The sequence below is a fragment of the Phyllostomus hastatus genome, unplaced genomic scaffold (genome assembly GCF_019186645.2).
Source record: "Phyllostomus hastatus isolate PE091 unplaced genomic scaffold, TTU_PhHast_1.1 phas_scaffold_501, whole genome shotgun sequence".
NCBI lineage: Eukaryota > Metazoa > Chordata > Mammalia > Chiroptera > Phyllostomidae > Phyllostomus > Phyllostomus hastatus.
Window position 1 is genome coordinate 14,256,295 of NW_025334033.1, and position 72,089 is coordinate 14,328,383.

A 72,089-nucleotide genomic window follows, 5' to 3' on the forward strand; every position below is an offset into this window, starting at 1 on the left:
TAGGGACCAGCCAGAGTGTTTGTTTCAGGTCCATATCATGGGCTGTGTTTGTGTCATGAAAAGACAAGATTGTAAAAACAGACAAACCAAAAGCAAAACCAAAAATAAACAAAAAACTCCTTTCTTTGTAGAGAACTGAAATAGGCCAGCAAGGCCAGGTAGGAGAGGATGGTTGGGAGGAATAAAAACCAAAGTCTGCTGAAGTCCACAGTTATGGCTGCTGAGAAAATGGGACTGATACCAGGCATAGGAACCCATTTTCAGTTAAAGTCTGAAAACAGAATACAAGGCAGAGTTGCAAACAATATCAGACTATGAAATGGACAGCTGCAGTCAATGTTCCCACTAATATTTCCCATCCCTGTCTGAGTGAATTTGTAATGTGCAGCTTAAGTCAAGAAAACAAACAGATGTCCACCACAGGCAGGAAAACAATGCAAGAACATACATGGATTGTATGAAGACTGTACTTTTGATGTTGTTCTGCTGGTGAGAGGGCATTGCAGAAAAAGGTCACCTATTTGTAAAGTTGTCTTCTATTGAAGATGAAGATATTGATATGGCCCCCAAACCTACAACGTTTTGAGCTCTCTCTAGGGGATCTGCATCAACTCTGAAATGCCCTCTAACTCATTTCCACTGTGAGCACAGTGCAAGGCTGCCAGACAGCTGGACGTGCATTGCAGTGATGTAAACAGGCTGACCAGAGAACCACATCTGCTACCTTGGCCTCATGTGCACTCTGCTGAAACCAGCCCCTCCACTTGGCCAAAGACTTCAGAGAGTACAATTACATTGTAATGGATTCTTAACATTAGACAACGCTCTATAACTGAGTTTGTACATTTTATAGGGAGAAGAGTTGGACTAGAAATTTAATTGATGACACTAATGCTAAATCTATATGAGTGTATTGCATGGCTTAAAACATCCTTTATACCTTGTCCCCACATGTTTCTCACTTTTATTAGCCCTGCCATTCCCTCGCTCATCCACAGCACCTTCCAGTCCTGCAAGCTCCATTCGTGGTAAGTACCCTCTACAGGAGTACCGTTTTCTACCGTATTTTTACCGTCCCTTTTCTATGGTCAGATACACAAATACTACCGCTGCATTACAGTTGCTTACATTATTCAGTACGGTACCATGCTGTACAGTTTGCAGCCTAGGAGCAATAGGTCCTACCACACAGGGTAGGTGTGTAGTAGGCTATGCCATCTAGGTTTGTGTGAGTGCATTCTATGATGTCCACACAATGGCAAAATCACTTAACAATGTACTTCTCAGAGCACACTCCCTTTGAAAAGTGGTGCATGACTGTGTTATAAAATATGTTGTCCTGCATATTCTTATAATGTTACTAATAGTGATTAGATTTAGCTCTCTCCTTCACCTGGGTTTTGGTGAGGGGTTAGAAGCAGGAATCTATTATCGGTTTCACCCAGCCCCTGCCACCATATTGCCAGCCTCTTCCCTCAGGTTCATTTACTAAAGGAGAACTGACCTGTTCACTGCTGATTTGAGAGGCCACCTCCACCAGATGTGAAATCTCCCATATGTATGCATCTGTTTCTGGCCTTTTTATTCTCTTCTCTTGGTCTGTTTGTACATTTCTGCATCAATATACTCTTTTTACTTCTTTTTGTTTCTGTCATTACTATTGTTTTTCACACAAGCAATACATAGCATTTTCCTTGCACATGGTTCAAAGAATACAGAAGTATCCAAAGAAAACCTGGAAGACCCTTTCTTTCCCTCATTCTCTCCCTGCTCTTCTCCCAAATGTCATAAGTTGGTGGATATTATTCTACTTTCCTCATGTGCTTCCACGTATACATGAAGCTGTATAGCTATATCTCTTTTTGTTCTTATTAATACAAATGGGACCATGCTATAGATACAATTTCAACTTGCTTTTGTGACTTAACACCTTTGGAGATCTTTTCATATCAGGACATATACTCAGTCCTTATTTTTTAACAGGTGAATAGAGTTTCATTTTTATATATGCGTGTGTATATATATACATATATGCTATATTTATCTACCCTTCTTTTTCTGAACACACTGTTTTAATTAGTGCAGTTTTATAGTATTTAATTATGTAGGACAATAGAAAGGTAATTTTTACTTGCATATCAGGGAAGGAAGCCTGAGACCTGGGCAGCAGACAGAATCAGCTAAGGAAAGAGGAGGGAGGCAGGACATCTACCTCAGTGGCACCAGGGTGTGAAGACCCTGAGCATGGAAAACCATGCCCTGGGAGAGATTCTACAAGAAGGCCTTTGTGGCTAAAACCTAGTAAGTAAAGCAGGAAAGGGAACAAGTTAGACTGGGTTCAGATCCTTATGGTCCTATACGCTTATCTAAAAGAATTCGTATTTTACTCTAAAGCAGTAGAGTTGTTGAAAGATTTTAAGCTTGTAAGTGACATTCTATAGTGGATTGAGTTGTAGCCCATAAAAGATAAGTCCAAGTCCTAAGCCCTGGCAGCTGTGAAGGTGTTCACAGACATACTTAAGTGAAGAATCTCCAGATGGTATCATCCTGAATTATTCGGGCAGGCCTTCAGTCCATGGCAAGGGTCCTAACAACAAGAGGAAACCACAGGAGAGAAGCCTTGTGAAGAAGGAGGCAGAGATTTGCAGCTACACTACCAATGCCAGCGACCCCCTGGAGCCACCTAAAGCTGGCAGAGATGAGGAAGGATTCTCCCCTTGTGGTGCTGGAGGGAGCACAACGCTGCTGACACCTGGATTTCAGACTTACGGTCTCCAGAAGTGAGAGAATAACTTCTGGTGTTTTAAGCCACCAAATTTGTGGTACTTTTTACAACAGCCCTAGGAAACTGATACATTTGCTTCCTTTCTCCTTCTATTCATTTGCTCAGATAGTTAACAAATGTCTATTAAAAAGTTTCACTGTATATTAAAACCGTTCAAAGTCCTGGGGATACAACAGTGAATCAGGCACACACCAAAAGTTCCTGCCTTTCGAAGCTGCGTTCCTCCACCACACACCACCTCTCTGTGCGGGGCCCGGGGAGAAGCAGCCTGAGAGGCCTCTCTGTCCTCACTCTCACCAACTGCCACATCTGGTTTGATTTTACTTGCAGCTCTCACCGCAGATTCTAGTGAGTGGGCCTTGATGTATGCTGATAAAATTTATTCCCTACAGTTGTTAATAGTAGCTCATTTATTTCATCCACTTTTATGAAGCTTCCCTCATTGTCCTAAGGAAGATTGTCCTGCCTTTATGACAGAAGACATCACACTATGTTATAATCATTTACTTGTTTGTCTCTCTCCCCGGGCTTTGAGCTCCCTGTTTTCATTTGTGTGTCCCAGGGGCCTGGCATAGCCCATGCCCGTAACGAGTGTCCAATATTTACTAGTCTATTAAATTTATGCATAAAAGAAATGATCGATAAGTTGAATTTTATTAAATTAAAAGCTTTTATGCTCTAGAAGACTTTAAAACAAACAGTTGATAAAGGATTGGTATTCAATTGTACAAAATACTCCACTAAGCAAAAAAGGAAAACACAAATACACAATAGAAGTAGATTTTCAAAAAACTCAGTAGGCATTTTAGAGAAGAATAAACACATTCGGTCAATAAACATATAGTAGATACGATCATTCTACTAGTAATAGGAAATGCAAATTGTCAATATCATTTTATATCCTTTCAGCTGAAACAAATTTTGAGAAATCTGACAAAACCAAATACTGGAGAAAATATGGTTGGCAGGATGTCTTTAAAATTGCTAGTGGAAATGTACACTTAAGTAACCACTTGGGAAATATTTAGCATTATCTCATAAAGTTGTATATTCACATATTCTATGACCTAGCAATTATACATACATACATACAAACATACACACACACACACACACACACAAGGAGAAACATTTGTACCATCAGGAGACGTACACAATAATTTCTCAGCAGTAAAATAACAAAATGTCCTTAATCTTTCCACCACCACCCCTTCCCAAATAACCCTATAACTAGAACAACCAAGATGTCTTTTGATAAAGGACTCACAAGAGACTGAATGAATAACTTGTTATGTATTCTCACAATGGCATATTACATGGCAACGATGGCATGTAAACTAGAATTATAGACAACACAAATGACTTATAACATGATGTGGAATTAAAAAAACAAGTCCCTGAAAACTTCATGGAGTGCGACACCCTTATCACAAAGCTCAAAAATAGACAAACCTAAGTAAGACATTATTTATGCACAAATATATGTGATTTTAAAATGATATTCTTTAAAAAGTATAAAAACTATAAACACAAAATTCAAGACATTGTTTACTTCTTGAGGGAACAAGGAATGATGAGGTATTCATTAGTAGATGTAAGTGAACAGCAATGGTGGATGGCTGGTGAGTTAGTTATCAACTTTGTAAAATGGTGGGTCTTGATCACAGGCATTAGGCTTCAGAGTTTTAGATTGTGGTGAAATGCAAAAAGTGGAAGTTCAAGAACTTGATAACTTTCCAAAGTATATGATTGCAGTGAAGGTGGATCATCTTAATATAAGAAAACACATGAGTAACTTTGGCTACAGAAGCATAAGAGGATCCTAATTAGAAATGTCCAATTCAAAAACTGTTACAAATTTGACTAAAAATCAAGTAAATCTAAATTTGACTGAAATTAAGATAGAGGATCAGGGAAAGAAGACATTTTTCATAAGGTCCCACAGAGCCACAGTACTGAAATATAGAATTATCTCTACAATTTCTGGCAAAAAAAGGAGTAAAAATAAAACTGCAATTAATACTTAAAAAGTTCTCTCCCACTTCCAGCCCTCAAAAGGGAGAAGTCCACATTATGTTTCTAATGTAGTTGTAGGAAGGGCTCGTCCAGATCTCTGAACATTTGATCCTCATCTAGGACCTTAAATGTGTGTATTTATTACTCAGCCCTGCCTGTATTTTTATACCTTTCTAAGAAATATTTAAAGATGTTTTGAAAAACTGCTTGACTATTTGAATGTGACATTGTTTCCTTTAAGCATTTTTAAAGCTCTGGAAATACTTTAAGTGCATTTTTCCATTTTATTTTATTTTATTTTATTTTTTTATTTTGAAAATACACTCAGATAATGATATTTAGAGTAGTGTGTTCTGTGTCCATATATATTTTTGCAGGTAGCTTGCAATGCCTGGGTACTAGCAGTTTTACGGTGAAAACACTGATGTAACTCTAACTGGTGTCCCTTGAGTAGAAGAGCACGATGTTATAAAGTTTACAATAAACATTTAAAAAAGAAAGAGTCGACATTTTGCATATAGTTTTGATGGTTGTCTTGTCCCTAACTTTGGTTTAGATCAGTGCCAAGTAAGAATGTTTTGTAGAGTCCTTGGAGTATTAAATTCCACCATATCCATTACCAAGAGAACAAGGAAAGAAACTAAGAACCTACTCCTGCACCTAACCTTGAATGCTGAGCTTGGGAAAAAACACACTTGGATTTTAAATCAAAAAGGATTGGCTGCAGAACAGGAATTGAGTTATTATAAAAATTGACCTCCACAGTTGGACTCCAAACATCACTGAAGCCCAGTTTCCCACAAGAGGCTCCCACCCCTCAGCGGGACATCCTGTGACAGGGGTGGCAGACATGTCCGCAGAAGGCGCAGGTGAACAACAGCCTGCTCTCTGAGTCTGGTATTTACGCAGGGAACATGATGCTTCCCGAAAACCTACCTCTGCCAGAGAAACACACTGTGTGAGGTTTCATTAGCAACCCCACAGTCTTTCCATCCTGTGGTCTTTTCTTTGGCAAGTGAAAGCGTTGTCAGGATCAAATGCAGAGGTTTCTCTTTAGAATTGGAAAATTATACTAACACAACATTTTAGCTAGAAAATCACATTATATCTCAGGCACTGGGCGTTGGAGACAGATTAGTCATACCCCACCATTCCCAGAAACCCCTCATAGGAAATCAGCCTATAGGCTGAACAATAGTTTACAGAAAAGGCCTACATATGTATGTGAGTTCATAACTATACTAGCTAACAGTCCTGAGTGTTTTCTATTTTCCTAAGACATTATTACCTGTCTCATGCATATTATTTCATTTATTTCTCATTATATCCCTGGGAAATAGAAAACACCGTCATCCTATTCAAGGGTGAGGAAACTAAAGCTCAGAAATTGAAGTTCAGAGAAACCAAGTAAGTGACCTAAGACCAAGTAAGATTTGATCACAGGCCAGCTGCATCCAAACTTTATACTGGTAATTATCCCACTGTTCTGCCTATCCTGGGCTTTCTGTTTGAAAATACATCAGAGTCTTTTGTATAATTCATGGCCAGCCTGTTGGAAATGAAGGGTAGTTTGTAAAACTTCAACTTCAATAAAATCTGCAATGGAAAATTCAAGTCTCAAACTTATGCAACCTGAAGGCTTCAATAAGACAAAGAAAGTCAGCCAGAATGGTATTTCATGTTTCTGTAACATATTCTTCAAAGTCAGTTCCATTCCAAAAAGCAAAGAAGCTGCTCACTTCAAAGTATGCTGAATACCCAAGGACTTGCTGGTTCAGGCCGGTATACAGTCGGCAGCACACTCTGCCCGTTACTACAGTGGCCTGATGATCATGTTGGCACCACCTTCTCTGCAATTTGCAAATGTCTGTCAAACAGTAAATAGTAGGAATTACTATAAACAGCAGTGGTGCAGTTTCAATGACCATGGCTCTCTACATTCTAGAAGTGTAATCTTACACTCTATCTTAAAATTGAGTATAGCACATGAACTCCTTCAACCATGCAGAAAGTGAAAATGTGTATTATAGAGATCGCTGCTGTCTGTGAGACAGCTGATGAAGAGTCACAAAAGAAGTTTTAAATGCCCTGAAGAAATTCCCAAGCAGCATTAAAATCACACATGGGGAACATGTTGAAGTCTTTGTGTACTGAAAATCAGCCTTCAAAAGTTTTGTGTTAAGTTTTAAAGCATTGTGAACATAATTTTTTAATGTATAATTTCAAGAGTTTTCAATATATATGACCAGTGAATAGTTACTATAGCTTCTTTTACATGATATACAGCTGCTGAAGGATTTGGCAGTATTTTCTATTATAATTTAAAATACTTGGATTCTTTTCCCTTATTTTTATTCTTATCCCCAAGGTGCAATAAAAAATCTGGAGAATATATATACATGCACACACACACACACTAATGCTGAATCATTCTGCACATGATAGCCGGCCATTGTTTTGATTGCTAGCATTTATATTTGCATTTAATTGTAAACACAGTTGTTGGAAGAGTAATGCAGTTCCTTTTGGAAGGAACATTTGGCTTCAGGGTTTTGTAACAATGTTTCAGTATTCCCACACTTTGATTACCACACCAGTATCTCAGGGGAAGAAAATACAATGGATAGTCAATAAAAATACTGAATTTTTAAAAGGTCAACTACATAAGGGACTGAGTTTCTGATGCTTTACCTTTTTTTTATTTTTAAAATCTATTCTAAATGGAAAATAGAAAAACTGGAAGCCATTCTTATGGCCATGAGTGATTACAACATTTTTATAGATAATAATCATTCTTGCAACAGTCCATTCAGAGAAAGAGTAGTGTTCCTCACTATAAATTGTTTTGTAAAGGTTAGAAAAGTAAAGGAAAGAAAAACTCTGATTTTCTGTTTACTGATGAGTTCTATCTTCCCTTAAAGCCCACATTATACCTCGGTTATAAATTGAGACTTAGGGGGTTCAGTAGACTTTGCACTGATGCCTAGGAACTCACTTTGCTTACAGGAAATAGAGATGGAGGGGTTAGCAATTGCATTTCTGAGATTGATTTTAGTCCTTTCCCCTGCTAACTTTATTACTATTTATGTTAGAACTCTTGTTAACAGGTCTTGTTCATGAATCTGTGAATCACAAATGGCCTGACATAGAGTTTGAAAAAGGTGTAAAATGAAGAGAAAGAAGGTTCTAAAATTCTTTTGAACTTTTGTTTTCTACCAGCCACTATTTTAGCCTAGGGTAGTGTATTATTCTCTTAATGATTTCTTTTTATTTATTTTTAGAGAGAGGGGAAAGGAGGGAGAAAGGGAGGGAGAGAAACATCAGTCTGTTGCCTCTTCTACACGCCCCTTCCAGGGACCGAACCTGCAACCCAGGCCTGTGCCCTGACTGGGAATCAACCTCTGACCTTTCAGTTTGTGGGATGACGCCCAACCAACTGAACTGCACTGATGAGGGTTTTATGAATATTTTTAAAATAAAATGGTTATCAAGTTGTTTTTAATTCTGAGTAACTTTAAAAAATAAATAACATACAGAAAGGATGAAACATATTTTAAAACTTTAAATGTTAACTTTAGTATTATAAATAACCAATTCTCATAAATTTCTGAAGGATTTCAGAGGTGCCCTTCATTGAACATAAAAGTATTATTCAGTTTCGTGTAGTTTAAAGATCTACCTATTGCTCTTAAAAGGTTAATCAAATTTAATGAGATTGTTAAACCAATCAATATTTTTTTATAGACACATTTTTCACTTGGTGTCCTGAAGGAAATTCCCCAAAGGAGATGGAAACAATGTTCACTAGAAAGTGGAGTGTAATGAAAACACTAGGGACTCACCTCCATTTTTTCATTAAACACATTTTTTTTAGATTTCTGATTGCCAGTGCTAATGTATCCTAATGGAACACTAGAGCTACGTTATTACACTTTCAGATTCAATATTTTCTCTAGCTGGTCAAAGACTGAACAGCGCAGTTATTTTCCACGATTCCCAGGGTGGCACCTGGACCACGATTTGTTGTTTCTGACAGCGCTGGGGCCATCTTGTCCGGAGCCGTCCTCCCACCGACTCCCTCAATGGAGGCAAATGTACTTTTTGAAATGTGTGCTCTTTGTGTGTTCATAACATCTTCTCCATTATTTCTTGGAAGATTCACCAATACTTGCCCAAAATTTTCAGTGACTTTAGAACTTGGCTCTTCATTACCCTCTTTAATAGGAGCTCACCCTTCACCCTAAATTTAATATCTACTCCCCTGCTTTCAGCTTCGAAATTTGTTTTCATTTGACCTCAGACACCAGTGGTTCAGTCCATACTTTATAACTCATAATATTTTAAATGGTCCTAATTCACTTCAGATAAGAAGTTCCTACCGTTCACCTAAATCTGATGTTTAGCCTCAGTATATTTTCTGGTACTTGAACCCTCTTTTTCCCAGTTTGTGACCTTCTCACTCATGTATTTCTACTTTCTTCTTAGCCTCCACTCCCTGTCAGAAAATTTAACATCGTAGTCAGAATGATTCAGGATGCCTCACCTACTTGACTTTCCACCTTCCCATTTTGATGGTCTCCAATCCAGAAGATTTTTGGATGCTTTGACTTCTGGGCCACTAAAAACAACTGAGAAAGCCTCTTGCTGTGTCCCCTGGCTTGACCCATCATGTCTGCATTGCCGTCCCTTTATTCACCACTAGTTGGCATCAGCCAAACTCCCAGCAATGATTTTAAACACTGTCCTTTGTCTCAGTCCCAGACTCAGTTCTTTCTCCACACTTTCAATAGATAAGCTCATTTCTGCCACAGTTCCCTTAATTATCAGTCTTACACTTCACAAGTTATCACTCATGTCATCTCTTCCTTTCTGTCTGTGAAACAGAAGGGAAAGGGGGGGAGTTTTTTTCAAACTTGTCACTTCCCCAAGCTGATGCTTTATTTCTTCCCTCCTTCCCTTAAGTGTCAAATAAAATCTATACCTTTGGCTCCCCTTCAATCATCATTTTTATAGTGATACTTTGCTTTGACCTCACAACCTTGACACTGTTATTTAGTTCCTTCCTGAAATTTCTACTCTCCTGTCATTGTTGTCTTCTGGTTCTCTTCTTTGACTGCCTTTTCTCCCAGGAAACAGACACTTTTCCCTCAGCAAATTAATCATTTTCTTGGTGGCAAATATATACCTAATAGATGACTCTTAACGATATTTGTATAGCTTAATTTTCTTACACTACTCCAAATCTCCATTCCTAATGCTTCTCCACTAGTTCTACATAAGAACCTTTAGCACCTCAGCCAACACGTGTGAAACCAGACCTACTCTCCATTATACCTACTGTCTTTGAATTGTGTTTGCTACAGTACCTGAGTCTCAGTCAACGATTACTGGAGCTTTGGAATCACTCTAAACTTCCTTCTCTCTTTTTCATGCTTCTCTCTTAGGTCTCAGGTCAGTTTCCAATAGGTTCTATTTCTGCAGAGGTTAACTCTGTCCTTCTGATGCCAATACCACATCAGTATGTCAGGGCTTCACATAGGAACCACTGTATAATAAACCTCCTCCCTGATTCTCTATTTCTTCGTCCACTACTGTCAGATCATTTTCTTAAAGCTGGATTCCAGTACCACTGAAACCCCCATTTACTCCTCAATGCCTACCAAACAAAGTCCATATTTCAAAATGTCGAAATCATTGTCTTCACAAACTGGTCCATCCTTTCTTAGCAACCTTACCTCCTACAACACCGCTTTAACATCCTGTGTTTCTACAATAGAAAAAATTATTTCACCATAACCTAGAATTCTATCATGAGGTTTATCATTCCAGATTCCCAAGGCTTAGCAATGGAGAGGCATAGATATATACCCTATACATCCCAAAACAAGAAATACCTTCTATCTATCATGAGAACTGAGAGTTATGTCCCAGCCTGGAGTAAAACTGAAAAATACGTGTTTGATTTTGACACCTCTCACCCCCTTTTCTATACCTCTTGCCAATCTTGATAACTGCCTCAAATTATTAAATTCTCATCTCAAGGCTTCTAAGTAGAAATCTTTGACTGGAAAAGGAAAGTTTTGTCTGGGACCTTATTTTAGAATGAAGAATCCCAGGAGTCTGAATCCCTCTGGGTGTAGATGTCTAGAATTATTTCAGAGATAATAATACTGTAAGATAAGGACAAAAAAGTGTTTTCCTGCCTTTATGTTACCATAAATCACAAAAATAGACATTTTCAACAAATTTGGAAGATATAGTTATCAAGGACAAACTCATGTGGTTTTATGATTATTAAGGACTAACTCAAAATATATGTTATAGGCTCTGTGAAAGATTTATTTTGGGAGGGACCTGTGATACATCTCAAAGAAATTGATGTTATCCTCCAAAAGAGTTACCTCATGTACAAGCCACCCTCATAACGACAGACAAGGAGAGTCGTGATGTAGACAGTGAAGACAGTGGCCTCAAATATGAGCTGGAAATTAAAAGTTACAGGGTAGATATTCCAGGTAGATTTGTAGTCCTGTTGCTCCTTACATTGTCATCAATTTGTACCATGCACTGTGGCTTGTAACAGCAAACTTTATTTCTTGAATAATTGTCAGTGATTCTCTCAAATACTCCAGTGGAAACCAGCTATGAATTATAATACAAATCATTGTTGTGCACTTGCTGTGCATGTTGCTCATCACATTCTCTGCATCATTTTACTTTAGGCCCTAAAATGATTCCATGAGATTATTATAGAGTCTATTTCTACTTCCAAATGAGGGGGCTGAATGTCATTTTTGTCTTAGTCCCTTCATGCTGCTATAACAACAAAGCCACAAATTGGGTGGCTTATAAATAATATAAAATTATTCTCACAGTTCTGGAAACTGGAAAAGTCCAAGATCAAGATGCCTGCCTGTTCAGGCTCTGGGAGAGGTCCTCTTCGTGCTTATAGCCAGCACCTTCCAGCTGCATCCTCACATAGAAGAAGGATTGAGGCATGTCTCTGAAGCCTCATTTATGAAGACACTGATCTCATTCACAAGTGCTCCACCTCATGATTTAAGCACGTCCCAAAGACCCCACATACTAACCATCATGTTGGGCATTAAGATTTCAACATTTGAATGTGTGGTGGGGAGAGGTTAGGGGAACACAAACATTCAGACCATAGCAGTGAGAAAGATGCATTTGTTAACATGGCACAGCTGGTAAATTGTGGGACTGGGACCAAGACCAAGACTTAAGACCGAAGAGCTTCTCTCCTCTCTAAGCTTCTCATCTATTCCCAGAAATGGTTCTTTCCACCCCAGCGTCTGTGCCCTTCCCAGGCTCGTTCACTCAAGGCTGCCCCGTGCTCCCTCTTCCAGACTCCACGTCTTCCACCGCTTCCCTGCAAAACCAGAGAAAACCAGCTACAGGTAAATTATGTTATTTGTATCAAAAATCAATTAGTTATTTATTAACATTAACTTCATCAAATTATAATTCATAAGAAACATTTCAATAGGATTATTAATGTCGTTGTGATCATTTATATTTAAATATCTTGCTTCGTAAAACATCATGACTAGACAAATCATGCTTTTGGGACTGATTTAAGATAATTTAATGCTTTCAGTTACATGAGCTAAAGTCACATATTATTTCTTAAGACTATATCCCTGATGAAACTTGGGGTTCAGCTGTATCTGTAAGTTGCTTATAGTTTCTTGGATGAAAACAAAAGGCTGTTTAAATAAAAGATAGAGCTATGTGTGTAAGGCTTCAATTGCTGTTTTAAAGCTTTTGCAGGTAAATCATGTGTTTATAGCCTGTTATTTTTCTTGCATACAGCAGCAGGCTCCCAGATGGTGATATGAATCATTGTCCCTGTGGTTCAGGCTTCCTTTCCTCCAATGAATAAAGACAGCACCCGTCTTCCCACCCACAGAAGTTCTTGTTATCACTATGGTTACCTGAAGGGTAGCACCTTATGGTCTGGCTCTTAACCCCATCAATGATAAACCCAAATCTCCTCCCTAGCCAAAATTTCTTTTGGTGCTGCAATGCTACCAGACTCTCTGGTTTCTTGAGAAGTCATTTTCATAAGCAATCAGATGGGACACTAGTAGAATGGCCCCTCTGATGGAAAGAGCAGGTTTGGACAGGTTAGAAGTCCCTCTGCCCTTGAGAAAGCTCTGTGTTTAATAGGCACTTGGTGGGGCACAGAACCTAATTACATCCACATGTTGCACTTTCATTCTGTCCATAACTAGTCAACAAACGCCACCAAATGTGATTGGGAAACTAAATTATAAGTGGGAAAAATATAGATATTAACATCTGCTAACAGTTTCTAAATTGCATGTTTCTAGGCCCAATAATTTTGACTATTGCATATATTTATATAATTTAAAATAATTAAGGCCATGGTGTAATTAATGCATATGAATTTATTACGTGCTTTATGAAATAATCATATTGAAATAATTTTATTTAAATTTAGTAAAAGAGATATCATTCTAATTCCCATCTTGGCTGCTTTGAATACCCTACTAGCCAGGATTACATTAGTTTAGCAGTTATTAGAATCGCTTGGCCGATTTTAATGAACACTATTGCCCCAGTTCCACTCACAGAGTTTCTGATGCAAACAGTATGATCTGGAGCCCAGGCATGGGTATACTAGGCAACTTGTCTCATGCTTTTCTCATGCTTTTCTCATGCTTGTCTCATGCTATTTCAAAGGTTTCCATTTGCCAATCTTCATGTCTTCATTTAATATAGTTAGTTGGTTAAAATGTACACTCAGGAGGTAAAGTTGCTGACATCTACACATAGATGTTCTGCAGAGGTGAGACAGTCTTAAACTATCACTAACCTTAATTTTGACTTTATTTTGAAAAGTTGACTTAGTACCTGCCTTGGTTGCCACAGCTGTGAAACAGGTATGGTCTTTTGTATAAATAATTTTAATTGACTCATGGTGTAGAATTGCTGCCAAGCAGTAGAGGGAAGTATTGGTCTGGGTATTTCTAGAAAAGGCAGTGCAAAGAATTAAAGTAACTCCTTGGCACCTGGACAAATGGGGAAGCCCATCAACAACAAAAAAATTTCTCCTCATTAGTTCAGACAAGTTCTTCAGTTCTTTAATTTGCATTGGAAATCTAGCTTTCAGACTTTCAGGCTTAAAATTAATCATGGAACCTCTATAGTGCTAGGAAATATAGCACTGGTAGAGTTATTTTCAGAGGTGGAATTTTCTCTTCTCATCAAGTTTCTTGCAAGTTTCTCACTTCCCCTCCTTGTCTCCTGAGTTATTTCATTCTCTGCTGCTATGGCAAAGAAAATGAAATAAATCATACATGGAAGAATCCATGAGAACTGACCAGGGCTTTGTCATATAGAAAAAACTTGCAAAGGACTTAAGAGAAAGGATCCTAGGTGGTACCAATAATAGGTTTTCCCTAGTATCTTGCAAATGGACATTATTCTGTCTTCTTACTTAACAAGTTCAAATCTATGTTTGAAACATACAGTCTGGTTTAGAAACTAGGCCTGTATCTGTACTCGATTAATACCTAGGATCAAGCTCCTCTCTTCCTCTTGGAGTTAGGATGGAGAAGTAAGTCAGCAGAGGATGTCTGGAAATTGTTAGCAGCCCTAACAAATGAGCTGGTCATCCAGGGCCAAGGAGCCGGATATGAGTTCTCTAATAACCATTATGCAATGCAGTAGGAGAAATTAAATTACATCCCTTAAATTAATTGACAAAGCAATTAGCAAGCTGTCCATAAAGCCCAAACTAGCCAAACATTATAAATTGTGGCACCATCTGCTGGCCGGAGGAGTTTTTTTATTTTGTTTTTGTTTTTGCTTTTGCTTTTCTATAAATTTCATTTACATCATTATTTCTCCAACTGCGCTCAGGCATCGGGCCTGTGCACATTTTTGCCACTGCATTACCTTCTTGGTCATCAGTTATTCTGGTTCAGAAACCAGAAGAAAATTTTGACTTTAGCTAGCTGAACTCAGAGTGGAAAAGCAAATAAACAAACAAACAAATAAACAAAAACCACACATTCGAGTTTCCACAATATTTAGTATCCACACTAACAACAATTTCAATATTTGCCCAGAGACAGATGAAATCATGAGCCTAGCAAATCTGTGCCATATATGGATTTCAGCAATGTCCGTAAAAAGACATCACACATCATACTCAGCTCTGTTCCCAAAATACATTTTTTGACAGAAGACAAATTAGACCGTCGCACTGCATGGTGATGGGACCCATCTCTCTACAAGGGTTTGATTAAATGCCTTTGACCCGTGTCATTGACCACAGAAAGGAGAGAGAGAACATAAATAAATTCCGTGATTTAAAATTATACTACAGAAAGTGAGCGTCTGTACGAGTCCAGCACATTCAGCTGCTGCTCTGTGCTCCTTTGCCTTGTCCTGCCACCAAACGAAAGGGCCTCCTGGGCTAAGGCCACATGGAAAGAAAGATGCTACCCTCCTACCTCTGACCTGAGGTGTGAATGGAAGGAAGTTGATACAGGACAAAAACTCTAAGGGCTATGCAGTAATTGGTAAAATCTGTGACCTAAACTATGAGAATATGATAAGGACATGCCACATTATGTTTGAAAAATGATTCTCTTTTACCCAAATGAATGGACTATATCTTTTGTAGCCCATTTCAAATTCATTCAGACCATAAAAATGTTCATTGATTCATGAAATGTTTCTTGATAGTACCACCATGTAGTAATGCCATTTCTGCTTTCCAGCCTGAGTCTTAGAACTCAAAGTAATAGGTTCAAGGCACTATATGTCCATGGATTTGGAGAAATATTTTCATCAAACTGTATTCTTACTGTGATTTCCCTATGAAAATTGGGCCAAATAAGAATGAAAATGATGGGTAGACTGCGATCTCTTTTACTGCTCACCCAATCTCATTTTTGTTTAGTCTAGCCTCATTTTGTATTTTTGTCTTGTTACCTTATACAAAATATCATTCCAATTAGTAATTATCTTTCTGGTTGTATTGATATATCTTTGAAGCCAGTGCATTTTTTGCCTCGAATGGTGTCCATTTTATTAATTATACACTATCTTATACTTGCTTTGCTAAAGTAATAAAATGCAAAAATCTGCATTGACCAGATTTTTGGAACTCAGATTGTATGTTGGTTATCTTAGGGAAAATTGATCTTTAGTGATAACTTGTGATGAATTCTGAGATAAAGTTCCAATATCTCTCTGTGGTAATATCTACTATTTAAGAAAGAAATGGTTTTGTATGTACTGATTTTCCTTGAAGTGATATATACCCGAGTCACCATTCATCATACTGAATCTTCACTTCAAAGGTAAACTCTTCTCTTACCAGGAAGAAAACCAAAGTGAGTGGGACCATAGCAGATCCCTGCAGATCTGTTGCTCATGGAACGTGTGAGGTCGTCAGTGTGGTGGAGTCAGAAGGGATGGAGTTTGGAGTATTCCGATTGATCTGTCACTCACCAGCCAGAAGGCTATGGGCAAACTGAAGTTCCCAAGGCTTTAAAAATGGGGATAATAAATAATAGCATTTGCCAACTTTGAGTGAAGATAACACAGATCATCTTTGCCTGATGCCTCCACTTGCTAAGTGCTTTATGAATATAGTAAATGTTTAATAAATGAATGTTAACATGTAAGACTTGCTTAATGAAGAGCTAGCTGTTCATGTTTGGGGAACCCTGGCCAGGTAAGGACACCAAGAACTATTCTAAGAATATAGATCTTCACAGATCTCTTTCAGCCTCAGGTTAAGTTCTGATATATAAATATCCTTTGTATATCTTTTGTATCCTTAGCTGATGACAATGGCCACATATAGGAAGTCTGGGCCTCTCCTGTTCCTAGTTTTCACTTTACAGACATATCTGTGCTATCATTTTACAAGTGTCCACAGACTAGGATAAAACAAATAGTCTCCCTGCAGAGAAGCAGTCCTGAGCGAGGGGCATCTGGAGCTGACACACCTGACCACTGGTGTTTGATACTATTGAACCAGTGAATTTATACTCAGCTTTGCCATTCAGAGGGCACTGTTACACTAGCTTCTCCATTGCTCCTTATGACACCTTGTAAGTTTGGTAGAACAGGCATTTAGAAATGGACAAAGACAGACCCACAGATGTCGGGCAGCTTGCTTACAGTCACAGGGCTGATAAAGGAAGTAGTCAAGATGAGAACCCAGGTCTCCTGACTCTCAGTATTTTGGTTTCTTCAGCACGTGTCAGTATTATGATCACCAAGGAGAAAGAAGATTACACATATGAGCATCTATTCAGTGGTAGATGTCATTCAAAGCATATTTCATTTCACTTTAATAGCAAGCTGAGGACATTACGAGTAAGGTCTAAGAAGTTTAAGTAACTTGCCAAGAGGAGGAGCCAATAATTTCAAACACATTTTCTGTCTGATTTTATTTCTTTCATATATTCTATCATTCATGAGCTCACATCTGTGTATTTTGAGGAGCACCTGTAGGGTTCCCATGGTAAGGTTACCCATGGTTTGAGAGATCCTGAAAAAACTCCTGCATGAGCCAGGCAGACTCTTAGGAAAGTCTATTAGCCACTGAGAGGGGAGAATCCGGCCATGTGAGGGAGGGGCTTCCAGTAGTCCGCTCATTCCTCTGCACGATGTGCCCAGTGAGGGCAGTGGTAGCCCTGATTCTGTTCTTGAATGTATTGTGGCCAAGTAACTCTAGCTCTGACTCCTAGTGTCAGATCAGAGGAGTGTGGGTATCACCGTAGGACTCGGGGTGAGAAACATGCGTGGTGCTGCCTGCACTCTGCCTTCTCTGACAGGCTCATGTGGAAATGAGATTCCTCTCATCCTCCTTAGAAAGTCTGGGCCTGAGGCATAGGTTCATTTTATTTCCTCATATCCCCTGCTAACTGCCTGTGAAAGAGAGGGTCTTCAGGGAACCTAAAACAAAGAATGAAATGGGGGCCTTGCAGGGGGAAATGGCAGTAGCATAAGAAATTGAAAGTGTTCAGCTTTTAGTCATTTCTGAGCATCTTTATAATGTCCACACACAGAGACATTAGCACTTACACACATGAGCACATGTTCCATCTACAGATGATCTATGATGCCTCTGTATGATTTTGCTTCTTCTAACGAACAATTGAAATCTCCCTTCTCATGATCCCAAATCTGAGGGAAGTTCCACAACTGAAGACTGCCACTGGGCAGCAAAAATGCATTAACATAGTTACAGACTAGACATTTGATTTTAGCAGTCCCTTAAATTACCACAATAGCCTGTGCTTCTTGTGCAGTTTATCATGTATGCAAGCATGAGAGAAATGCAAGAGTTTGGTTCATTCTAATTCAGAATATGTGGTGGGTGGGTGATGGCATAATGTATTTAGAAGTTCAGTCATGCCTGTCAAAAGTTAATGTATCACATTAATTTTTTTCTAACATACTTTGTGATTTTTATATGTCCAGAAAGGCAGTTTTCTAATTCTGAAGTAATGCAAATAGTGTGTAAAACTACTAAGTTTTTGCTGAAAAAATTCCCAAGTTATTAGAGTTTTAAAAGCCTCCTATGAAGACCTCCAAAGACAAGCCCTGTAGCCAACACCACCACCCCACTCACACCCACACACAAAATAATGGCAGATAATTTCTGGTTAATTTGAGAATCTAATCCAACCATGCTAACAGCACAGATAAGGAGCAGGAGCCAAGTAGGCTCTTTCCAATGCAGAGATTTACTGATTAAGCACTATCCTTAGGTCCAGACAAAATTCTACTGAGTTCTGATTATTACCAGGAATTCAGCTACCTGCTTTACATGTGTATGATACCCTCAAACAACAGCACGAGGTAGTGTTTATCATTACTTTATAAATGAGGAGAATGAGACATAAGGAAGTCAGGTCACTTACCCAAAGTCACCAAATTAATAAGTGACAGAACTGTGTCTCAAACTGCATTGACCTCCATGTTCTACTGTTTCACACTCACAGAAAAAGACATACTATACCTACCCTTTTACTAGACTCTCACCTTGCACCGTGCACTGTGCTACATCACTTGGTCACAGGGTCTCAAAAGTTTAATGTGAGAAGCCAATTCAGATATTTGGACCCACCCAGCACACCAAGGCTGGCAGTGAGTCTGGTCAGGCCCGAGAGAGCAGGCCAGGGCACTTGGCCATTTGGCTCACACTCTTTGGAAAGGAAGATAAGCTTATGCATGTGGTGATGTTGGAGGCTGAGGTGATGCTATTTGCTAGTTTATTCAAGTATTGGCAGCCATGTAGAGATAGTATGAACATGAACTTCACTGTTTCATGGGAGGAAACATCAATCACTTTGCTTGTGTCTTTATGTGCGGGTATACACACACTCACACATCACACCCCTATGTGTAACAGCTCAAGACCTAGAAAGCTTCACTTCTGCTTTGAATGTCTTTCCTGTCTTTTCTTCCCACACTTAGAGACAAACCAAACATCGTTCAGGATAATTTAAAGTCTTGGTGATATAGGCAAAAAGGCTGAAAGACTTCAATCCTTATATTTACTGTGACCTTCATTCAAAAGGCCATTTTTCTTTATATCTGAGAGGAAGTCTGTGTTATAGGAAGGACACCTCCAGTCACCTACCAGTCAAGAAGCCCAAATGTCTCCAGAGAACTTGGTAAGAACTCCGAGGCCGTTTCCATAGCAAACCCATTAGCCTTTAGCACCTGGACACAAACCCCTCTGCTCCTCCTGTGGGCCTCCAGCGGCCTCCAGAGATAGTGCATTACTGACAGTATTGGCCAGGTTTGCCCCCTGGCCAAAGATAAAGTGGGGACTTTCCCTGTCCGTTTCCATTGCATCTGCACCTGCTTAATGGAATCATGGGCCTCTCCTCCCACCTCCTGAATTCTTTGGTGGAGTCTCTGGGCAGACCAGCTGGCCGGGGCTCAGTGGAGGCTGGCTGGCTGCTCTGTCCACACCATCCCCACTCCCTGAGTGGCACTGAGTTATCCACATTGTGTCACAGCCCAGGCAACCCCTGTCTCCTTCTAGAGAGAGGAGTTCAGTATTAAGCTCAGTGTTCATTCCATTACATTATGAGGGTGGAGAATTATGGTTAATTCTCTGACAGAAAAGTCGAGGATTCAGAGAGCCAATAAATAAGACCCTATTGCCCTCTGAGATGGAAAACAACAGAGAATTGCAGGCATCAGACAGATAAACACAAAGATAACAGCTTTATTTTGGATGAAGCTAATTACAGAATGTAATGTGGCTTTGATGGGCCACCAAATGAGCACCTTACTCTGCCCTCTAAACTGAACACATTTCGTTTTGCTGCATCCACAACTGGTGCAGACGCACGCAGGGAACGCCGTGAGTTCGTGTGTGTGCGCAGACAGGCAGCTGGGACTGAAAGAGGGAGGGGCTGGCTGGGCATGGTCAGACCCATTCTCCAGTTTCACTGGTCATGTCAGAGAAGAGTCAGTCCACGGGTGTCCCCCATTGTTTTTCTCTTCATGGAAGGGAGGGCACATTCCCTTTCCTCTATGGGAAAAAGAGGAATGGAGAGTGAGGGCTTGGTCCTTTCAGGAGAATTTGTTTTATTTCTGCCACCTGAGCCTGGAAAGACATAGTCAATCAGGCAGATGCACAGATGGAGTGCAGAATTATAGTGGCTCAGAGGGGCTGTCCGCAGGAGGAGTGGCTGGAGGCCTGGAGTAAGAAAGGAAATCGGGCCTTGCAGGAGTTAGAGTTCGGTTGTGGGAGGTCTAAGATGAAGGGAAGTGAGGGGACCGTAAATGTGCCCTTCTTTCCCGGCTCCGCTGGTTGGCCCCGGGCTGGGTGTCTGCCCGCCAGGAGGAAGGTCATCATCATCTTCATTCTCTACTGTTAAATGAGAACAAGAGTGGAAGTCGTCACCACGTCTGATGGCTGGGGCCACTGATGCGACAGCAAAAGTGAGAACTCTTAGCAACGTTTACAACATGTGTTTTTTAGACACATTCTGAAAAACTACTGGCCTAAATCTTCCGCAGACATCTCTGTCACACATGAAAGATCTATACCTCTGCCATGGGACAGCTGGGGAAGCATGAACCTGGGCTGTATATCAGCTGGTCACAGGGTATCAATGTTAAACTTCCTAAGTGTGATAATTGTGTTCGTGGTTATCTAGGTGATGTCCTTGTGCTTAAGAGACAGATGTGAAAATAATTAAAAGGAAAGAGTCTAGATGTCTAACTAATTCTCAGATGGTTTAGTGGGAAAAATAAACATGGTACCCAAATGATATACATACTCCCGCACAGAGAAGAAAAGAGAAAATAAAAATAAAGTAAATGTGGCAAGATGCTAACAATTGGTGACTTAGGATGAAGGTTAGACCCCTGTTCATTATTCTGTACCTGACCCTTGCAGCTCCTCTGCTGATTGGAATTTTAAAAAACAATAGGTTGTGGTGATCAGGGAGGAAGCTAAAGGGCCTGACCAGGAGGAGAGGATGACATGTGCGTGTCATTGGCAGCTCAAGTCTCAAGGTGGGGAGAAGTGGGAGGAACCTTGATCGGTTGGGGGTGGTCCTGGCATCAGAGAAAAAGAGCTGGGATAGGGAAGCAGTAGGATTTTAGTGGGGAGCTGGAAGGCATGAGAAACAACTCTTGTCCTCTTGTCGATGTTCCCCCAAGCCAGGCCCCTCTGAAAGTGTAACCGTTCTGTGTACTCTGAGCTTTGAGGGAGGGGCTTTCCCTGTGTCAAAATCTAAATGTTTTATCCCCTGTGCTTCAGAATTTCCTAGCTTCCAGGCCGCCAGATCCCAGAGAGGCTCCTCCAGGTTTGTTTTGTCTTTTTCTAAATCCATCAGTAACATGGCTTCATGTTAGATTTTAGAATCGTTTTGTGACTGTGGTAGCACCAGAGAAACCTTTGCTAAATTTAGCCGCGTTGCTAATTAGGAACAGAAAACATGTTAAGCTTCAGGCTTAAATACAGAACTTGGCGGGATGACAAAATGTGGAATCAAGTCGTCATTTCAGACTGGGGGAAAATCTATGGCTGAATTACCATGGTGGATAACCTTGCAGATTCTCATTTTCATCTCGAAGGCCTCCTTAACTATGCAGGCGCACACACACACACACACACACACACACACACACACACAGATCATCGTTCACTATCCTGCCCATCCTCCAGAAATCCCCGTGCCTCCACTTCTAAATAAAAGGCAGCAAAGTCCAGGGATAGAGAAGGGTTAGAAAAAGAATGTCTACGTCGAGTTTATACTGGAAGCTATTATTGTATGGAGTGCCGTATATAATGACATGCCATACCCATTGAGGAAAGGCATGGACCATATTCTTAGTTACATTACTGCAAGAGTTCCGTTATTCCTGCTGCCATATTTACATCGCTTTAGAGCCAGACAGCGACTACAACAACAATAGCTACGCTTGTCCTCTAATCCAAGCGTAAAGTAGGTCTTTTAAGTCAGGCTTTAGGCATCTGCACAGCTGTATCTAATGCTGCAGTGCTGCTAGTATTTAAGGAAAAAAGGGAGCAGCGCCTGAGATATTTGTCACTCTAGGGTCTCTATCATTTAACCAAAATAACTCAAAAAGGACGTTCTTCTCATCTCACGGAGTCTGTGCCATTCCCCAGGGCATGAGGGGCCCTTGGAGCTGTCTCCAGCCCCTGCCCCACTCTCTCCCTCCAGCCCCACCATGCTTGACATGACAATGGGAAAACCACACAGGGAAATAAAGTGCAAAGGAGATGGAAAGGGAAGAGGGGCCCACAGAATAAGGAGCAGGAAGAAGAGCTGCAGTTGCTGCCATTGCCTTGTATTCTATTCTTCCTCCTTCACTCCAGCAACTAGCTCTTCTGGGTTCTCAAGTGGGATGCTCCTTATATGTCTTGGCTGAGGCCAGATGCTGCCTGGGCTTGAGCTTGGGCTTCTAGCCTCTCCTGTGGAATTGCTGCTCCAACCGAGTTTCTAAGTGCCAGAGTCAGAGGGAGAAAAAGGCAGTGTGGGGAAACCAGGCCCGCCCTTGGATGTTGTTCTGAAACATGCCTACAGAGGAGAACTTAACATAAAGGAAGAAAACAGTAATAGCCCAGAACTGTCTGTTTGTTCAACTCCAACTTGAATGATACCAAAGATTAAATCTTGGTTTCCAATTGTTTCATGCCAAGGCTGTTATATTTAAGGTCCAAATATGTGCACCATATGTCATACTGTAGCTTGACAATTACCTCAACAGGCAGTGTCAGACAGATGGTAAACATTACTACCAGGCATACGTACATTTTGAATTAGACATTTAAATAAATTCAGGCCCGTCTTAAGCTTATTAAAAGGATTTGGGTCTGTAAAGCCATTTCGGGCATCTGCATATGCTGAATTGTCTTTTGCATCCCGAACAGATTCGGGTTGATTTGAGCACCTTCTGGCTGCAGATGGCAAGTGGCATACATTCTCTTTGAGCCCTGTACCTGCAGTTAGGCCGATAATTAGGCAGAATTTAAAGACTTTTAAATGTCCCTTCTTAGTATTACCACCATGCATTCCTGCCCAGAGAATCACCAACCTCTTAGAAGCCACAGAAGTTCAGAGAAGAGATTAGAAAGCTACAAAGGTGCCTGCCTCAGGACCAAGTCAGAATCTTTCTGCTTTAAACCTCAGGCTACAGCAAGCTTTTAACATGAATCTCACAAACTGCAAATAAAGGTTAGCATTCCATGGGAGAATTGAAAGAAGGCTTTAGATGAATGTGTCTTGAGATATTTTCCCCCATAACTATATAAAAGCTCTCTTTACATTCTCTTCTTTCAGGGGGTTTTGAATCCTAGTTGGCACTGCAAAAAGGTACAGTATGCTTTTGTGATAGGAAACTAAAGAGGCTGCGGACAAGGCCCCTGAGGTCTATGAAGTTGCAGGTGTAGCCAAAGCCACCCTGCAAGAGGGTGGCCCCATGGAGGGGTTCGATCTCTCTGAAGGCCCTGTGTATGCTCCACGTGTGTCATTCACTGTGAGAGTAATTTCCCTGCTTAGAACTGCTAGTTTGCTCAGCTCTTCAAAGGGAGTTTCAATAGATGTGCATTGTTAGTGCTTGACAAACCAGGGATGTTTAACACTTTAAAGAGGAAAGGAGAACAGAAGAAAGGAAGGGAAGGAGGAATGAGAGGCAAATCAAAACTATTTTTCAAATGCATGCGTGACCTTAGGTTCCCTGCCTAACTAAGGGTGGAGCCTCGTGTAGTGGTTAAACATACCAAGGCTGATTCTTGGCCTTTCTGAATGCAAATCCTGGCCCCACCTCTTGCTGTGTGACCTTGTCACATTTTTTGACTTCTCTGTGCCTTGGTTTTCTCGTTTGTAAAATATAGATAATAGGCATCTCCTTTATGAAGATTAAATAACAAAACGTACTTACTGTGTTTAGAAGGGTGTCCAGCACTATGTGTCAACCATTATTTTTATTTGAGAGACAGAGCCCAAACCCATTTTTCCCCCAAACAGAGCCTGTTTAGAAGATTCCGTACAACTTGACTTCTCTAACTCTACTTGGTAGATCAATTTTTCATTCTGGACAGCTTCCAACTTGAATTAAAGAACTATCTCTCCCTACTCATTTGCTGAGGGCTTCTACATCCATTCCTTTAGCATGGGGACTAAATCCTAACTGCAGAGCTACAGTGCTATGTGGGTGTGTGAAGAGGCATGTCCTAAATTCTGACGTACCTTTGTGTTTCTGTGTGAGTCAGTGATAATAAAAACAGAATCCGTACACCCTGGGCAATGGCTAAATTGAGACCTTTGTCCCACTTACTCAGATGATCTCCAGAAACATATGGAGTGGCTTTTGGAAGAACACATGTCTCTGTTCTATTTTGGTTCCCCCTTAATAAAGACAGATTGGTTTAGTGGCTTAATTATCAAGCCCTTTTGTCCAGTCTCCCATTACCTCCTGTTGTCAGCCTCTTGGAATCTATGTACAATACTCCTGTATCCTCTGTTGCCCAACAAGTGACCCAGGTTCCCCGACAGGACACTGAAGACCTCCAAAATGAAGCCCCTGAATTCTGGAAGTCTCATCTCCCCACGCAGCTATCTGTCATCTCTGGACATCCTGGGGGCTTCCATATCTCTCCCCCTTTACTCATACTGTTCATTTGGCAATGTTGCCCCCTACTCCTTTAAAGAAGGTAAAAATAGCTACTGAGATGCTTTCCATTAATTCATGCTTATGTGTCCTTTAGCTTAATAGTTCTCAAACTATTGCCCCTGAATCAGAGACTAGTTCATCACCTAGGGACTAATGAGAAATGGAAATGTTCAGACCCTTTTCAAACTGAAAAAGAAACTCTGGGAGTGGGACCCAGCAAGATACACCCTCCAGGAGATTCCAGTTCATTCTAAACTTGGAGAAGCATACCTTTGCCCATCATTTGAAATGAATTGCTCTCCTCTTTGCAAAACATTGTTCGTTTTTTTTTTCCCCATGACTGTTGTGTTTTCGTGGTTATTTGCAAATATTTATCTCTTCTCTTCCCCTGGTAAGTGCTTAAGACAGATATTCTCAAATCCACTGGTGTATCTCCCAACCCTGCCCATAGTAGTCTCTCCAAAGTTTATGAAATTAATTCCATTCAAAATGTGTCAGTTTACCATTACACCCATGCTAGCCTCCAGTCACTGGCCCTTGAAGAGATAAGAAGAGCAATGTATCATGGGATATTGGTCTGAAAGAACTTACAGTTGAATTGGGATGTCAAGACATGCATACATGAGATGATTAGAAAAAGAACATATATAATGGTCAGAGCACAGAGGAAGATCATGGGTGAAGGCACTAAGTGCCAGAGGGTATCAGGAGGAAGAGACACCTGTGGACTGGCTATATGGGGGCTGTTTCTTGGAGAAATGGGGCTTGGGCTAAGCCTGAAGGGCAGAGGATATCAGCGGGCCCAGGGGCATAAGGATGCACTTCCTTGAATGGGAGCAGGGAGACTCTTCTACTAACCTCACACCTCTTCAGACACCACTTTCCATATGGCACTTAGATCTTGGAGGGCCGAAAAAGATCCACAAATACTTTATTTTATCACTTGGATTAATGTGATGTTAATACCTTGCTAGAATTAACCAAGTACTTTATCATGTAATTTATGAGAGAAAAAATCAGGGTGTATAATAAGTATTCATAATACTACCTTACAAGCGAATGCCAATGTGTACTGCTTCCAATTTCCTCAGGGTGTAAATGGTGCTCACGAAACCACCTCTGCAATTACACGTGGCTGTTGTTGGAGTGCTGAGTTTGCAATTAAGCATTTATCTTCCTTAAGACTGCCTTGGGGCGAATTGTGGAGGAGGCAGAGTTGATTTGATTCGTTCCTCCACCCTTGTTGAGGATTCCATTAGCCACAGCGGAGTCTGTGCCCTTGTGCTGACCAAGGATCACTGTTGCGACCCAGAACTCCATGCTGAAAAAACTTCAACTTCCACATTGAGAGCATGCAGTTTTGGTGGAGAATACCTTAGCCATCGTCTAGCCCAACTCCCTCCTTTTTCTCACAGTCGAAAGGGCACATGCTCAGAGACACAGCCTGGCCTGACCAAGGCTGCACAGTTGGCTAGTAATTGAACCCCTACTGGATCCTGCATCTTCTGTCTGTCAGATTGATTTTCACTCCCCACAAAAATATTAGGTTGCCCCTCTACCTCGACGTTCTTGTCTCCTTTCCTCCCCCCACCCCCACACCTGGCCCATAACATAGTCCTTCAGAAACTTATATACGAGCCATTAAGTCAATAATCCCTATTTTGTTAACATGGCTACCTAATAGATTTCCAAGATAAAAAAAAAAAAAATGGGAGTGGGGGAGGGTTAGAAGGGGAAGTGAGGGAGTTGAGTAGGGCTCCAGTTCAATTCATCCTGAAACCTGGCTTTAATGCTGAAGAGGTGATCTCTGTGGCAAATGGGAGGAGGAGGTAATTGTAAATAAGAATGCCTTTGGCTCGGCTCAGGCCACACAGACACTCCAGCATTTAGAGCTAAGCCGCTTGCCCTGGAAAGCAGCCTGCCTCAGTCACGAAAATTTTTATTCTTATCATTTGTTAATTTATTTAACTTTATCAAATGTTTGAGATTAGGCATACTGTCTCACTTTTTTCTTTTGTTATGAGGCTATAATTAAAGTTTATTGAGCTTTGAGTCAGCATTCCCCAAACTGAATGCTGATGATATGTTAAATACTGATGCACATGCTGATATAACCACTTACTGTAAGCCTATCCCTTAGTTATATCCCCAGGATATCAGGCTGTGCTTAGCATCAGGATTGCTGCACAGACCAACCCCAGGGAGTGTCATTTATATTGTGATACGCTGTACCTTTCAGACGTTGCATATGGTGCCCTCTGCAATTGACCAGAATGTAATCTGCACAGTAGTAAGCAGTGGCTCAGGTTAATATTCTTTATTCCTCTTGCATTGCACATGGTAAAGCAAGTGTCATTCATGCAGCACTCACAATATCCACACAGTTAAACCATCAACAACAGGTGGATCCAGCAGGCAGTGAGTGTGGAGGGTCAGATGATACGCATCATGCAGTCCTGACAGATGGGCAGAGCACAGAAATGTGGGGGCATGAAGCAGACAGACGTTCAAACAGGCAGCACCGGGAGACAGTTAATTCCAGAGTTCACGGGAAGGACTTCCATCACTCAGGTAGAGGGCTGGGGGAAAATGTGGGAAATAGTCCTAGAAGGCTGAGAGTACTGGGAAGGTCACCATGTTGGGGATGTCAGTAGAAAAGAGCAAGTCAAAGATTGTGCTGCTGGAAATGGGATACAGGTGGGAAGCTGATCTCTGGGAAGAAGCTCCTTTATAGAACGGGTCTTGCGGTCTAACAGAACAGGCAGCTATGCTGGTTTGATCCTGAGTCACCTAAATGTTGAAGAATTCTTTAAATCCTGTGATTAAAGTTAGAATTGGACCTAAAGCCTGGGGCAAAGTATAGTCTATATATAGGTAGGGGGGATGTGTCCCCTGCAGTGGGCAGTGGTGGGCTGTAAGAGCAGGAGCCAAAGTAGGCCTTGACAGATTTCTCCTCCTCTGTCACTTCCCAGTGATGCATAAAATGCTATGTCATTATCCCCAGGCGGTAGAACATTCTAAAATGTCAGTAGCTTCAGGAAAGGTATAGATAAATTCATGGATGAGAGATCAGAATGGAATATTAAGAGAAACCAAGAAGTGTTAAGGCACACACTTAATTTAACCTTTGGGTGAATATCAGGGAATGACAATCCTTACCCCATCACACCCATCACACCCCAAAAACTGTGCCACAGTTTGAGATGGAACACAAGGCAGAGTGGACCAAGGTTTACACATGATAGTGTCCATGTTACTAATAGTCCACTTCTATGTATACACCAAAATGGATAATCTCACATACATACCCTGGCTCATTTACCCGGAAATCTTATAGTACTATTCTCTACTACACCATAATTTTCTTAAGGAGAATACCTAATGATATTCAGTCCTGAGTAAGCAGAGGGCCCACAGCGTTGCCCTTCCTGGTCTTGGGAATTGCAGCAGGCCTTAGGCATGGGAATAATGGAGTCAAATAGGTATTCCAGGAAAATAGATGAGCTTCAAGTTCCATTAGCAAGGTGGCAGGTAGAAAAAATAAGGGAAGTAAATAAATCTACAACAGAAGGTCGACCAGATGGAATGAGCAGGTTTGAGAAGTGGATCCAAGATAGATTCCCAAGGGCAATAGGAGGTGTGTGTGTGTGTGTGTGTGTGTGTGCGCGCGCGCGTGTATGTGTGTAGTTGGTTTGTTCTTGAAGCATCTCAAACCAAGCTCAGCTGTGAAGGGTACTGAAGCATTCAGAGAGGTAAGATCCATAGGTAATGTTCTCTGTAGCTTCTACCTTGTTTAGGCCAGTACTTATACATTGTATTGCTCATTCTTTGCTGTTAAATGAATAAATAAATGTCCCTGCTACTACCCCAAATGGATGTTTGTTCTTCACCTGTTTCAAAACACTGTACAGAAATTCCAAATTTCTAACCATTTAAATGATAGTTCATGCAGATAGATGCAGCTTCATCATGGAAGCCGAGATTGTGGGTGGTGAGAGAGTGAACCACTTCACCCTCTCTGTATTTGTCCATAAGTTTCTGGTAAAGGCACAGTGGCCTTGTGACTTGCATGGCAGAGACGTGATATGAGAGACTTGAGCGGAGACTCCAAGTGCTGCTTGGGGTGAAACCTGAGAGAGAATTCTCTTCCCAGCCTTTCTCTCTGCTGTCTCCTGGGCGCAGGAGGTCCCTGATGGAACTCCAGGAAAGGAGTGCTACAGGGCTGGCACTGGTCTGGTGTCTCTATCTACACCCACTCTCTGGGTGATCTCATCCAGTTGGATGGCTTTGTATATCTTCTGTCAACCCCTCCCACATCATCTCCAGTCCAGCGCTCTGTTCCAAGTTCCAGATGCAGCCTTCTAAACATCACCAGATGCATTACATCCAAACTCAATTGCTAACCGAACTCCAAAAGCATATTCTACTTGCAGCATTCCCCATTTCAAGCTGATGGTCAGTCACTCCATTTCTCAGATGCTCAGATCAAACTCTTCAGCATTATTTTGGTTCCTATCTCACACACAACCTCTAATCCATCAGGAAATTATCATAGCTCTTCCTTCAAAATATGTCCAGAATCTAAAAGCTTCCACTTACACCTCTCTGATCCAAGTCATCAGTGCTTCTTGCCTATATATAACAGTAGCTTCCTAACTGGTCTTCCTTCTCCTCTCCCTTTTCCCTACTACAGTCTGTTTGCAGTAGTCTCAAACCTTTCGATGGGTTTCCTACTTAACTCCGAGTAAAAGTCATTTACAATGGTCAAAACTTCTGCTGCTTGAACTATTGGCCATTAAGTAGCAGCATCAGAGGCAACTGGGAACTGGTTAGAGAACAAGAATTTCATATCTTAACCCACCCCAAGAGATATGACTACTCATTTTCACAAGATCCCAGGGCCCCCCACTCACCCCACTGAAGTCACACTAGAAAGGCCCACACTAGCTTCTTAGATGTCCCCAAACATGGCATGCATGCTCTTGGCCTATGGCTTTCTCACTGGATGTTGCCTCTGCCTGAAATGATCACCTCCAAACATCGCTGTCACCAACTCTCCCTCACGCCCTTCAAGCCTTTGCTGAAACATCCTTTTCCAGCCACCTACCTAGACTACTCTAAAATTGTTAACTGCCCCTCTCCTAAAATTTTCAGTTCCTCTTATCTGGCTCTGCCTTTTTTTTTTGTCTTAGCTCTTATCACCAACTAACATATTCTATGATTTATTCATTATGTCTATTTTTATAATCTGCCTTCCCACTGCCCCGTGCCATGAATGTCAACTCCACAAGGAAACCTCACTGATATATCTCAGGTGCCTCAAATCATCCTGACACATAGTAGGCTCTCAATAAATACTTGTCAGATAAATTAAGGAATGTAATAGCGACAGTCTGCTGCTTGCTAATTTGGGGATGGACATAACTCTCTGCAGCAACCTTCCCGGTAGGGATTTCTTATCTCTAGAGAGAGTACAAAGATCTGAAAGTACAAAGAAGGAGCTAGGACCCCTCGTGGAGGCAGCCTCTGCAGAGGTGGAGCTTGCAGAGAGAGTTTTCATTTCCTCTCGGAGTATCTCTGAGGAATGGGAACCAAGTTAGTATCACCTGAGAACATGATCTGCAACAGGCTATTGGGAGCATGTGTCTTCAGTGAGTGAAAGGCATGAGCCATGCACAGAGCAACTTCTCAATGACACTGCCTTGGGTCGTTTTGATATATTTTAACTCTGTGGGCTAGACTTAGAGCAGAACAAACTAACGGTGCAATTACCTTTCCAAAAAAAAATACCCTTTTCACTACGCAGTCATTCTTCCAAACCTTTTTCACAGCCAAAGCTGTAATTTGGGTGGATTGAAAAGGGAGACAGTTACTTTTGCAAACCAGAAAACCACACCTCAAATTGTGGGCAACAGGTTGGCTGCAGGATGGAGCCTCAGACCTGTAAGCCATCAGTTTCTACTTGCACGGCCACCCCCATTGAGCCACGGGAAGTGGATGGCTTTTGCATGGAAGCAACACCATTGTTTATCTGCAGGCCCTGATCTCAGGACTGCCAGATTCACGTCATAATGTTGTAAGTTGTATTAGTATCCAGTTACCTTGATATAAACTTAACTCATTACCATGCTGAACCACCTAGTCCTTCAGTTCAGTTCCACAACATGAGGCCTCTCAAGTAACTGAAACGAAATTACAAAAGGATCTTCTGTAATGAAACAGTGTGCCTTGTCTATTTCTCTCAGATGATCACAGCAGCCACAGGCACAACAAAGTGACAGAGTCAGCTGACTTCTCAGTGCTATTGATGTTCTCGTTTTGAATTTAACCATTACTGTCAAAATGAGTTGATTTAACAAAAGCCTAATTTACCATCTCATCAATTCATTGTACCTTCCCGGGGATTAGAAAGAGGCCTAGAATACTCACTCCTCAGAGCGCCTCCGCACAGTTCTCCCGAGAACATTCAGCCCAGGGACAGGAGAGCCCCACCTGCCTGGTAGGAACACTGTGAATTAGTATTCATCGCAGAAGCACACCCTCAGCTGCAGCTCTGTCACACTAACAAGTGAGGTGCCTCACTTCTTAAAAGAAATTAGTTGGAAGACGACATCATTAAAGTGATAAGCATTGATGAGTCATAAGTTTTGCTCATGCAAAATAATCACCAAGCGCTAAAATATTCTCCTTGCAGCTGATCCCGAGCTTGTGTCTTTAATATGGCCAGGAGACCACAGTCAAAAGTAGCTGTTTTGAATAATGCATTTTTTTAATTTGTTTTTTTAATAAAAAATAAGAAACAATTTCAAAACTAATCTTTAAGTACCTTAGAAGAATTAAGGCGTGTTGAGGGGTGAGTGGGACTGAGCGGTTTCCTTGGGGACAGGGCAGTGCTTTCTAGAAAAACACTGTTTTCAAGAGCCAGCGCTGCTCTCTAATTTTGTAGCCTCCAGCTGCACTTCGAGGAAAAGTGGATACCTTGGTCAGTCGAGTTTCAGGTCCTTAGCCTTATAATGAATGAGGAATGAACTATCATCTATTATCCTTAGATATTCAAGGGAAAGACACTTTCGTAGGAGGCTGTTGTGTGGCTGACCTTGATTCTCTGGCTGCCGGATTTTTCGATTGTGATCACATGGGCAGACCAGGAGTTTCAAAGCGGGTGCATTGAAAATTAGATCACAGACTCTCAATCACAGATTGGAAGGCAGATGTCTTCCAGGTCAGACAGTCCCACTCTGAAGTCCACCCACTTGAAGGACTCTGGCAGGATGGCTGAGTATGTTCTTTTTATACCTGTTTGTTCTCTTTCATGCATCACACACCTATACGGTGGTACAGGGAATGTGGTGAATTCTATTTTGAGCTTTCCTTGTTCTTTTTTAGAGGTACCTCAGAAGGCCGAGAGTGGGAACAAAAAATAGCCTTAAAAACATAAGGTAGAGAGTTCTATTTTTGTTTTTGTTGCTCTTGTTGACTCTTCTCCTGACCTTGGAATGCCCTTGATATACAATGCTAAGGCTCATTGACCTACACTCAAAGCCTTTGGATCCTCACCCCAAACCTTCCTTAACCTCATTGAGTGGCCTCTGCCGTTAACAACTAATATTAAAACTGCTTTTACAGCATTAGCAGACTGGGGGAGCTGTCTTTTCTCAATCTTCTGGAAATGTGTTGAAAACATCTCTTCCTTAGGCTTCCTAGTCTTCTCTTCCTTTTAACTCACCTGGCCCACCCACGGTTTGTTTTGCAAGCCAGGCCATTCCAGCTTATTTCAAGAAGCACAGTGCCCTGAGCATACATGCTTTGACTTACCTCAGCTCTCCACAGCCAGTACGGCGACCTGAGCTTCACAGGAACTCATTCAGTGTTGATAATGGCAGTGAGATGGGCACAGTGACAAATGTCATGGACCTGGCTAAAATCCTAATATGAGGATATGTTTATTGATTTTAAAGGGAGAGGAAGGGAGGAAGAAAGAGAAAAAAACATTGATGTGGGAGAGAAACATCCATCATTTGCCTCCCATACATGCCCCAACTGGGAATTGAACCCACAACTCAACTATGTGCCCTGACCAGGGATCGAACTTACAACCTTTTGGTGTATAGGATGACATTCCAACCAACTGAGCCACCAGGCCAGGGCTGTTAACTTACTTTTTTAACTGGAAGTGTTTGTGCATTTGTGGGAATGGGGATGGGGTGCACAACAGGAAGGGGAGCTCAGGTGGGGTGGGGGACAGGAGGGAGAGCTCAAGCAAGCTTCTCTCGGGGCTGGTTCCTCATAGGCCACCAACCAGTACTGGTCCACGGTCCAGGGGTCGGGGACCCCTGATTTAGAGCACAGAATAGAAATTTAATTTTTAATAATAAGCAGGAAAACTCAGAGGGATACAAGGGAGAGAACAAAGTAGGAGAGATATTCAAGCTAGAGAAACCAGAAGAAGCCTTTGTCTTACTTATTTTCTAAAGAGGTAATGACTAAGTATGAGAAGCTTTTTGGCTTATTCTTTTTAGGCAAAAGGAACCCATGAACAAGAACTCAATGATAATCAAGGAGTGACAAGTCATTGTTTATACAGATGACAATCAGAGGGTTAAGAGGAAATCCAGTAATCACTAGTTTGTAGGAACCAGGTTTTATGCAGTAAAACATATCAGGACAACAAAAATGACTTTCCAGATATACGACCAGACAGGCCTTAATCAGTGATAAATGGTTGTCCAAAGTACCATTTATAAAAATCAGGTGTACCGACTTGTCTGGAGATCTCCAGTGGGATATAGCTTCTGGCCTGAGTCTGGGCCAAGCCCCTCTCTGCCTTTCACTGTAGCTGCTGCTTGGTTATAAGGGGCAACAGACAATTTATAAGGCTCTAGTTCAATGTGATGGCTCACTTGGCTGCTGCCATTTCTATCATATTAGTGCCTGCCCTCTTCCTTCCTTGTGGGAAGTGGCAAGGATGATTGATGCAAGGCCTATGGAATTCTCTGAGCTTCTTTGGAGAAATACAAAATGTTTTCATTGTTATCATCATCACAAAATGCTAGAAAATGTTTTCACACTGTGCCTCATGCTAGGACAATCCTGTTTTCAGCACTGGACTCTCAGCCTCTGTTAATCCTTCCTCATGGTGCTGACCTCCAAGTTCTTCCCTAAAAGAGCTTAAGGAAAAGGAAGAAGAGTTTCCTCACTAAGCAAAATATTCAGGACAATAATGAACAGAATCCCCACATCCTCTTGTGCCTGCTCACGTGCCATCCTCTGTCTCCTCGAGACCTGCCCCGTTCTCACCAGGCAAGTTAATGGGGAAACCACTGGATGATAAAAAATCAATTTTACTTTGGTTTTAAAATGTAGTTTAAAATTTATGTTAGCAAATAATGTCCTGGGAATTTATTTCACATGTAACAAATTCTAATAGTAAAAAATGTTGTGGGGAAATGGAAACCCAAAGAAGCTGAGGCCATCGGCCCTCGGCAAGGGGAAGAGTGAGGAGCAGGAACCAGGGCTCCCGGGACACGAACTGGTGTTCATTTCTTTTTCATCACATCATACTTTCACAATGTGAGAAAACACAAGATGGACATAAGATGCTTTAATGCCTTTTTACTCACATCTTGGACAAAACCTACATAATGTGATTTGAGCTACAAGCGGGCTAACTCTAAAAATTTTACTTCTAACTCCACCTGTCAGAATACAGGGAGGAAAACACACAGGAGAAGACATACTGCTTTGTGCACTAGCCTTCAGAAAACTCTGGAAACTATTTCTGAGAAGTATCCTATGGACACCTGCTGTCTCAGCTGCAAATGGCAGGGCCTGGAAGGGATGGTGTGAAACAGAGGAGTTGAGATTGAAGTGTTCAAAAGTCAAATAATGGGAGATTATGTTGGAGAATCTACTATCAGGTACTAGACACATTTGTTCCCAAAAGCAAAGGGAATGGCAGGTGCCAGAAGGAAGCCAGAGTCTTGCTTGTGGTGTCTCCTTATTGGCTGTGTTTCAGGCAGAGGGGAGTCTTTAAAGACTGAAGAGAACTCATTCTTGGATTTTGCTTCCTGAGGTTCATTGACCCTGCCTCAAGCAGAGTGAGTGGGGTTGGAATTGGTATTGGGGTAGTGGAAAAGTTGCCTTTATTTTTGTATCATACCACCATAGAACCACCTCTTCCAGTGGCTTTTGACTCGGCTTTGCCCAAATGACAGGAGTAGCTCTGTGCTCTTCATAAGGCCATCTTGAGGGTATGTGGGTCAATATGGGCTAATTCAGTTTTACATCAATTCACAAAGCGTGGCTGGACACAGGCTGCAGTCTTCTTTGAGGGCACTTAGAAGGGGCAGAGACATCATTAAGTGTGGCCCTGGGGAGGAGGGGCAGTTGTTGAGCAAGTAACCTGGGTTCTAAGGAAGCTTCGTGCTTCCACAGAACCTCTTAGAAGAGACTTTTTTTCACTACCTGCTACAGGTCAAGGACCAGAACAGTTGCCTCTCTGAAGGTTGTTTCTGCCCCTTCCTTGAAGTTCTGAGCAACCTCCTCCACTGAAATGTGAACTCCTCAAGGACCTGCCTGCCTGTGTCCGCCTCTGCCTCCTCTGTGTCTGTGCCTAAGCTGGCATGTAGCAAGCATTCAACAACTGTTAGCTGAATAAATAGATGCTCCCTCCCCAATCATCGCATGATAAAAGTTTAGAAAAAGTTTTCTTTTCTTTGCATATACTCCAGATTACAATCTCCTTAGAATAGTAAACAATCATAAATTATTTTGATTTTATTTTTAGAACTAGAAAATAAATATACCAAAACACTCATTATCAAGAATGCCCTCAGGGATACTACATCCCTTTACCTGCTGGTAATCTGACCAGATGTGCCCAGCACAGCTCCAAGCCACAGGTGGACAACACAGTCCTCTGGGCCCGGGGTCAACTGGGTACCGGTCCCGTGAAACTGATGTGAAACCAAGGGAAGCCATGCACTTAGAGTTTACATGGAGTCTCAGAATGCCTCGTGCTTTTCAAGAATAATGCAAAACATTTGTAATTGTATTTCAAAGTCATGTTAATGAGATTTTTTAAAGTACAGAAACCCATCCAGGAAATACTCTCATGGAGGAACTATAAGATATTCTCAGAAACCAGGCATCGTGCATTGCCCCCTTGTACCATTATTTTTACAATCATGAGTTGTATGTCTTGTTTATTGTCTGACTTCCCCGTTAGTCTATAAGCTGCATCTGGTCAGGGACCACACCTGCTTCGCTCACACTTTGTCTCCTGGGGCCATCACAGAGACTCAAGACATGATTGTTAAGTGACGAATAAACAAAAAGTTAGGTAGATCAGTGCCCTGTCAAAAGTTCTGAATGATATGTCCTTAGGAAAAGAAGCAAAGGGGTTTTTTTTAAAGGTGTGAATGGGGGCACCAGCGAGTGGTGACAGGGCGAGGTGTGTGGTGGCAGAGATAAAGCCTTCAGTGGTACCCTTTGTTCACTACAGGCAGAATTAGGCAAGGAAGTCACATCCATCAGGGGCCCAGCGGGAAACAGGTGACAACTCCCAAATCAGGTAATTTGCAAAATAATTATAATAGTAAAATCAGTCAAATATATTAAAGAAATAAATGGACCTTTACTAAGGGGTGCACAGGTAAAGAAAAACTTATGAAATGGTAAGGCCGTCCATGCCTAGCAATGAGGGTTGTCCTCACAGTACTCTTACACCTCTATGGATAAAGGAGCGAGAGGGTCATGGAGCCACAGAGCTGTAGGAAAAAGCTGTCAAAAGGACCACGGCCTTCCAATGATGGGACAGAGCCAAACTACCAAGGAGACAATGGGGATTTGTCGGGGGGAGGGGGAGGAGGTGGGGAGCAGATGTTAAGTATCCCTCTTGTGTCCTAATGGTGGCTTTCATTGGCTGAATCCAACTGAAAGCCAGAGAGTGCAGGCACCCGGCAGCCCAAAGCGTCGGCCTCCCAGGGCATAGAATAGTGTGCAGAGGAATAGCAACCAGATCCTGGAGGTCAAATGCAATATCCACATAGCGGGCTAGGTCCAAAAACCACAGGTTTGCTGGAGAAAGCTTGTAAATATCTTTCTGTCTTCAAGAGAAACAATCAAAATAAATCTCAACAACAAAGCAAAACCCCATGGTTTGGAGGTTTGGGTACTTTCTTTCAATAATCTTTCAGTAAACAGGGATCGAGCATCTCCTCTGTACCAGGCACGTGGGGGCTGCCGGGATAGAAGAGTGGATGAATAAAACACAGGGCCTGCCTTCAGGGTCTCCCATTCCAGTGAATAGAACTGTACTTTTAAAGGATACAGTCAAAGAGGTTGCTGAGAAAGCACCTGGAGAGGACTCCCAGCAGTTGTGAGCTTCTTCAGTGAGCATTTCCCGATGGAGACCACGTTCAAGCTGTGACTGGAGGGCAGGAGTCAGGGCAGGGCCAGGAGGGGAGGCGGGCTGGTTGGGAAGGAACACAGGGTCCCAACCAGAGGAAATGGCAGGTGCAAAGTCAGGAAGTAAAAGAACAGGACCGTTGTGTGGAACTCTTGAAGTGATGCCCCAACTTAAACAAAATGGCTTGGTGATTCTCCGCGTTGGTGTCTTACTCCACAGCCTGCTCTCATTTTGCTCTCGGAAGGTGGGTAAAGAACACGTGGTGTCTTCAGCAGGCCTTCTTCGGTGACGCCTGATTTCTGTGAGCATTCTCTCGAGGATCAGCCAGAACACCCTCAGGCACCCCTTTGCGATGACTGTCCTCTCCTCTACGTGTGAAAGCAGCCAAAATTTCTGCCTATTATTTTCAGATTGCTTCCTCTGCAGGAAATTGTGTCAATTCATTTGGATATCTGTGGTTTCACTGTACTCCCCGAGCCATTACATCATGATGTGGTAACTCAGAACTCCAGTGGCACATTATCAGAGCCGACTATTTCTGGAAGCCAGGAGATAACAAACAAAGCGGCTTCATTTGGCCTATAAGCATGTTAAACACCCTGAGCAGAGGACAGTGGAATACAAATATGCCTTCCTCCTGACTTTTATCAAGGAGAAGAGAGAGACGTGGGGTGGATATAAATTATGTGCCCTGCTTCAGCACAGGATCTATCATAAAATCTATTGCCACCGATACAAACTGACTCCACTGTATAATTTAGTGACAGTTTTGTGCATTATGTCTCTTTGCTGACAAGATTGTCGCATGGTGAAATGTTGTCTTTCTAAGTATGGATAGGCCTGCCTAAGGATTTCAGCCATTTTATTCCATGCTGAATTAACATGCTCGGCCTAATCCTCATCTCCCAGGGAGACTGTGAATTGGGAGGGAGGGTGAGCAGCAGGCTTTTCATGCAGGTGGCTGGGGCCTGTGTTTCCACTTGCCTGCATACCATTCCCCCTTGTGAGGCTGCTGATTGAAACTTACTCAGAGATTACCTTGGTAATAATTTGAGCCTTATCACAGAAAAAGACACAACAAATTAATGAAGTTTCTGCCGATAAAAGAAATATAAAGAGCTTACTTTCCTAAAGATGCCTGATACCACGGATAAATTATAGACAAATAGAAAGCTTGCTGTAGTTTATGCCTAATTATAAATGACTTAATACCAAGTGAGACCCAAAAGATTCAGGGGTGTGATCATTCTGAAACCTAATTAGTTAGTGGGAAACAGTACTACAGTATCAAGATTTTCATTAGTGCAAGGAAGTCTCCTCTCTACTCATATTTTGCATTATCCTGTGTCAAATAAGGAAATGTGTCTTCTTGAGTGAATGAATTGGGCTCAGGTACTGAAATATATTGCTTAAAAATTGCTTTATTGGACTCGGCCAAGGCAGTAAATGTTCGGATCTCGGCTGAGGCCAGTGATCACAGAACAGGTTTTCATTTTGGGTTGTTATAACAGAATACCATAGACAGGGTGTATTAACAACAAACATTTATTTCTCAGTTATGGAAGCTGGAAATCTGAGATCAGGGCACCAGCAGGGCCGGGTTCTTGGTGAAGGCTCACTTCTAGGTTTGCACAGAGCTCTCTTTTTGTGGTGTCCTCCCAAGGGGGAGAGAGAGCTAGTCCCATTCTTTACTTATAAGACCACAAATCTCATTATGGAGTCTCCACCCTCATGACCTCATCGAAACCTAATTACCTCCCAAAGACTCGCCTCCTAGTACCTCTGCACTGGGGGAAATGTGGCCACCTGTGGCTTTCAGGGCCGCACACATGCAGTCGGTAACAGAATGTGTTCATGTCTACCATGAGGCAGAGCAAGAGCACACTAATGAGATGATGAGGGATTTGCTGGTGACCACGTTCATGGATGGAATTTAGTGTGTCGTGATGGCCTAAGCATCTCTCCAGGCTGTTCTTTTCCTGCCATGGGGCTGGCTGGGTAGGTAATGGACTCCCTTTCTGCTTTGGTTCCTCTCTCTTCACAGTCACAGAGCGTCTTTTCCTCTGCCCACTTCATTGTCTTCCCTCGTCCTCCTTCCTTGTGCTTTGTTCCCCGGCCAGATTCTCATTCTCTGTCCTTCCCCACTTCTATCGTAAGTGATCTTGATCAAGGAAAATAAATGATTTAAAGAGAGAGAGAAGATGAAAAATGATGGCCTCTAGGGTAGCAAAAATAAGAGATTTATAATTGTCTGAGTTGACCTCAGATCAGCATGGGCCTTTTATATAAGCACAGCTACAGTCCTCATAATTTTGTAAATAGCTGCATTATCAGTAAGACACCTTAGCAGGTGAAGCCAGGGCAAGCTCCGGGCTACATTGTTGATTACATGAAGAAAGCCTTCAGGGCTTCCTCTCGGACTCTTCAAATTCTCCTGACACCTGAGTTAGCAGCACTTTTATTTCTTCTATTTATCAGTCTCCTCATGCTCCCCCCTTTCTCTTATTCAGGTCTTGCTTCCTAGGGTAGATCTTAAAAACACATGCACAAGGAGGAATCAGAAGTTTAAAATAAGTGTTATCATTTTAACAGGGAACCTCACCTCCAGAATAATTGCTCTCTACTACTCACCTGCTAGAGAAGGTTAAGACTGGACCCCTGAATTGGCTGGAGCCTGATTCAAAATGCTCTCAGACACCTGGCCCCCTTGTAAAATCCTGTAGTTCCCTTTGTACAATTTTAGATTCCAACAAGGGTGGTAGAGGCAGGAGCCTCACAGGGCTCTCTGAAATCAGAGAGGTACCTTTCTATGTCATTTATTCATGTGGCCATTTAAAATAGTCTTTAAAAAAGACAACAAAACAGAAAAACAGTCCAGGGAGGTAGAAGAGGGGAGAGAGTAGACCACCTACTCTAGAAGTTCTCTGCATCCTTGGGGGAGGAATCCTCTCAGATAAGACAACTGCCTCTTTGTGGGATTTCTGGAAGCAAGGCAGTGAGAAAAGGTAGTTGTGCTTTCAAACTACGACAGTCTAGGCTCTTCAGTAAGATCAGTCATTGGCATCTTCTTATCTCCAATATCTGTACCTTCATTTCTTATTTCCATTCTTGTTGCTTCCTTCCCTGCTATCAGCTAGTACCCCAGTCCTACGGGACTTTGCTCTCAACCAGCTGTCACATATGTTTCCCTTCCTCAAAACTTCTAAGGGCTATGTCCATTCTTCTCAGAGCTATTTGCCTTTTATTAAAAAGCTTTGAAAAGACTTCAGATATTACTCTCAATCATGTTCTATAATTCAGAGAAAGATTTTTCTTTTTGTTGATTTTATTTTTAAAACATTTTTATTTATTTTTTATTGTAATTTTCCATTTTTATTGATAAGCAAGGAAGACAGAGAGAAAGAGAGAGAGAGAGAGAGAGAGAGAGAGAGAGAGAGAGAGAGAGAGAGAGAGAGAGAGAAACATTGATTGGTTGTTCCACTTAATTATACCTTCACTGGTTGATCCTTGTATGTGCTCTGATCGGTTTTCAAACCTGCAACCTTGGCATATCGGGATTACACTCTAACCAACTGAGCTACCCAGAGAGGGCCAAATGAAAACATTTTGAAGGCAAAGAGTCCAGAGCGACATTTCTAAAAATGTTGCATGTAAGCAAATACCTATTTATAAAAGTCTGGCTTTGAGGTAAGTTGTGACTTGAGAAGCACTACTGGGGACCTCAGTGTTATTAATAATTCTTCCCAATAACCAGCGTTATTCAGATCAAACTGTCCAGCCCATCCTTTGGAGACATGGCCAATATTCAACAGAGCCTATTAGAATGCGTTGGACATTTTAATTGTGAATCTGTTATCTGTCAATCATGCCAGTGGGTAACCTGCTATCCTGGCCTGCTAGAATTGTTCCTTTTTGTTTGGGGTTGGGTTTTAGCAGTGGTGGTGGTGGTTGGCACCAAAATGGAACTAGCAGTTCTTAATTGGACTGTCCTTCCTTTACTCAGTGTCTGAGGACTTTGCTCAACAACTGGCTCCTGACAAGAATTACCCCAAAGAGAGAAATGTTTGCCAAACACTTTAAAGGCCTGTCATGCTGAGTGTGTGCAAACTGGGCCTGAACCATGATGACTGTGATTTTTCTAATAAAAAGGCAGAAACAAGACAAAATAATTCCCTCCAAAAAATAATGCATTATTTTTCAAACTCACAGTGACACACTAAATATGTCCATTAGCTAAAAGGAAATTTTTAAAAGAAAAAATGTTTTGTTTACATTACACAAGTGTTTTTAAAATGTATGAGTATCATGGATACGTAGTTTGGCAAAAAGGTGTTTTGACCAAAAATTTTACAGAAATGTCTAAAAACTCTTGTGACACTACATGTAGATTGTTTTGGAGTTTGTTAGAGATCTAGTTCCAAAGAACAAGAAAACCAACCCCTCAAAGATTTTCTGTGAAAGAACCAGTGAAGGTGTTCTTGTACATGTTTGTTTTTGTGTTTGGGTTTCTTTTCCTAGAAAAATAAAGTGTTTGAGTTCACAGCACAAAATGAGGAAGGCAATTTTGTAAGCCGATCTTATAATACTCATACCCTTACTTTATTTCCCTACCACGTCTGTTTCCTTCAGGGCATTCTGAACAGTGGGAGAAAAGAAGGAAACTAAATTCATATTCTTAGATGCTTCCTGAAAAAATAAAGCACTGGAAAATGCATGTGATTTTTTTCATGAAAATTTCTGTAAAATAATCCACTGTTGAAATTGCTAACAGCTGTCTTTTCACACTCTATAACCCACAGCAGGTAGGAAAATCCCCTGCAGATTTCAAGATATTGCATGTCAGTGTAGTAAAGCACAATTCTTTATTATTATTTTTTAAGACCAGGTTTCCAGTATTACTTCAACTGGAAAGTTCCTGTACTGTATGTGTAACTGTTTCCTAGCTGACAAAAGGTGGTATCATTTCATTGCCAACCAGACTCTGAATGGATCAACATTTAACTCCTCATGCTTGACTGCACCCGAAATCAAGCCAAAGAAAGTGTAAGGTACCTGGTTGATGTAATCCCGAGTCTCTGTGTTAAACTTCAATGTGGACACTATGTTCATTTTCAGCTGAGTAAAGGCAATGCTTCTATAGCTCACCCACCCCACACTTATTCACTATGTAAATAATTAGAAATGTAACAAACTATTGTGTATTTTTAGGGGTTTTTTTTCTACTTAGGGGATAATCAAGGAGAGAATTCCTAAGAGGAAATCTCTCCAATATCTAGGTTTTTCTCATCACTGCATGCCTCAAGGTTAGGTTGTTTGGCCCTGATCTTAAGGCAGCTAGGAGCACAGACCTGAAACTCTAGTGAAAGGAGGTCAGTTGGAGTAGCAATGAAAAGTAGAAGAGGCTGTCTCTGGGACAGTTTAACTTGTGTCTTACCTCCCAATTGGCCAGCAGTTAGGAGACTTTAGATTTTAATCCTTAGCTATAATTGTGAAATGAAGAAATATTTTGCTCTCTAGGATATTGCCCTTAAATGCATGGTCCAAGAAGTTCTACCACCATGTAACAGAATGAAGGAAGGGAAAGGTTCTTCCTTTAAGTGTGCAATACAGAATTTTCAGGTATCACTTCCTCTCATGCCCCACTGGTCAGAACTTGGCAACATCTAACTGCAAGGGAGACTTGGAAATGTAGTCTTCATCCTTGGCGACCCTCTGCCCAGCTGATAATTCTATTAATGTGAAAGAAGAAGAAAGTAGTTGTTGGTAACCAGACTTGGGCTGGGAGGGGAGGCTCGGGAGTCGGAAGGGAGCTGGAAGGAAGCGTCTGTGCAGGCTGGTGTCTGCTTTCCCAAGGCTGGCCTGGTTGCCCTCAGACGGCAGGTTCCTAGGCTTCTGAGTCCTTCTCTATTTTAGCCCTAAGAAGTTGTGTCATTAAAAAGGTCAGCTTACTCTGAAGTATATTTTTTACTTTTCTTAATTTATTTTCTAAATCTTTAATTAGTGATGTCTTTGGTAGCCCTATTTGGAAAAAAAAAGGTTTTTGTTCCACAAATGAGAATCATTGGTATAAGCATCTTGGAGACAGTAGGGTTTAGGGAAGAATATCTATTTTTCAAGAATATACCTGTTCCTTAATCTTTAGGTTAATTCATGTGAAGTGGTGATTGCTCCATCAATTTGCTGCAAGTTTGGAAGTCCATGTTCCAGAAAGATACCTTAAATTTCTCATATATTTTCTTAATTCTTTCGGTGATAGTCTTAATCTGAAATGCACCACCCACCACAACTCATGATTCCATCCTGAGCTCTCCCAGCTCCATAGGGAGGAGGAGACAGTCTCCATGGCCTTGGTCAGCTGTCAGGATGGAAACAGGTCATCTCTCTCTCTCTCTCTCTCTCTCTCTCTCTCTCTCTCTCTCTCTCTCTCTCTCAAACACATCTTCTTTTCTTTATTTAGCATATTTATTAATTTAATTTATTAATTTAGCATATTTATTTTTTAGAGAGAGGGTAAGGGAAGGAGAAACAGAGGGAGAGAAACATCAATGTGCAAGAGATACATAAATCAGTTGCCTCTCACATGCCCACAAACTGGGGACCAGGCATGTGCCCTGACTAGGAACTGAGCCAGCAATCTTTCAGTTCTCAGGCCAGTACTCAATCCACTGAGTCACATCAGCCAGGGCCAGATCCCATCTCCTGATTTTGTCACATGCTTTTGGACCAAGAAGATGCTTTTTTTGGTGATCTCAGGCTCTGAGTCACAGAACGGAGCAGGAGGAGCTGTCGCCTGTGACAGACATGTGCCGCAGGAGCAGTGAAAGGGCAGTTCCAGTTCAACGGAATCTCCTCTGGGAAAGGTGGGCTTCGATTTTTAAAACTTTCCCCACATTTCTTCCCCTTGCAACAAACTCCTTCAAACAGAACATCCGACTTCTGAGTACAAGTGCATGATCATGTCTGATTCTGGATACCAAATGCCCTGATTGAAAATGACAACATTAAGTTCTTCATAATTAGTCAGCGATCCCCCAAAATGGAACATTTGTACAAATGCCTGTTGTCATACAGAATGTATACCTAATCTCAAATCCTCGTATCCTCTCTGTTTAATAATATTCCTTTAAAAATATCCTTTATGATTATTTCTTGGATAGAATTAGTTTCTTAGTTTGTGTAAGTAAGATCACAAGACATTTACAGAGACCTCAGATGGATTTTGAATACACTGTGTATACTAAAGTGCATTTCTAAAGGTGACAAGGCAGAACTGATGTTTTTAAAATCCAGTTTCCCAGAATACAAATGTTAGCGAGATCATCTGCCTGCATCGGAGATAGAGAGAGAAAGTTGTGTGGCTCGGCAGTGAGGACGGCGGAGCTTGGAGACAGGCGAGCTGGAGCTGAGTCCTGTCACGGCTACTCCTCAGCCAGATGCTTTTGGAGGAAATTATAGAACTGCTGGCACCCTGCTGGCACCTTACCTATAAGACGGGGTTCATCATGATGCCTATTCTACATGGTAGTGACAGAGTTAAATGAAAAAATTTCAAGTTAGGAACTTAGCGCACTATCTGGCCAAGATCAACATTCTATAATTGTACATTACTACTGGTATAATTATCTTATTTTATGTATTTACATGTAACATGTTTATTCAAAACATTAAAAATAAGCAAAACTGAATCATGACAGTTCATCCAATTTGCCTTTATGCAACTAAAACAGAATCTAAGTGAAAATAAAAATAGGTTAAAGAGGTGCGCTGTTCACATGTCTGGGAAAAGTTTCCTACCAAATTAGACTCTGGTGAAGAAAATTATATAGTGTCAATTTGCTATAAATGCACATATAACAAATATTTACTTTATAATTATATACGCATTAAGATTATGATTGGAAGTGCAAAGGAAACTAGGACTCAAACAGGAAATCCTTGTTGTAACTGTATTTCTGCCCATTTGCTCCCATATGTATAGACAAATTATATTTGGGCTTTCTTTACACAACCACACACACCAGACTCTGTAACATAGTTTTGACCAAAATTATTGGGTATTGGAAAGAAGCTGCACATTTGGCAGATGCTTTTTTTAACTAGCACTTTATATCATTGCATATATTTTCAGGCAAAAATGACTATGCATGTGTACATATGCACTTATATTGCAGTTATTTCCTTTTTGCCTAATGAATCCAACAGTTTAGCCAGTGCTTCCTCTGTGGTTGTTTGTTAGAAGGGGGATTGGGAAGAGCTGAGGAGGATACTGCTAGTCTCTACTCAAACTTATTCTTTTCCGGGGGTCAGGGCAAAATGAGGTGTTGTGAATCAGAGGAAAGGCAAGCTCTGGCTGATTACTACCTGCCTCCCCTTCCTTCTGCTAACTCCACCCTTGCCCTAATATTGATCCACTTTGCAAATGAGCTACTTATTGGAGATCACGTTGCTGTGTACTATTGTGTGGGAGGAGCAGGGGTGCTGGTTCTGAAACACCCAGTAGAGAATAGAGTGTTCCCTGCCGTAGAATGGTACCCATACTCTCCTCTCCACCCCATACACCCCAGCTCCACTCCCAGCACTTAACCCTACTGCTTCTCTCTTCTTGGTATCCAAAGATCTTGGCCATAGCATGATCCTAGAGAACTTTTTCAGGCATCAGTAGGAAACAAAATCATAGTCAAGGACGGTTTGGGTAATATGCATTATAATACATTTTAATTCTCTGAAAATTTGGCTATCCTAGTTGACTCTTTCTTTGTCAAGGATAGTTCAGTTTTAAAGAAACCTCATCTCCCATAAAAAGTTAACGAATAAAGGCATTAATTAAAAAGCTACAGTAAAATCCATAAAATCCCACTCAGTGAAGTACTTCTTTCCCAGTCCCTCTGTCTATTTCTCCCCCTCTTCCTCTGGGCTTGCGCCGTTACGCACCACTACTGCACATGGCCCCTCTTCTCCCACGGCACACTGACTGTTCTTCAGAGCTCTTGTTTCCAGCTCCCTGTGGCATTGGCTGCTGTGACACTCTGAGTTGTTATGGCACTGATTCTGTCCCCAAGACTTTATCAAATGTCAAAGCCATACTTGTCATTCTGCATCTTCTTGTTCAAATTCTTAAGAAGGGATAATTAATTATTGGCCAGTCAGTAAGTGCATTAATTCTTTGGAGGCCTCTTTTCACTCCTGATCCAATCAGCAGTGTCTGACCGAGGTCCTGCAGCTCTATGTCCTGCTGTTTTCTATGGCAGATCAAATAAGAAGAAGTTGAATGTGCCTTACAAATAGACTAAATATCTTGATTTCACTAAAATCTTTTATTAAGCTGAACATTGCAAATCTCAATACTGCTGGATAACAGAAAATTCACTATGGATTCATTTCAATGTCCTCATTGCCCATTTTAGTTGATTCAGGTATAAAGTGAAGTGTATATTGTTCAGTACAGTGGCATTTCAATGTGGTTGTTCAATCAAAAATCACTTGATAACATTGGTGATGGTGATAATAATGAGACTGATAAGCCTGAAGAGAAGTGAACCATCTTATGTGTCATATTCACAAGTAAAATAGAAAAATAAGTCATCATGTATTATAAAATTTTATGGGCTACCAATGATGACCCACAGAATGACTAAAATAACATTGAAAAACCCATGGAGTCTAAATATTTTATCCCTAAGATAATACTGTATTTTTCCTACCTGCTTAATATATCTGTAGATTATAAAAAATTATAATGATCACTTGGTTAAATTTGGAAAAAGGAAACTTAAATCTAGTTCAGGAAGTATAGGTATAAACCAATAAACCTGACAATAAAATATTGCAAAATAACAGAGAGACAGCCTCTTCTCTTCTGGAAATTGTTACAATGATCTAAGCAATGTTTAAAAAGATTAAGAAACCTCGAGTATAAGCATGGTGATAATAGATTGACTACAGCATTTATCTGTGAAACATATCATGGGGATTATTAAATGACTGTTTAAAGTTCAAAATAAAGTGTGTGGGTTTGCTCTGCGTGGGGTATGTGAGACGTAAGGAAGTGAAGACAAGGAGGAGTGACAGTTCACTGAGCAGAGATGGGTGATGAGGGGTGGAAGTCTCCCTGAGGGGGTGAGCCATATTACTGTTGCCAAAACTGTACCCTTGACTTTGCCCACACCAGACCATTATAGTCTATTTGTGGGGGACAGTGTGCAATTGGAAGAAAAGCTTTTGGCTTCTTCAGTGGATGGGCAGGTTGCTGGAACTTGTTACTGAGTCTAATACAGAAGCCAAAACTGTGATGTCACTTAGAGCTTACTGCATACTCAGATTAAATGTGCTATATTTGCTCTAACAGCATAAAAGACCCCAAGTCAAAATGGTAGAATTGTGTCAGGGTTGTAATATAAGCACCTTTAAAGTTTTGCTGGAAAATGTTATTGAGATGGTAACTTTAAATGAGAAACAAAGACATAGAGATATGCATTTGATGCTAAGTCATTATACATAAAATAATTCAAAGTTGTACAGTTCTTTGAGGCACATGTGGTCAGAGTGCCTACCGGCTGAAGGGGAGAAGGGCAGAGAGGATGTGGGAATGCCACAATGCTGAGATGTGTCCACCTGCAGGGCAGCACTTGCAGCAATGCATCCAAGGCAACCACCACTGATTTGCTAAAGCTGAATGCTTTCATGTGGACTCATAATTTTCATTGAAAAGAAATAGAATAATTACTACCACTCATGTAGTTATGTAAGTATATATAAGTGTGTTGACTGTTATAAGCAAACAGCCATGCAAACAAGGTGTTTAGGTCGATAATATCCTGGTGTTGGAGAAATAATGTAATGCTTCTGAATATTTCTGTTTCTTGAAGAATGTTCTTATGTAAAAAGGTAGTATTTCACCCAGCATGCATTTTTGCCCTATCTCATTCCCCCTTACCTACTTATGCACAAAAAAATTCCTTTTATCATCCCATTTCTACCACAATAATGCATCTCCCATATAGCTCCCTGCCATACCGAAAAAAAATATATTTGTCATTTGCATATTATAGATCTACTACTTAGTTCTATATATGTACATTAGCCTATGCACAGAGTAAATAGAAATGTAGCTATTTGTAATATTAAACTCAGGAAAACTAGAAATGATAAGGAATAGAACAGCAGAGAAAAAAATCATTCAACACCAGATAATTCAGGATCAGGCAGTGGGTAAGAGTATTACCCCATTCCACAGAGAAGAACTAGGGAACAGCCAGAGGAAAAGTAACCTGCCCAAGGTCACTGGCTAGAAGGAAGTAGAGACAAGATATGGACTTAGTCAGTTTGTTTCACTGTCTATGATGTTTAGCACTAGGTTATACAGCCCCTAAGCCTTGTCCCTAAGCTGAGCCAGAGGATTTAGATTTTTCTTAATTCTGGAAAACTTCTATTTTATTTTATTTTAATTGTTGTTCAAGTACAGTTTTCTGTCTTTTACTCCCATCCCAGCCCACTTAATTAGGATTCAACAAATACATTTTAAGCTCCTACAATGTGTGAGTCCTAGGTACCTTTGGGAATAAACCAAAAATCGGACCACTACACTAAAGGGAGTTAAGATAACTATAAAAACCACTAAAATACTAGGTACACTGCAACATAAATATTGAAAAGAAGACACTGATGAATAGTATAGGAGTTCTCAAAAGAGAGAAATTCATTTCCCATTTGTAGGGGTCAAGGGATGTAAGTAGGGAGGGAGAAGGTATGGGGAAAAACCTCGTGAAGGGGACATTCAAAATGTAGACTGATTTACATAGCTTCGTTGAGGTAAAGGAAAACTGTTGGAAAAACGTGGGTGTGTTGCGGCCACCGACCGGCAGCGACTGCGGAGCACTGCGGATGGCTCGTCAAAACACGAGAAAAACATACACAGGCACAACCAGGTCCTGTGGGGAAATAGGAATGGAATGGCCACTCTCTCTAGTGGGGAGTGCCGTGGCCACCCTTCCTAGGGGAGAGCACCCCTAAGGGAGAGCGCCCCATTCTCCCGCCGGAGCAGCCTTTTATTGGGTTCATTTGCATAAGAATTCAGGTAAAGCTTATTAATCATTGCCAGGAAGTAAGGATCAAACAATGGATAACAAGGAACTCTGAGGGCCTATTTTGAGTCAGGGTAAAGAGCTGTAAAACTTTGAGGAACAAACTTACTTCTTCCCTGGACCCTTATCATTCAACTGAGAGCATTCTAAACAAAGCAGGTTTCACAGGATTTTATATATTCTTTCTTAGGCCTGATCACCAGGAGAACGCACCCTTTGCAGCACAGAACGGCACCACCCTCTGTCAATGTTTCAGGCTTAGGTGGAGCAAGGGAAGTAAGGCAACCAAGAGATAAGGAGATTTTCTCACAGACAATGAGGACTCAGGCTTTGCCAAAGCCGAGGGGCGGGTGTCCATCACCCCCTTTTGCTGTAGCCCACAAAATCCTTTTTTGGGGGCCTCCCACATGATCATGCCTGTCTTAGATTGTTCCCCGCTTGGGGAATCTTACCCATCATTGGTTAACCAACCAAGCATTGGGGACCAGTTATAGATCAAGTAAAAGGAGTAGAAGCAATGCTCCTGCCAGGGAGATAAGCCTGTCTCCTTGGTGGCTTATAGTTCCAAGGTCATTCCCTCACCTTAGCCTTGGCAGGGGTTACAGCTTCTGATACCAGGCAGGGTGGTTCCCAACATGGGTGGATCCTGGAAACTGCTGGTGGTTTCTAGCCTGTCTTGGCTTCATGAGTAGTAGGGCTGTGAGGCAGAAAAAGTGAATTAGGTTCAGGTTGTGAGGAGCCTTGAATGCCTTGCTAGAGTATTTGGATGTCATTTGGTTGGGAACTACAAAAATTTTTCAACTAGGCTTCAGTAAGCTTCATCAATTATTTAGAATGGTGTGATTACTTTAAACACTAATGTCTGGGGTGGATAAAGCTGTTCATCTGTGTTCAATTCAATGGAACAATCATTTCTCTAGAGCCTCCTAGGAGCGTGGTTTTGTGATCAGTCAGGGACTATAGAAATAAATAAGATATTATCCCTGACTCTGAGGAGCTCCATATAAGTACTATGTTATGAAAATTAGCAAAGTTCTATGAAGGCCAAGGGGAAAGGGAGATCAGTTCTGACAGGAGCTCAGTGAAAGGCTTGTGGGGGATCAACATGACCAGTGTGAAGAGCCTGGGAGTTGTCACAATGGGGTGGGAAGCTTTTGCCATATGTCTCACCTTCCATTCTAATTCCCGTAGAACCCAGGAGAAGCATATGAGGCAAGCTAGGGTCTAGAAGTACCCCAGGAATTTTACAGCAGTTTGGGTTAAAAATTCACACTAAATCATAGTAGTAAACCTGGATTATACCAACTTCAGGAAAGAAAACCCACAGCTTAGCAAAGGTACCATGTAAAGTCAATTATCTATACCAGAATTAGCTGGTCTATTGATTTGTGTGGGGGATAGCACAATAGCTATTGATACTCATCATAAAATATAAGAGAGTGTGGTTATTTAAAACAGCAATGAATAGGCTTCTGAGGTCAGGCAAACTTTATTGTTCTAATAAAGGAGTTTCTTATTGTTGAGCTTCATAACAAATAATCTCAGGATTTTCTATTTGTCATGGAGTCTACTATAATTATGATTTGGTGTTAGTATACTGATCTGGCAAAATATAGTTTAGAAAAACATAAAAAACTGTAACAAATAAGTTTAGAAAACCCAGTTGTTCAAAGAGAAAGAAAGCACAGACACACCTTCACCAGCCATGTAGAGAAGGTAAACCCAGAGGAAGAGAGAAATAATGTTCCTGGTATCAAGAAGATCTACTTAGAGTTCATGGACTAACATTACAAAAGGGACATTATGCTAAGAATCCTGTAAAACTCTCTTCTTATTGAAAATGTTCGAGCTATGACTTAAGCTTCAGGGAAATTGATAACCACGCCTTTCCTGGACAAGGTGCTCAAAAGCGTTTTTCAAGAAATATCCTGCTCTGCTTAATTTTATGATCCAGCCAGAAAATTTAGAACATAAAAATTTTATTTCAGTCCTTCCTGTATTGTGATATGCTTGTCATCACCTGGTACTGCCGTTGAAATTTCTACTAACATCTGCTTACAACTATGTCACTAGCTACCACATTCCTTGGTGACAATTAAAACATTGTAAATTTATTCTCAGAAGAAGTGGGCTTACATAATCAAAAGATTAACAATATTATAATACTGTAATTTTAAATGCCTCTGAGAAAAAGGCCATTCACCATGCAACTCTGGACTTAATTATATACCAAAGAAATAGATACATAAACAGAAACACAGGAAAGACCTCTCTTGATTATGTACACCAGCACTGTTGAAAACACAGGCACAATTGTACAGAAATGTAGCCAAAAAGATAGTGGACAGAAAGCTTGGGTCCACATCTGATCCAGGAGATGGGATCTGAGCCCTTCTCTGTTGTGTTTGAGTTGCATTTCAATGGGCAAATCATTGATCCTGCCAGTACTTGTTTTCTCATCTATAAAGGGGACTGGTACCAGAATCCCTAGTCTCATAAAATGTTTGAGAACATACTTTGGAGAGTCTGAAGGACTCAACTCATGTAAGAGATGAATAGGAACATGATCCAAAGAGCTTTTATATTTAGCTCTGTAGTGCTCTTTAAAAAAATTTTTGCACTTACATTTAAATATGGATGTGTCTGGTGCCCTGGGAATTCACAACACTTCAACCCATGTAATGAAGCCACATTGTAAACACTTAATTAATGTAGAGTAGGTGCTAATTTTTAATAAGAACTTTAAAACATGGTTTATTGGGAATAAACCATAAATCAGAGAATTCACCCACTTATAAACGAGATTTGCCTGTAGCTTAGAAAGATCCACTTTAAACAGGATCTGGATAAAATGTCTGGAAACATTATTTCCAGGTTGCCACAGTGTGTTACCTCAAAATATAGAAAATATTTCTAAATTAGCAAAGCATTTTTGCTATCAACAAAAAACTTAGTAAATTATTTCATCTGCCTGTATTAAAAAATGATCATGCATTTATTCATTTTTTCATCCATTAAATCTTACAATTTGCTCAGTAAATGGTGGAGGAGAGCATGGAGCTGCCGGGGCTGGCGACCCCGCAGGCTGCACTCAGCCAGCGTGCACCAGTGCAGACGGACAGATGTGTGTGGCTGGCGTCCTAATTGGACAACAGGTCAATGCCTGTGTAGCACTTCAGAATACAAGAATGCAAAGACAGGGCTCTAGTCACAGTGAGTTCCATCTCCTTGAAAAGCAATGCAATCAATCCTATAATGAAGTAATTCACATTATCCTCAGGAAGAGCTGGAAAAGAACATGTGGGGCTGCCCTGAGAAACCTGAAGGAAACTTCCAGAGGAAGGGGACAGTGAATGAGAAGGGTAAAAGGAGCATCCCAGGCAGAAATGGAAAGCCTATTCCAGACAGATGGAAACACTTCGACAAAGGCAAAGAAGTGAAACAAATGTGGGGTGTAGCAAGAACAAGTAACTCATAAGTGATGGAGGAGAAAACTGAAGGAGTAGTATGCAGGAGATAAGACCAAACATGAAGTAAAAGTCATGTGTAAATTATAAGATTTAGGACAAAGATAAAAGGGAACCATGGAAGAATCTTAATGGCATGATCAAATTTGTTGTGCACTATGCAAAGACGCTGTGTGTGAGAAGAGAGCTAGATCCTTCCATCAGGGAGCTTCTGAAGTTCAGACATGACAAAACATTCACGTGCAACATAGTAAACTGCATATAAAAAGCACTCAAGTATACGGCTCAGAGGGTGCCGTTAGGTGGTCTGGTGATGGGCTGAAAGGTTTTCAGAAAGGTATCTCCACTACACTACAAAAGCAACAAGGTAATTTTTCTCCTATAATTTCTAAAAGTGTTCATCTGAAGACCATGTGACCATAAAAAAATTATCCAAAGAATTTGAGGCGAAAGAATCCCTGTAGTAAATAAGAAACTTTCATGACTAGAATTATCCAGATTCTCTCTTAGTCTAAGACTCCAAAAAACTTGCTTGATCTCCACTTGGTTTTGTGTGGACTCAGCCAAAATTAATGTTTCTCACAGTAATTTCTATGGAGCTCAGTAAAACGGTGCCAGAGAAATGGGAGAGAAAAGGTAAAGAGGAAGAGAGAGAGAGAGAGAGAGACATAGATAGAGAGAATTAATGAATCCCCTTTGCAATTCTGGCTTTTCTTCAGAGATGTCTGTGGTTTTGCCCTTTGCAAAATAGCACTTAAAAACAGAACCCTATATCTACAGATGATCTGGGGAAGTAGCCCAGCTGTGCTTTTCATATATGCACCTAACTTATTTCAAGGGTGTTTTTGTTTTATTTTTACAGCTGCAAAGTGTTAGCAATCCAAAAGGAGCTGCCAAGAGTACAATCAGATGAATTAGCTTAGAGCTGGTTTTCATGGTATATTCAAAGCTGTTCTAAATAAGTTCCCTGTGTGGTTGCTGAATACCCTGAGTGATCAGAGCTGTTTCCCAAACAGAGTCGGGATGGTTATTTCCCCATTTGCAGCTGCTTATTTGATTTTTAAAAAGACCCTTTGAAACATTTTCACATTCCGTTAAAAAACAGCTATATATGCCTATATACAGAGCAAGGCTGCTGTTATAACAAGAAAAGATGAAGACATTTACAGTCAGCGGAATTCTCAGGAAGACCAATCACAGACCAAACTGCAGGTGCACCTCAGTTTATGGATATATTATAAAAATTAGTCAGTCATAAATTCCTATAGTATTGTGTTCTATTTCCCTCTGGCTTCCACTATAATGTTCAAGAAATAGTCTTCTCTAACATGAAATAACCCAATGGTCTAATAAGAATATTTTTTGTTGAGGAACAGATTAGACTAAAAGCTAACCCCGTGACATCTGGAACGTAATAAACCTTGGAGAACTTCTACGGCTTCCTGCACTTGGCAATAAGTCACCACCCTTAGGATCTCCTTTCTGCTATAGCTTCACTCCTATTAAAGCAGACAGACCATAGAAATGCCTCTTGTGCCTGACTCTACACGTGCAGTCCTTGGACTCCAGCGCTTGTGAAGCTGCTTGTTTTGCCTGGTGATTTACAGTGATTGGTCAAGCCTGTGTGCAACTCACTGGTAATGGCACCACTGAATATGTGACCTATTTAGGCTTAAAGTTTTACCAAGCTAGAGGTTTTGGCGTCCTCCTTTTCTTTCTTATCCATTCTAAAAACTTAGACTACTATTTCACTTAAGGCAGTGCTATTATTTTTTTCTAAGTTTTTTTTTAATCAATCTGTTCTGCTAGTTATAGTCAATACTACATGAAGTAGATCCCTAGATGTCACAAAAGCACTAGTGTGACATTGGGGCAAACATGACCAGTGAGTCAGATGTTCTTCTCAGCAAGGATTCCATGTGTCTATTTAGGTTAGCAATGTGGCTTAGAAGAGAAGCCTTAACTCAGGTATTTTACATGATCTCAGGTTGAGCTAGGTGCCCAGCCAGGTGTTCCCACAATGCCCTGATATTTATTGTGCTCATTAGGCTGTGAGTACCAAGGGTAGGGACAATGAATCTAGAACTTCCTTGCATCCTTGTATTACCAATGCTTTAGCAGTGCCTGACACATTATAGATGTTCAATAAAAGTGCTGTTAGAATAAAGTAATGACTTCATGACCAAGGATGAATCATCATGCCACAGAAGAATCTTGGAATAGGAATTAAAGGGCCTACATTTTCATCTAAACTTTCTTGTCACCTTGGGCAAATTATTAAGTCAAATATGGTTTTGCTACAAAAGGGTTTGGACTAAGTGATTTCTAGTGATTTCTTCCAGCTCTGGAAGTCTATGACTGTTGGAGTGTTATTTCAATTCTATGGTTCTATTGTAAGATGCTAACCTACTATAATTGATTCTGGATACCTTTACAGTGCCAAATTAAGGGAAGGGAGCATAAGCAAACTTATAAGAATAAAGCTAAAATGATGCATCTCAGAGATTTAAAAAATGAGGAATTTGCCACACCAGAATAAGAAGTAAATCACCCAGATGAAGATACAACAGTTGTTTGGTAGACTTGTCTTAGCATATTCAAAACTCTGCCATTGACCCAAAGTCTCCCTATTCATTTCTAACATAGTAGATAAAATAGTATTTTGTTCATTTCAATCACTGCAATCAACCAAACTGAAGAATGGAGACTCAAACTCATAGATGCAGAGAACAAACTGATGGTTTCTAGACAGAAGGGGAGTAGAGGGCTGGGAAAAAAGGTGAAGGGATTAAGAAGTACAGATTGGTAGTTACAAAATGGTCATGGAGAGGTAAAGTACAGCACAGGGAATACAGTCAATAATGTAATAACTAAGTGTGGTGTCAGGTGGGCACTAGACTTATCAGGGAAATCACTGCATAAATTACATAAATGTCTAACCACTATGTTGTACACCAGAAACTAATATAATATTGAATGTCAACTGTAATGAAAATCTTAGAAAAAGAAAAAAAAATGTAGGCCCAAGGTTAGATATTTTAAATTCAATTAGAACATATTAATGCCTACAAATTGGATGTAACAAAGTATTTCACACAAAATCCTATTTTTGTGAAATTAATTTCATTCATCTTACCTCTGATAAATCAATCAATCATATGCAGCATTCAGCATAACCTCTGGAGTACCTCATCCCAAAGTACCCTTTGAAGGGTGCTCTGAGTTGTGATGACACTATCATCACATACATCTTTGACTTAAAAGTTTGAAGACCCTATTAGAATGCAAACGAGCACCCTTTTTCATTTACCAACAAATAGCTGTTGAATATTTATTATGGGCTCAAAACTATTTCTCAGGCATTGTGCTAGGAACCTAGAACTCAAAAGTGAGTTAAAAATGACTATGGTCTGTTCTCCTATGAAGCTTATATTCTAAAATATTGAAGTATTAGTACATCAGGCCACTGTAGCCCATTACCTCTAAGGTCAAATAATTCACACTGAACTAACAAGCAAAATAGAGACAGACTCATAGATAGAGAGCTAGATGACAGCTCTGGGGGTTTAGGGGGTAGAGGGATCGAGCAAAAAGGAAAAAGACTACTCATGGACACAGACTACAGTGTGGTGATTGTGGGGGGAAAGGGAGTACAAGGGGGATGAGTGGTAATGAAAAGATACAATAAATGTAATAAAAGGAATAAATAAAAATTAGTGTTTGCCTCCGAGAAGTCCTGGGAGCATGGAACTCAGAGAGTGGTTGAACTCTGATTCAGAAAGGAAGCGGGAAAACTTCTAGAATATGACGGACTTTGGAAATATAGAGTAGGGCAGGGTGCCCCCATGCGTGGCTCTGGGCACAGAGACAGCAGCTGTAGGGGAGCCAGCAGGATCAAACAGAGAGACAAGCATATGGGCAGCAGACTTGTATTTACTGTGGATGGTCTTCAATACAGCTTAAGCCTGAAGAAAGTTTTTTTTTCTTAAGACCTAAGATCAGCAATCTATCAAGTGTCATGAATGATACTCCCAAACAATAAGTGGACAGATGCTTTTTAAAGATATCTATATGGAAAAAAAAGAAACATGAAAAACAGCATGTTGACATTAAAAGTATAGATTTATCTAAAGTTGCCATAATGGGAAATTATAGTACACACACTAGTTTCTCTGCAAGATGGTATGGGGCGGAGGAAGAGGAAGTGGACCTTTACTTGTACAATTGGGTCAGTAAACAAATCTATCACTCAGAGCTTGCCAGGAAAATGTGGACAAACACCAAAGAGTTGAGTTTTTATTTCCAAAATAAATAATGCTTTAAGTTTCTGAAGTGACCCAGGGTAACACTCAATCTACTTTGATTGAAAATTGATTAACACTTTGGGGGAAAATGTGTAACCAATTGAATTGCAAATTAAGGTAAATTAAAATAGGCTGCTAAGTTATCCATCACTGGGTGAATACAGTGGACACTTAACAATTTGCACTCTATCCACCAATACCTACTCTAGATTGGATGATCAATAACCAAGGTTGTTGGTGGTCTGTCCTGAAAGAGAGTCCTTGGGCTATATAATACATAATCAGATTTGAGTCTGCCTCATGCGACATCAGCCTTACCACAGGGCAGTAGCAAGACATCATACTGTCTTGATATTAACAGATATTAGCTCAGAATATCAACACATATTCCCAATTTGTCAGTTTCTGAATTGAATTACATAGTCCCTTTTTACTTTGCATGTCCATGAATAGGTTACTCTAAGTCTGGCTTCTAAGATTTAAGTAAACATGATCAATTTTTAATATACACTTATATTTTTGAAAGGGCCAGGTGATGAAAAAAATACTTTCCACCATTCAGATGACAGAACGAATGGAAGGAGCTGTGGAGTGAACATCTGAGGACACCCTGTTTCTTTTCAACTCGGATGTTGTCTTCTGTCCCTTACAACACCAACCTGGTTCTAATACTTCTCCCTCATTTTCTTCATCCCCTCCCAGTGCAGCAACAGTGCCAGGCCATGTGAAAGGCCCCTTTCAGGTGGAAGCAGAAAGCCGGAAGTTGCAGAGAACTTAAAGTGGGAAAGTGTAGGGGCAAGGGAATAAGTATCTCCTGAAGCTCTCAGCCCCAACACATACACACATGCACCCATTTACTACAGTTGAGGAAGCGTTGGCGGTGGGGGAAGTTGGAACTGACCCTACTGGGAGGGATAGGGGAGTTTCCTAGTTTGTTATTAACTGGCATAGGGAATTTTCATGTAAGGAAACTTAAGACTCCGAAACCATGGAAGTGAAATGGACTGGAAAATAGTGTGACTGATCATACTGAAAAAACAAGGAGGAGTTCAGAGTATTACCAAAACCAAATGAGGAAAAAACAAGTATCAAATAGATCCCATTTTATGGTCTGGGAAACCGAGGCTCAGTAAATTATTTAACTTTCCCAGGGTATAGAACTAGAAAGTAGTATGGAATTGGTATTCTAAGTTAAATTTGTCTGACTCCAAAGTTGAGCTTCTTTTTACTGCACTATCTTGCCTTTTTAACTAATGAAATCTAGCCAATAAACCCATAACAGATAGATGTAAGTATCTACCTATAAGTATATTACACCTCTAAGTTTTTTCAAGTAAGATTCTCTCTCAGGGCAGAACATGGTTTCAAATTACAATCAAACTTTGGCTTAAAGTGTTCAATGTGGATGACCTAGAAATTAAAACGTGGAATCCAGAGGAACCACCCTCCCATCCCCTGCCAGCCCTTTACATTAAGGCACCTGACCAGCACACTGTGACCACGAAGGAAACAACTCACTGTGGTGGGGCATTTGTTTCAGGGAACATGACTGATCATACTAGACCATTTACACATGGATTTCTCTTGAGATCAACCATATTCAGCTTCCAGCCAGAAGACCAGGGGGCATCTGTATCCCTAAAACACAGTTGTATCCTCCGTTCAAAGCTAATTGGTGTCCAGCCTGTGACCTTGGTCCCATCACTCCATGTTCCAACCCAGTTCTGTCTAGTATTCGTGCATCAAGAGCCAGACATTCTAGCTGACAGAAAAAGGCTGTTCTCAGCTTGGATGCGCTAGGGAGCACAGTGGTGGGATCACTGCTTATAACAACATACACACACCAATACCTCTGATTTTAGGTGCACTTGTGAAATGACACTATTTTTGCCTGTAAATTAAATCATACCTATATAACTACTTGTTTGGAAAGTTATTATTATTTCTAAGAGATCCTGATGTGTGTGGCTAGGGAATTAAGACAGCCTTAAAATACAAGGAGAAAGTGAAGAAAATGCACCTCATCCACCAAAACCAACCAGTTAATACATCTTCACCACACGAGCCCCTGAAGTGCTTCCAGCAACATTGGCAACAACACTATTACCACTGATCACAGGAAAACTGTGGTGGGGCTAAGTTCATAATCACTGCTTAATTTTATGTAACCCAAAGTTTGAGAAAGACCTCACCAAATGCCTTATTTTCCAACTTTACTGCAATTTTTGTGAAATATCCTGACTGAAATTTTTGCTTTTGTTCTTGTGTTAAACATCAAACAGTCCTGTCGGCACCCCTTTTCTTGCTATATTGACTTTTGACTATTTTTTTTAAACTTTCAACATTTGGTAAGTCCCAATAAAATGGAAGAAAATGTGTTCATCCATCTTTGTTCTTCTTTAATATAGATCTGTTTCAATCATGTTGTTATCTGCACTTGAAAATAGCAAGCTCATAGAATCTTAGTTTTAAGCTAAAAAATGTGCAGACAGCAAGCATAAAGCTTCGAAAACCAGTCACATTGGCCCAAGGCCTCTAAACTCTTGTGAAAATTAATGTCTAAAACATTAACATCCATCTCCTACCCACACAAAAGCAGTAAAAATGACTTGGTGTCAGCTCACTGTGACTCTCAGCCACCTTAACCAAATAAAGAAGAAAAGGACTCCATTTTCTCACCTGTATTTATGCTAATTAGTCCAGGAACACAGAAGATTCTGGAATTCCCCACCTCTAAGGTCAAAACTTGTTTTTCCCAAAAATAGGTAACTGCTGACACATTCTTCCCCTTGATTCAATTGTATCCTGTGCACTTTTATTTGCGATGCACTCTTGGAGGAAAACAACATGCTTAAGATAAAAATGTGCTCTGCCTCCCGCAGTTGATGGGAACTGGTATCGAAATGCAGAGCTTTTTGAACTTTCCCAATTTAGTAGACGGGAATCCCTGGTGATGGGCTAAGTGGTAAGAAGATCAAATTGTTGGAAGCACAGAAATGAGTCCGCTGAGCTCCTCCAGCCAAGAACGCTTCTCAAGCCAGCTTCAGTAGGCAATGTAGAAAGGCAGCTGCTGCTCAGCTGAGGGACTGCTGGTTGCTACATGTTTTTATTACCTTAAAGTCCTCATACCTGCCAGAAACACCTCCTTTTTGAAGAAGCTCTGCTCTTTCTTGGCCTTCTCCCTCCTGGAAGCAAACACAAAAATGGGGAAGTACACAAAGTATAGGGAATCCACGCATGTGCAAAGACGTGGAAAGAGCCACCACCCTTTCAATGCAGCTTTCACAGAGCTCCCCCAGGTCATCTTGCTAGCCACTGGGACATTCCTCAAAGCAGCATGAATGCTCTTAGGACTGTGCAGTGTCCCCCAAAAATGCGTGACAGAATGAGAGAGGCCTCTTAGTATGATGATCCAGATAGGGAGACATGCATGTCATTTATATGTCACATTTATCACACACATGGGTATATATTACGTATGTAAAGATCATGCATATGTACACATGCATATATATGTAGGTGAATCCAAAATAACATGAGTTTATTGTAAACATTTAGAAAAGTATAGGAAAGTATGATCCCATAACATTATAATGAACTTTCTTGGGAGAAGTTTTTGTCTATTACTATCATTATAGTATATTATTATCATCAGTGCTATAACAGCACCAACTATGGAGTATCAGGCATGACATCCATGCTTTCCAGGCCCCTCATGAGTTATAAGGACATGCTGCTGAAGATCATTACACTTTGATCTGAATCCACTCATCCAATTCTCAGGGCTGAAAACACACACAGTCACTGAGCTATGAGTGTCACAGGGTATTCCCCAGCCCCTATGAGCCAAACATGTACTTTTCTTCCCACAACAACTGGCAGGAGGGCCTGTGGTGAGCCCTTGAAGTGGGGGGTAGGGCCTATCAGGCCTGTCTGCTAGAGGAAACCCAGGAAACTTCGTGCCAGCTGGGTGCACGAAGAGGAGCTTCCCAACCTTCTGGCAGCAAGGTCTTGGTAGCCTCGAGGGTCCCTTCTTTCTGCGGCACAGTCTGCTTGTTTTGTGTAAAACTCCCGTGAGAGCATAGAGCCGCTCCATTGTGTGTCTGTCGTGACGCCAGATTCTCTGACTACAGTGATATTCTAGGCCGGGGAGCTGGTTTGGGGGTAGGGAGATTCATTTAACTCCATTTTATTGGAAATAGAAGAAATGTTGATTTTGTTAAAAATCTAGAATATCAACAAATGTTTTACTGTGAGTTTTATACACAAGGAAATAAATTGATTTGTGTGCTATCAAATAGTATAACCATAACCAAAACCAGTTTTCGAGTTATTGACACAAAGATGATAAACTATAAATATTTATAGTACTGATTTGTATAATCTTGCCTTCTCCTCATCCTAGATATTTTTTTAAAGATTTTATTTATTTATTTTTAGAGAAAGGCGAGAGAGGGAGAAAGAGGAGAGAAACTTCGATGTGCAAGAGAAACATCGACCAGTTGCCTCTCGCATGTTCCCAGCTAGGACCCTGGCCTGCAACCCAGGCATGCGCCCTGACCTGGATCAAACCAGCGAACTTTCAGTTCGTAGGCTAGGGGAGACGTTTTAACTTTAAGAAAATTAGATGTATGGAAAGCAGGCCTTTCTTCACTCCAGACCTGGGCAAGTGTCATTCACCCTTGAGAGTCTCACTTTTTTTACTCAAGTGCCAATCAGTGCTTGCCTAAAGTTACATAGCAGATAGTGACAAAGGTCATTGAAATCTGGATTTCCCACTTGGTGTTCTCTTCATCCTAAAGGGGCTCTGTGTGAAATCTAAGTTTTCATTAAAAAGAGAGAAGAAACCTCAGTGGGGATGCAAAACCCTACATTTTATAGATAGAGAATAAGGTAGTAAGTAATTGGAAGTAGTTAGGAGTGTGGCTTCCACAACAGATTTAAACTTAGACCCTAGCCCTACAGTTTAACTGGCATTAAGTTTCAGCAACCCACTGGGTGTCTCTAAAACCCTGTTTCCTCATTTGCAAATGAGATTGTTGGGAAGATTAAACATGATAATATATGTAATGTGTCTAGCATTCAACCTGGCTTATAGCAAAGGCTTAGTAAATATTAGTTGTTATTAGTTGTGGAGCTGATTTAATATAACATTTATTAATAGTCTAGGGACCCCAATCCACTGAAATCTCCAAGCCCATCATGCCAGTACTTGGTCTTGGATTTCCTCTCTACCTTTTCTCTGCCTGAACTAAAGGTATTTTCTTTTAAATTACATATCCAATGATATTTGTTGAGCACTTACTATATACTATAACTAGATACTGTATTTAGAAATGCTTTAGAATCCTATATTTACATTACCTCACTCATTAAAGCTTCAAACTACTCCCTGCAGTTATCACTATCATGGGCATCTTACACCTAAAAATGTAAAATAAAATAGAGAAGAGAGGTGTTGCTACACACATGCTGGCCTGAGAGAATGGAGAACATGTTGTTATGGTACTTCATAACCTTTCAGGAGATTTTACTTTTATTATATCGTGGGAATCCATTGCTGAAAGACAGTGAGCAAAAGTAAATTTTCAAGCTAGAGTTTGCTTTCCTTCCAAGTTTAAAGTTCCGATCAAGAGGAAGAATGGCCCGTCATCTCTCCTGCACCTGTGTTTGAATATTAGTGGTGTGAAGCAATGCAAAACTCAAACAGCCCTCTAAAACTGCAGGGGAGGTGGGAGAGGCAGGGTTATTGTGGAAGGGGCAAAAGAGAATCACTCCCAGATATCGTGCCCTCCCTCCTGTCTCTCTGTTAAATAACAAATAGCTCAATGCCATCTTCTCCTGCTTTCAGTTAATTTTTCACATAGTTCTCTGTAGAAACAACACCTTTTTTATAGGACACCAAAATTATTCCATAATGTGAGAACCCACCTATAGCAAAGGAATGCAGAAGTGTTCTCATGAGAACCTCTTTAGCCAAATTCATCTCCACTAAAGGGCTGGTCCACTGCTTAGCGGAAGCCTCTTTTCTCCACCCACTCATTCATGTGGGCTGCAATGGACAAGTGAGAATCGTGTTCATCAAATGTACATACAGAGCAGTTCCCTTTCCAAGCTCAAGTACCCCTCAAGGCTCATTTGCAAGAATTATTCTGGAGGTACTTGGTGCCTGTATTACTATCTCAGTCACTCTTTTGTGGCTGGGAAATGGATGGCCTATAAACACCAAGGAGCTGACACTTGTGATTCCAGTTCCAAGCAAAAATTTTCCAAAATGAGGGCAAAATTCTATGTGGAAGAAAATGTAAAAGTAAATATGACATTACCATTTTCAAAGTTCACATTTGCTATAAAGAGGACATATATTATTCATGATATTAAAATAAAAATCAGACTAGAACCACCATCTATGAAAGGTTAAAGCTGTGATTTTTATGAGAGCTAGAACAACTCAAGATATCAAGAAGCTTTGCTCCTTGCACTTCAGTTATGTGGAGGTTTTCACCTTTCGATTGCATTGACTCAAACTCATTCCTGCCTTGGGCCCCTGAGTGACTCATGTGAAATGAGTTGCTGGCTGTAGTCCAGTCTCGGGATTAGATGACCACAACTCTTGATCCGTGTTGGTGTGAGCTCAGAGAGGTCACCCAGTGCTCGGTCAGCCAGGAGCACACTTATTCCCGGCACTATCCTGCAGTCCAGGACCCACTGCGTGCACAGCTCCACAGGCAGCCCTTTGTGTGTTTGGTTAGAGGTGATTGGTAGCAGTGTGAGAAGGATGGAATGAATATGCACACGTTCTCACTGAGGTTTTCAGAGGCAGACCATGGCAAAAGGCTGGGTGGACCAACAGTAATACACCAAGACCGCTGTCCTGTACCAAATAAACAAGCATACAACCTCCTTAGGAGCTGGAGTTTAGTATTGAGGGAACTGAGGGAAAGAAGAGGGGAGGATGAAGTGAGAAAGTGTGGAGACTGGACTCTACATATGACATTTCATTTTTCTTTGCATCTTAGTGCTTTTAATACGTAAGGGCAAATATTTGATTGATTTCCCGACTCTCCACCACATTCCAAGTGTAATGTCTGGGGCTGTGTGTATGTGCCTGGGTATGCACTTGGATTTGAATGCTGTTATATTATCACCCATTGAAACTGCAGGAAGTAAAGAGCTTCAACCAAGACCAAAGATTCAGAGATATATAAGTGCTTTAGAATTATATACAATATATTGAAACCATATAAATAAATATGTTGTTATGAATTTGAAATATACAAAGGGTATAGATATACATTATGAGAAGTCATGTAATGGATAAAACACTTTGCACAGAGATTTGTTTGACCTTAGGTATCAAAAGCTACCAAAATAAAAAGTGCATATGTTTTAGCCTGGTAACCTCACTTGTGGGACTCTAGCCTAAGAAAATGGAGTAAAAGAAAGAAAAAGCCATAAGCACCGAAATGTTCATGTACAATATTGAAACACTAGAAATCATCTAAGTACCCAACTGCAGAAGAACAGTATAAGGAATTCTGGTTTAGTCATCCAAAAAAACATGGGCAGCCTGTTAAAATGATGATTGTGAGAACTACATAGCAACACTAAAAATGCATAATATCAAACACTGAGAAAAACCACAAAATTGTATATACACTATAGTTGCAATTGGTAATGAGTAACAATAAAATCGTTATGTTGAAGAAATGGTGGTAAGTGATTTTTTTTTATGGCTTATGGCTTCTGGTGTACTTTTTAACAATAATAGGGAGTGCAGAGTGAGTTTATGCTTATTATCGAGAAAATGTCAAATAAAGAAATCACAGGACAAGGCATGAAGAAGCACGTGTGTGTGCAAGCATGTACACGTGTGCAAGCATATGCACATGCACATATTTCGGGTTTCCCAAGAGGCAATGGCATTTGTAAATCTTAAATTCCAAATTATGGTTGTTTGAAAATACAGACTTTGAGCATGAGAACGATGACAGAGAGACATTTCATGAGCACTAAATTCAAGCAAAATTACAAGGCGATAAGCTCGATTTTATTTCACAGTGGCAACCTGTTTCAATTTTATGCCCTCAGTCACAGAACTAATCTTTCCAAAGTTGCAGGTGAAATTACTTAAAAATTTGTCACACTTCAAACGACAGTTTTGGAGCTCTAAAGAACATAAATATTTTTACTGTATCACATAATTGCCTCTAACTACTAGTTAATTTAACTATATGGCTGTAAAATTGTTTTCTAAAGTGACGATGTCCCGGCGGGGTTGCATAAAACACCTTTCACCCACACCCACGCCTGTCACCCCTTTCCTTTTAGCTGGCACATTACAGCCTTGCTAATGGCTCACATTTCCTGCCTGAAAGAGACATCTTAAAGCTACTGATGTATTGTAGCATTGAATATTGGACTTGAAAGAGAGAACACCAGGGAGGGGAAAAGACTTTAAATCATGATTAGGAATGAAGTTGAAGTTGTGTGTGGGGTGCAAACCCAGGCTTCATTCAGCTGTGTGTGAGGACAAAGCATGTTTTTCTATATTATTCCCATCTTACAGAGGTTATTTCAGTGTTGATTGATAAGGAGGCAAAAGAATGGTAAAAATGTTTGTAGGCATTTAAATTGTATGTGAGGGGTTTTCCCAAAATCTCTTCTAAACAGAAGGTTAAGCCCTGACCAGTGCAGCTCAGTGGGCTGGGCGTTGTCTCTCAAAGCAAAAGGTCACTGATCCGATCCCCAGTCAGGGCACACGCCTAGGTTGCAGGTTTGGTCCCTGATCAGGGTGCGTGCAAGAGGCAACCGACTAATGTTTCTCTTGCACATCGATGTTTATATCCCTCTCTTTCCTCCTCCCTTCCCCTCTCTCCAAAAATAAATAAATAAAATATTTTAAAATTAAAAATGGGCCAAATATAAAGAGGTATATATTATTAGAGAATTACTTACCCAAAGTCACAGAGCTACTGGGTGATGGAGGCAAGATTTGAACTCAAATATTCCAATTCAAGATCCCATATTTATAATCATTATTCTCTCCTGCTTCCTTACTTAGTGAGGAGAGAAGAGTCACTAAACTACAGATGTGTGGCCTGGAGAAGTACAGGGACAATGTGAGGATGCAAGTCACAGGAGGAAAGGAAGGTGGTCAGTCCATGTAGTGCTGTAGAACGAAGTTGGCCCTTTAGAAAAAGAGGCATGCTTTTGGAAGAATATGGTGCAGCAATGGGAGAAAACAAACTGTGTTGCAGGCTAGAGCTGCCTAGGCTTCTTCATGGCGCTATATAGATGGGACATATGTGTTGATTTCAGCATTCAGTTTTCTCTTAATGCTCAAGAAAGCAGCTTTATATTTTTGCTCTTTTGTCATCTTGCTGGTCGTTTTTAGCAAGACATGTGGCTTCCAAGACAAACCCAAAGGGACACACAGATAATGAATGGTGCATGACACGAAGGGTGTACAGACCCTGAGGTCCTCTCTTGTAAGTTGCTGCTGTAGGTGACATCTTTGATAGTCTCAGGTGAAGATTTTGTTTTGGTTGTATAGCTTCTGTGTATTTTCTCTAACGAGTCCTCAGTGGGGAAGTGCTAAAGCAAGGAGGTCTGTGTTCTCAGGGGGATTATGGTGATTTTAGGATAAAACTATGCTCAGCAGGGCTCAATCCAGGATAAATGATTCATAATTATATGTGAAGACAAGACTTGAGCTGCATATTATTTTTGCTCTGATTGAAAATAACTTTGCATCTTTGCAAGGAGGCAATGTGTTCAGGACAAGAGCTATTAGAAGCAGGCTCATTTTAAAAACTAAATCCTTAATGTATGTACAGAGGATGGATACATCAACCTTTTACTTTTAACAAGAGAGGTGAACTAGAGCCACTCTCCAAGGAGGCCATTGAACAGGTTTGAATGCACAGAACACTGGTTTGGGTTCTCTGAGGGGAAGGTAGGTTTCATCTGAAGGACACAGATTTACCCCTTTCAAGGTGTCCTAATGCTGCTCGCCCCTAACCACCTCCGTGACAGCCTGTCCTACCTCGCAGTCATGTTTCACCTTCTCATGACCACTCTCCTTTGCTAAACTCTCCACTCCCAAACCCTGAGGGAACCTGTTCTTTCAAGGTAAACTGATAAATTAATTCAATCTAACATGTTAGTGGAATATAACGTCTTAAAACATCACCTGTCATATGCAATACATTTGAATTTAAATAACTTCCATTGTTTTAACCTGAAAGAGTAAAGTGAGCAATAAGAAGTGAGTAATCAGCCCTGAGACCCTTTAGCTAATGGAGGATGGGAACAAGATGGGAGATATTTTTGTCTGGGGGTCCTAAAAGTTTATTGATCATCCACCACCCAGGAAGCTTGCTCAGAGGGTTTTGGAGCTCATCCCCAGAATTTCTGATTCAGAAAGTTCAAGGAGCTGGAGTATGTGCATGTCTAACAAGTCCCCAAAGTTGTTATTCAGGGATCACACTTTGAAAGTAACTAAAATAAACCTTCCCGTACCTTTGGTTGTTGTCAAATCACATGATATAATAGAGGTGACTGACACTTTGGGTCAAATTCTGTTAGGGAGGGCCACATATAGATGCTTTGGTGGTGGCCAGTGTAAACTAGAAATGATCTACAGGACGATGCCTATCAGGCTGATGGGCCCACAGACAGTAGGAAGACTTCCAGCGGAGGAGCTGGTAGGAGGCCCTGGGCTGCTCAGCATCGCATGCTGAGATGACCCTCATCAGCGCTTCCCTCCATTAATGCAGTTGGTTGGGGATCGATTGTACTTTGTGGCAGCAAAAATAAATACCTTGCTCAAAGCCAGAATTCCAGCAGAAATAGAAATGCTACATTTATGCTTCCTGATGGTGTTGGCACACACCTTACATGTTTTATTTTTAATTGCTATTCACTGTTATACTTTAAAAAATTATTCATTGCACAAACAACTGCAAAACAGGTTTGATCAGAATGAAATGGAAGAAAAATATCATCCCACAATCCCACCACAGCAACAGACTATGGTTTCCATTTTTGTACTTCCCCTTCCAATAATTTTTCATATGCACTCAGTTTATCCTCATTGTACTCACAGCACGGATAAGATTTTACTCACTGCTCTTTCCACTTAACATTATAACCATGTGTAATGACTAGACAAAGATTATCATATAAAATAGACCAAGAAATATTTTTGTGGGAAAACTTCCGTAACAAAAATGGCAAATGTGTATGTATTACTTACTAGTTATGTGTGGGGCAGGTGCCTGGCATTGTGCTTATAACAACAGAAAAAGGGATCTTGGCTTTCCTCATATTTTTGTTGCTATTGTCTGTAGGCCACGTTATGGAAGTGTACGCCCTGGTGGCCCCACTGAGGTATTTTAGACACAGAACTAAATGAGAAAAATCATGCAAAGTACCTCTTTTCAAATTGTTTTTCCCTGTTGTGGGTCCCCTTTCCCCAAAAGGAGAGCCCTTGTTGGCTATAACATGGCTAGGTCCATTTTTTTGCCCTGAGATTAGGAGAACAGTAACTGGGAGTAATGTTTTTGGGGTGCTCAAAGTCAAAATCAGAGATGAAAATATGAAACCAAGGTGTCACAGCAAAGGCGATCTGGTGTTTAAAACCTGCCTTTACATCTTAGTGACTATGTGACCCCGGGCATGCCAGTTCATCTCTTTCAGCCTTGCATGCATGATCTCTAAAACAAAAGTAACAATACCTAAGTTAAAAGACTTGTCATGATTAAATGGCACAATGTAAGGTATCTGACATGCAGTATTTACGTTCTCAATAAGTGAAAGCAGTTATCTCTAGTTAGAGTCTTATACAATAGGAAGTGTCAGGGTGGGTACTCGGGGGAGGGCCTAGAAAAAATTCTGCAGGAGCTTATTATAAAATGTAAATGTGGGTTGTTTTAAAAGGGCAGGAGGGAAGTGTCTATCTATTGGGGGGGGGGCTGTCATACTCTCTTAGCACTTTTTCCCAGTGTACCTTCACCCTATTAAAACAAAAGGACAGATTTGACAGTTGTCTACCTAATTTACTTTGAAGAACCTGCAATTATGATTTTACGCTTTCTTTAATTTGGGGTTAACATCCTCTTAAAGATCAGCAACCTTCCAAGCGAAATATTCTGCTGTTAAGTTCTAAATCAGACATGTAGATAAGTTTTTGCTTGAAGTTGATGTTTTAGGTGCTGCCTCCAGTAAGTACAGCTAGAATAAGGGCCTGCATTAGCTCGCTAATGCTCGGCCACCCGCCAAGTGCAGTGAAATCAGCCTGAATTCCAATCTCTGTAATAGATGAACCAAGGACTTACTATTGCCCTCATCAAGCAGAACTGATATTGTCATTAAAGTTTAGTAGCTGTATACTTCACAGAGAGTAGGGTCTATTTGCTCTCTGTTTTGGTTAGGGAAATCACATCAGGTTTACATTTTCTTGTTAGTTTTGAATTTACTTCCTTGTTAAGGGCCAGTCAATACATTGGGGTCTATTAACATCTTTCCATCAAAGGAAAGCCTTGATAGTTAGACCTGCTAACTCTGCTATTAGAGTGGGCCCGTTAATTTGTTACCCTACAGTGAATGCAAGGTCAGCTGTACTGTTGGTGGTGAAACACATTGAATATAAATTCACTGACATGAAGAGAAGCACTAAATGAAACTGGGAATTCTGATGAAGCCAATGGTGGTTGGAACATGTGCAAAGCCACCGTTTCACTCTGCACCTCTGAGGGAAGAATGGGCAAGAGCGTTGGAGGCAGTCTCATCAGCTGGCCAGAGACCTCTGCTACTAAGTCACGGGTCAAGTCATTTCACTTCACTAGACTTCACTGATTCCATCTGAAAAAGAACAACTATTTTAGTTCATCTATGAGGAACTTTTTCTCCCCGGCACTGACTTCCTCTGACTTTACACGACACACTCTCTACATAGATTGAAATCTATGTATTCTAAAACTGATTGTAATTTATAAATCCAAGATTGAGCCTCATTCGTTCACTTATTCACTTATTCATTTAGTATACTAGTACCAAGTCAATTTTGTAGCAACACATGCTACCAAAGAGGTTACAGAAATAAATCCTTGCCTGAAGCTGGTGTTCATGGCCAACAGAAAAAGACATACACGTGAAGCCATGGTGCAGCACAAAGGGATAAATACTATAGGCAAAATACAGGACACACCGCAAGTTCGGGAAGGAGGGAATCAGGAAGGCCTTCATGAAGGAAGTATTTCATCTACACTTTGAAAAGCAGCAGGGTGATTAAGCACACTGAGATGTGCATGGTGTGGAGAGAAGGGTAAAATATCTTTTCATGATTCCTACTTTTCTAAAGGTCTAGGACAAGATCACCAATCAGGCAACCATTCACTTGATTAGATTCCATTCAACCTACTAAACCTGAATTGTGCACTAGATATAGCAAAGATTTCAGTAAAATCTATGAGATGCAAAATAATAATAGCTTTGCTTCTGCCTTCAATAAATGTGGTCTCCTTGGGGAGATAAGAAAGAATGATGCATAAAAAGAATAGTTAAGAAAAGAACATATGATAGGATCTGTGTAATTTCCAAAAATAATGGCAAAAATGAAGCCAAGACATTCAAAGAAGAGAGAAATTGGAGTGAGTTAGAGTAATTAGCAATGACTTTATAGAGAAGGAAGTTCTTGAGAGGAATCTTAGAGAAGCAACTAGTTGGAAAAGAGGGAGGTAATATATCCCAGGGAGTGCTAATAGATGAGAAAACTTTTGGGCGCTTGAATAAGCTTGTTATTTTCTGGAGACAGAGCAAGAGGTTGGAAATGAAGGTCCTATCCATTTTGTTTGTCTCAGTCATCTCCAGAACTGGTCTAGTCTATCTCCCAAGCTGCTAGGACAAAAGGCACCTGGGATACAGCAAAGAGTCAGTACACAATGCTAAGGAAATCAAGATAAAGCTGCCAAACAAACAAAGAAGCAAACAACCCTCTGAAATAGGAGATTCCCTTCAAGCATGACAGAAAGGGAAAGTAAACAAACCCTCTTCTGAAAAACCAATTATAAGACTGGGCAGAAACGACAGAGACAACCATTTTGTGCCACTGAAATAAATGAAAGTCATACAACAAATTAAAAAGCATTTATTCTTGAAAAATACTGGACTTAAGCTAAGAACAGAATTAAGTCTGTGGTATTCTCATCAATGGCTTCTCCCACTTATCTCTCAAATCTATTAGCTGTGAAAACCAGCAATCTTGATACTCCTGCAGGAGAATACTCACTTGTATTGGATCATTGACAGTCAAAGTAGTCAGCTCAGTAGCACACTAATAGGAAAATCCAGGGGCTCCAGTAGCTTGAGGTTGCTGTCCTATTTAGAGCAATCAACGGACTGGACTGTCAAAAAGGCAAAAGATTAAGCTGAAAGTTTTGGGTGTGAAATAGTCATAGGGGACTGATGAGCATTCCATGTATCCTGAACTAACTGGACACTGTGCAGATGTACAGGAAAGACTGGAACAGACTAAAGCCACCCAAATGCTTGGTTGACCGAGCATGCACACACTCTTGCAGGAAATAGAAGGGACCCTGAAAGACAGCAAAAGTCAGAACAAATTTGAGAATGGCCTAAAATTTTAAAGCACTCCTCAGCCTACACTCAAATCCACTGTTAGACAGTGGAAAGCCTTACTGGCCTAGGGTGTTTGAGCAGAACTTCTGATCAATCTTTGTTTAAACATTAAGTTACGCAGACAACTAGGAAGTTGGCTTAAACATAAAAACAAAACAAATAAAAACAGAGTAGGGTTATCAGTAGGTGTAACTTGAA